General features: G+C 35.2%; 1 protein-coding gene and 2 long non-coding RNA genes across 3 annotated transcripts; all 3 read right to left on the bottom strand.

The window, feature by feature from the left end:
- Window positions 1–22769: 22769 nt before the first annotated feature.
- Window positions 22770–36221, bottom strand: LOC136816243 (uncharacterized). Its single transcript, XR_010847901.1, has 3 exons — window positions 36147–36221; window positions 35766–35831; window positions 22770–22847 (listed from the first exon to the last, which is right to left on the bottom strand). It is a non-coding gene; the product is annotated as an uncharacterized lncRNA (long non-coding RNA).
- LOC136816278 (uncharacterized) lies at window positions 27141–30107 on the bottom strand. The gene has a single exon (XM_067072607.1). It carries the CDS (start codon window positions 30000–30002, stop codon window positions 27693–27695), a length of 2310 nt encoding a protein of 769 aa, XP_066928708.1. The 5' UTR covers window positions 30003–30107; the 3' UTR covers window positions 27141–27692.
- Window positions 36222–36367: 146 nt separating the features above from the next.
- LOC136816242 (uncharacterized) lies at window positions 36368–37517 on the bottom strand. The gene is made up of 3 exons (XR_010847900.1): window positions 36887–37517; window positions 36556–36639; window positions 36368–36457 (listed from the first exon to the last, which is right to left on the bottom strand). It is a non-coding gene; the product is annotated as an uncharacterized lncRNA (long non-coding RNA).
- Between the last annotated feature and the right edge of the window lie 26811 nt (window positions 37518–64328).

Genomic DNA, 64328 nt, shown 5'->3' with positions numbered 1-64328 from the left:
TGGATTGTGTTGTATTCAGAAAAACGAAGAATTTGCTAAAAGTCTTTGGCTATTCAAAATTTTTTTCTTGGTGCTGGCCTTTTTCAGGTAAAATTTAAAATATCTACAAATTAGAATTTATGCCTTCTTTCTCCTATCAGCCTCATTCAAGTAGACAGAAGTACTGATTTTGTTGATTGGCTTTAAATAATAATTGAGAAGCCTTTGATAACTAATTCAATATCTATCAAACAGGTGAACTGAATAAAGAATTATTGGCATAATTTGTTAACGTTGGATAACCTTTAAAAGGGCTCAGCTGAGAAGGAACAAAAATTTGTGATTCAATACATTTATATATTTTTAGGACTAATTTGTTTTCAAATACTACAACACAATCCAAAATCCTCACCATTTTCATAATTAGCAAACCTTGAAAACCTTAGTCACACTTTTCACATTTTCCGCCTTTCAAGGGCGGAAGAAGCATTCCTTTATCACATAAAGGATATTGAATGTCGTTTAAGGCCTATGAACATTCTTTGCCCACCCTCTCTAACACAAACTAGTTGATGGTTTTCCATGTTAAAGGCGGCATGTCATGACTCACCTTCCTCTTCAGAGAGTAGGCCCAAAGTTTTGTGTTTTTTTTACAAACTTTGGTACATCAAAAGAGTAAGAATGCATTTAAGGTTTGATATTTTTGTGTGGAAACAATGGGGGGTATTTCTTACAGAAGTCTTCACACATTTGAACAACTTTTGACACTTCTTCTGGTGTCAAAAAACGCTTTGCAAACAAAAGATTCCTAGGCGTTGAAAAAATCTCGAATATTTCTTCAAATTTAGCCTTTTCTTGAGGATAATCAACTAAAATTTTGCAAAGGTGTGAATATTTTTCAAGAATTATTTGGCAATGATTTCCCACAAAAATGCTACCATGATATGATTGGCGATCCACTTTCATATCATCCAAGGCTTTAATCAAATTTTTTTGAAAAGGCCCCATAACTTTGCTTTCTTCTTCCTCATTAGCAAGTTCATTCAAAATGTCTTGTTCCTTATTTGCAAGAAAATTGAGATCAATGAGATCAATATCAAATGTTTCTCTCTTTCTTTGGATGAATTCAACAATGTCCTCAGTTTTGGTCATATTTTGACAAATTAAGCAAGAATATTCAGAGATTTCCTCAGAATCACCAACACCCTGGCACATATAATGAGACCACTTTTCACATTTTTCACATTGTATCATCTTCCTGTCAAAATCATGAATAGTTATAAGGCATAGTGGGGAATAACAATCATCTTTCTGCTTGGAAGGTTTTCTTTTTTTTGATGAATCTTTAACATGCTTAATCAGCTTTTGGCGAGACGGATCTTCCTCAACCAAATTGATTCTATCTTCGATACTTTTCAAATCAATAATACTCGAAGACGTGCGATCATTTGTTCTTGATGTGTCAAAAGATCATTAGAGAGTTTTTTAATTTTAAGTCTAAGCTGAGCTTTGTCATTTTTCTTGACTTTTAAATGAGCACGGTCTTTTTCATCTATTTCAATGCAACAATTTTCAAGATCATTAAATAATTCAAGTACAATACCTAAATGAATGTGTAAAACAGCAGGTACAATATCAGTCACCTTTTTAATGGGAAAGATCATACTCCTGATTACAGAATTATGTTGACACCCGTTCTTATTCCTATTTCTGTGATTTCTGTCATCAACTACATTTTCAGCAAAATTTAGGTTGTAATCTTTTTCGTCCCTTAATGCAATTTTGCATTTTTCATCATGTGGTTTTTTCCCATGATTTCGTAAATGGTAAATGTTCTTATGTGACAAGGTCAGTAAGCGATGGAAATGTTGCACTTTGACCTTGATGGCCGAGACAAAGGGATAAAAAGTCATAATCACCTCCTAAAAAAATTTGAACAGGCTTGCCATTGATCAACCTAAAATCTGGGTCTTGAAGTTTCAATATTTCATTGTGGTAGGTAAACATTTTGGATGTGTTCTCGGTGTTATCAGGGGCTTCAAATAAAAGATATGTGTGAACATTATCTCTCGATCCAGAATTTTCATCGTTTATTATTTCAAAGTGAAATTTGGTGCTTGTGCCACCTTTGTCACCAAACTCAACAACTCGTCAAACTCATCATTATTGCGAAAATTCTTTATGTTCATGATTTCTGAGTTTATGAAAGGTATCAATTCTTTGAAAATATTTTCATCAATTTTTCCAAATTTGAATTTTGTGGTTCCAAACTCTGTATTGCTTTCGTTTAGATGGCCTAATAGCTTTTCTTGCTCTTTCCGAATTTTAATATTTTGAAGCAAAGTCCTAAGATCCCTCATTTTTTTGTGAGAAAAACTTAGAAGTGACATCATTTGGGTAGCTTCAGAGATTGACATTTTTTGTGACCGAATGTTGAGACCAGCCAATTTGGCAGCATTTAGTACTCTTTTTTTTCATGCAAAACATATCAGCAAGAAATCTTTCGGCATCTTTTTCATCATCTGAATTGACAAAGTTTTATGTCCCAAACTATTGACGCTCTATTCCTTTTTTGTCTTTTTTTTATTTTGAGACTGCTAAAAATTGGTACTTGAACAAAATTTATTTTCTTTTCCTTTTTTCGCCTAAAAATATATTTCCACTTCTGACCTAACAGAGACTTTTTTTCTTTTTTGTTTCTGTTTTCTAATTTATCGGCCAGTTCACCTTCAGATTCTTCGCTTTCACCGCCCACAATTTTATCAACCAAAACCACCTCATTAGACAAACTACCAGACACATCTGTCATGGTTTTAGCATTTCTTTTTTTCTCTCCCAAATTATACTTCTTTTTTAGCCTTTTAATTACCCTAACAGTACCAGCATATTTTTTGTTAAAAGATTTTTTTTCCTTCTCTATTTTAGAATAAAGTTATTTTAACTTTGAGAACTTCTGGAGGCTGATTTTTCTGAACGTCTTAATTCTATTGTTTCTGCTTTCAAGTTAATGTTTTCTTTTTCATATGCTTGAGCTTTACTTTCAAAATGAGCTCTAAGAGATTCTAGTTGAGTGCATCTGTTTCGTAAAAATTGGCTCTCTATCTTCTCGCTGAAAATTTTTTCTGACATAAGATCGTCTCTTTTTTGTCCAGAACCGAACTTAGAATTTTGAATTGAGGTTATTTTCCTCTTAATTGACTTCTCGTCAGCACTTGTCAAGACATAGTTTCCATGCATAAGAGAAGAGAGAATGTATTTCAACCTCATATAAAGATATTTACCTTCTTCTCGTTTCCCTCCCAATTTTTGATAGAGATGATATACTATACCAACTGTTATTTTTGAGACATCCACGAACGGAAATGCATCAAAGCCATCGACTAGCCAACAGTCTTCATATCCAAGAGAATCCAAGTACAACATTTTGATTATATCATAAATAAAGTCACAATCAGGACACAAGAGTACTGCCAGTCACTGACATTTTCAGAAAGAAAGTTGAGAATACTAGCGTGTCTCCTGTCAACTGCTCTGCAAGCGGGTTTTCCATAATGAACAGCCAATCAGAAAATGGTGATTTCCGAACAGCCAATCAGGAAGACCGATAAGTTTGTTTGAGCCAATCATTGTTGTCTCTGGCGGGGGAAACCCCTTAGATAACTGAAAGGAGACCCACGAAATAAAAATTAGAGAAATAAAACCGGCGGTCAATTACTTAATTTAAACTTCATTTCGCTGAAAGAATAACGCTTTAAATACAAAAAATAGGGCTAAAAGTATGTTCAACAAAACATTGCTTTGTTTTTTTTGTAGATCAAAGAAAATTGCGCTTATTATACTTCTAAAAATATAATTTCTCTTCAAAATAAGCCCCCTAAACAGCTATAATCCATGCCACAGATAGCTGGGAAGCACAAGCAAATAAAGCCCACTTATTTTATGATAAGTAAACAAGATACTAGGCTGCAGTTAAAATTTGAGCGGGAACAGAGCAGTAGTTTTTAGCGAATCGTCGTTAGTAGTTGTAATATTGCCGACAGCATCTTGTCTATTTATAAATATAAGGCTGGGTTTGGGCACAACTTCTACTTTATTTGTATCAAGGAAGGTTTGAATATTCATTTTCTTTTTATTTCATACTGTTTACATTCTTTAATCACTAACAGTGAGCATTTGAAAACAAGTGATTTCTGTCGAGTTTGTAGTCTCACTCGATGCCGCCATTATGAATTCTAAAATTGCCGTTTGCTCGACGCGTTTTTTAACGACTTCACATTACCAAATTTTGCTTGTGCCTAACATCTGTGAGCTTCAAGCCATGTGTTTTTAGACCAGCTCCTACATTGAGTTTCACAGCGCAAATAAATTCGAGCTGTGAAGACGAAGTTTTTTTAATACAAGATCTTGTAGAAAAAAGCTCGCAAAGTAGATATATTTCACCGTTTGGCTTCGTTTGGCTTAGAGGAGGTTGCGGATCATGTCTGATTTACTTTTTCAGAAAAATTGTGAGAAAAGGGAACTTTGCGATAGCTTGCTAACTCAACTAGATTTTCCTTGCAATTGTACCTAACTGACGTACGGGTCAGATCAGTGAGGGCAATTTTTCGATTGATGATTGACAATTTTCGAACGTTTTGTAATGCAGCACCTTCCGATTGGAAAACCCAACCTCGTCCTCAGAGGTTAATATTTTCTCTTTGAAAACTTGACCTCTGATACTCAGGGTAACCAGCTCCTGAGTGCCTGGTAGCGCTAAACTAGAGGGGTAGTAATTTTCTATACGATTTTTGTGCTCCTCAACATCCAGTTTATGGAATGAAGAGGTAAATAGCGTTTTAAGGGGGCTTTTGAATTAGGGGGTCCTAAAAGAGCTCGGGTAAGGAATTACTATTGAGAAGCCGTTTTATGTCAGTAACATCAGTCCATATATTTTTATCTTAGGCATGAAAATGTCTTGAAACTTGGTAAATATACTCAAAAGAAGTAGTAAAACAAAAAACTTCGAAAAATTTTTTCCAGGGGCTCGCAAGGAGAAAAACGGGTAAAAAGAAGCCGTTTTTGCCTATTTTTGGCCTGTTTTGACCCTCTTTAACAAATTACACGCTTTAAAATACTCAAAAGCTTGACAAAAACATAGAAAATGTTGGACTTAATCGAAATCGTTAAAGTTACGTTGTCATTACTGGTACTTTTTAACGTTTCAGGTGGTAAAAATGTTATTTTTACCTATATTTTGCCTGTTTAGCTCACCTAACTTAGTTCGAGAGCACATCGTCATTCGTCATTCGAAACAGCTTTGACCGCCACAATCGCCAAGGCTTAGTAATGAGTAGCAAGGGAAAAACAACACTTTACAACCTGAGCATTAAAGCAAAAAAGTCCGTTACAAGAAATTTCCCAGAAATCTGCTTGGATATATTGTCGAGCAACCCGTACAATACAGTTCCTTAGAGACATGAAATAATTAATTTGGACCCAACTTTTCCGCCCGATAAAAATCAACTCGCTATACGGTCAATTGCGAACCCTGAAAACAAAACGTTGAAGCGAAAAGTTGAAGTGGAGTAGTCCAGGGAGAAAGAGTGGCACCTTCTCCACCTTCGGGTTGATAGCAAAGCCATGAACTTCTAACGACTGGACGGAGAGCTCCTCATATATGCGCGTAGTTTTCATTGTTTCAAATAAATAGGATGATCACGTTCTACGTTCTGTTCACGTGATATTGCGTCAGAAAAAGTCGAGGTCTCGATAACCCAGTTGTTGTGATTTGTATGAATGTCGGGCAAAAAACAATCTTTTTCGAAAGCACTCTGCTCCCACCATCAGTGTGAAGTGGAAATTTTTTGCTTTTACAAGCTTTTTCATCAAAATATTGATAATATCTATTGGAAATCTTTTAAATACAGATTCACATCCAAATATAAAGGTAGGAGTTGGATATTAATTTCTTTTTTCTATGAAAAGAGAGGGAAAAGTATGTTGGAATGAGAATGCTGACAGGCTGATGGAGGTTTCTTCATTATACATTACTGATAGTACAGGAAACAATTTAGCAAATGTGCTTTCGAAGAACTACTACCCTACTACCTTCACTGTCCTTCACTCAAATGTATAGAAAATTAAATATAGCTATACCTTTTTTACACCTTGTCAAAATTGCTTGTTTTAAAGAGAGAACATTTTTTTACATTTTTAGGATTCTCATTCTGTGGTTTCAGGACTGAATTTTTTTAACATTTTCTTTGAGAAAAACTTGGTTTCTCTTAATTATATTAAATACATGAATGAATTGTAAATTCATATAAATATTAAATGTCTTATTTGGTATGAAAACATAGTTATAAATATACTTAGGGTGGAAATATTTGCTAGTAAACTGGTTTTAAAATTAAATCTTGGTTCTAGATAACGTATTTCCTCTTTTAAGCGCCGCCCTCTAATGAGCGCCGCCCCTAAAACCTCAAATATTTTAAGAGCGCCGCTTTTTAAAGAGCGCCACACCTCTGAAGGGGCACTTTTTAGAAAAAAGATAAAGAAAACAGAATTCTATAGTTTTCTTGTTAATAAACTCTTCCATATCTAATTCTAAAATAAGAATGTTCTGGAAGATAATGTCTAAAAATCAAAAGGACAGTTGTCAATTTCATGGCATGGGTTGTTTCTTGATTTCTTGAGTCTTTCTAAAGAGCGCCGCACCTAAAATTACGAAAATTTTAAGAGCGCCGCGGCGCTTAGTTGAGGAAATACGGTACCTAACTTAGGAGTTTACTAGGCTGCTGGCACCCATTACAGTAACGGATTCGATTTGAACGATTTGATAACGATTAGAATCTAGATCAAAACATTCGAAAGAGAATTCGTCACTGTAATGTCTTCAATTTTTCTCAATCGAATGCGAGAAGACAGGATACCGTCTATATCGCACCTCGACGTGTTTTGACCAATTAAATCGCTAGAATCTATCTGACGCGCTGTCTTAATTTTTCATCTTTAATCTGCTCTTCCGCAATCGATTGAACTCATCGTTAATCTATGAGTCTAGGTAATGTTCTAGTTGGTGAGTTGGTGAGTTTGGGAGTTGCTAGTTTCGTGTTTAATCGCCTGCGCGTGTACGCTCTGTGGATTCTGTCTGCTGTATATGGGTACTGTATGCAAGAAAAAGCTCCTCTCCTCAGTCTTTTGAGACTCTAATGAGATTGGAGAGTGTCCTAACTCCCCCCAGATGAAAATTCTAATTTTACAGGCACTAGCAGGGTTTACAGCCCGTTTGCAGCAGTCCCACTAAAGAGTCCTGTAAATCCCCTGAGAATCGGCGATCGGTTCCCGCATGTTGGAAATGATCTAAAATCATTTGTTTAAGAAGTTAATACCTTGACAGGGTAAATAGAATTATACAATTCATGGCAAATAAAGTTATTGTATATGTATCCTTTATCCTTGTCCAAACTTATTTACATCTTCAGTGGCCGAGTGGATAAGGTGTTGATCTAGAAGGTTTGTGAAAGTCATTTTCGAGAGTTCGAATCCACGGCGATCTGTAATCGGATTTATCGGATTAAAAAGATGCTCTTTTTTGGTCGTAAAGAAAAATTTACGATATTTAACGACAGAATCCTTCTTTTATCCGATAGGGAAGATAAAAACGAATATCCAGTGAAAATTTGAGAACTTTAGCCCTTCCCAATCGGGAATTAAGTTGATTCCGATTTTGAGGGATCTAAAGCGGGATGAAGCGGGATTTTGAGGGATCTAAAATTAAACTTTTCAAAAATTTCCTGATTTTGAAAAGTTTTCATCAAAAAAAGTTTTGTTTTCAAATAGTTTTACGTATGGGCATTATTGACTCAAAAAATGAGGCCGTTTAAAAAAACAGTACTGCACTTATTACAAAAATAAACTTTTGGTTTCCCCGATTTTTAAACATTACTCTAAAGATCGCCGTGATCCCATACGGTGCGTTGGAGTTTGCGTTATTTTGTCAGCATTGACCAAACTTTTTCTGGTTTTATGAGCTCTTATTGAAAATCCCCGTTATATTTTTAAGAAAAAAAAAATTTCTAAGTTGTGTCACCTCAGTTCAGTTTGACTCAAGTCGTCAAGTACAGTATTTCAAAATAGATCAGGTTGGTTAGCGGGTGGAGAGTCAAGAGTCTGACTTTCCCTTCTTTTGAAAATCCATTATTCAAAACTTTCAACTAAAAAAAATGCATAAAAATCGACTTTTGTCTTTTTTATTATTATCACTTTTTTCAGAACCACAAGTGAAAAAAAAGCAGCTAAAAAATGATTGACAAGCCTAAAAAATGATTGACAGGTGCGGGTTTGCTCGCGCGGGTTAAAAATTCTCGTGAGCAATCTCGTTATTTATCAGAATGTGACACGTTCTTGTAAAAATATTGACAAAATCTTTAAATACAATGATTTTCAAACAAATTCCCAAAAAAATATTGATCAAACTGCAAGTGATGCTTATTGTATAAAAGGATATAAGTTGACAGTCATCTTAGCCTCGAAAAATTCGCAGAGATAGCTTATAGATCTAGAAAAATAATGACAATTTCGTTTGTCATTTTATCATTGGAATTGACACTTTTTAATAAAAATTTTGATCACATTATAAAATACAATGGGCTAAAGTCACTTTAATCAAGAATTATATTTATACTCAATGTGATGCAGGAAATATAAATGGATATGAATTGACAGTAGAAAATAGCTTTCCATGCTCTCAGCGCACGTGTTTAATAAGGCAAATAAGCATATTACAGGTGGTATATTAGTCGCGCGGCTGAGGTCGAAAAAAGTGGCTAGAAAATGATTTTCGTGATACACCTCTTAGATTCCACTTTTTTCGATGGAAACTCTCGAATTAATTAGTATATGTAAATTCCAAAATCAAAAAGTTTCCACGATATTATCGTGCAAGTAACGAGTAAATGGCGATTTTTTGCGTTTCCAGGCAAAATTGCAAGGCCTGGAAATTCATGATTTTTGGGGGGTCTTCAAATTAAAAAAAAACCTATATCACATGATAGAGCTCTTCAAACTGAGCAAAAAAGTGTATTACACCAAAGTCCCAACTTCTCTAGATCAAAAGTTATGGGCCTATTTGTGGTCAAAAAGGTGTTTAATTTTGCATAAATTAATGCAGATTGTGGGGAAATTCCCTGTTTTCCATCAGTTTTTTACCACAAATAGGCCAATAAATTTTGATCTAGAGAAGTTGGGACTTTGGTGTAATACACTTTTTTGCTCAGTTTGAAGAGCTCTATCATGTGATACATTTTTTTTTTAATTTGAAGAGCCCCCAAAAATCATGAATTTCCAGGCCTTGCAATTTTGCCTGGAAACGCAAAAAATCGCCAATTACTCGTTACTTGCACGATAATATCGTGGAAACTTTTTGATTTTGTAATCTACACATACTAATTCGCGAGTTTCCGTTGTTTTTTTTTGGAATCTAAAAGATGTATCACAAAATGAAACGTTTTTCGACCTCAGCCGCGCGACTATATGTATTATACGTATTATATGTGTTATATATTACTCTCATATTTAATTTCAAAATCGTACTTTTGATGTTTGTTATTCTTTTTCGGTAGTCGGTAATTTTTTAACTCCCCAACTCGAAACTAGCAACTCCCTAACTCGCGACTAGAATAGTTTCCAAACTCTTAATCTACAAGAGAAAAGATTTATAGGATTCAGTACTTCGCCCCTACTCCGTACTTAGGTTAGATTAGACTCAATGGACCCAGCCAGACAGGCTTAAAACCGTTATGAAAAAGGAGGCCCGAACATGGCCCGAACATGGCCCGAATGACTCGGTTCATGTTCGGGCCAAAAGAATCGATAGGGTCTCTCGGCCCGAACATGACCCGAAGAGGCCCGAGAATTCTCGGGCCATGTCGAGGGTCGTCTCCCCAGCTGGATTGATCTAAATCAATGTCGTTAATCAACTGGTCAAATTCTAATAAAAAGCAAAGCTTTTAAGAAAGTTTGTTATTAAATCTCTCACACACGCAGAAAAAAATCAATATGCATTTCTTTAAATTGACATTATAATGACAGGACTTATTTGGAAATGAATTTCTAAATTGAACATGTGATAGTTTGATATATTATATATGACTTTCCTGACTATACTTTATGTCAGATTGGTCAAACTTTGTTAAAATATTGGAAAATACACATGAAAGACTGAAATGGAATGATGGTCAGCTTTTTTGTTATTTTTTTTGCTGACAATATTGACACTCCCAGCGATGGTAAGGTCATAGCTGCACAATGACCAAAATTTGTACGTGAACATTAATTGGCAGTGACTCTGGAATGTAGTGGCAAAAATCAATTTTTATTTAGAAATTTTATTTCAAAAATTTTGATTGAATTTTACTTATGTTATTTTTGGTGATGAAAACTTTTTTCTACTGTAATTAGGATGATTTTAATTTATTAGACTGAAACAAAGATTAATTTCAAAAGCTTTAGAAAAATATTGGAGTCCAAAACAACAGTGTTGACATTCTGCTGAATGTATTTAAATTTTACTTTAATTTTGAGGTGGTATTTCGGTTAAGAAAGGGCTTAGCTATCTAGGAATTAGCTCAAACATATTTTAGCTGAATTTTATTGATTTACTAATTTTATGTACAATTTTTTTTAATGTTTACAGGATAAATATCCATGCTGTGGAACTTGATCAAATTAATTTGATAAAAGTGTACACAATTTGATCAGTCTTTTAAATTTTCACAAAGCAATAAATTACAGTATTTCAAAGACCTAAATCATATGTGTGCATCATATTTTTCAATTTTACAATTTCTGAAATGAAACCTATTTAATACCACATTTCAACAACATTTCACAATTTTAATTTAGAAAATTTTTGGCCATTTAAAAAAAAAACACCTAATTTTTTCAGCAAAAGTTTTGTACAAGTTAATACCTCAAAAGTTTTATGAATTTTAAATCTGTACAGGCAAAAGAAGTTTTAGTACGAGGCATTCTGGTACGCCTGGTGCTTAGAGTGTTATCAGTTTTTTGTTTAACCACTTGTGTCACTAAATGCCATAAATAAATATCTTAGAATTTATCATATACCCAGATAGACCCCCTAGTAGTAAGTACACCTAATATAAAATTGGCAATTTGTAATATTTCTACTGATTTTATGTATATAAGGGAGCAAAATTAATAACTTTTCCTAATTTGGGTAGAAAAAAGGAGTGACACAAAAACTGGCCAGAAATAAATGAAATTTTGGAAGCAAAAGTTTGGGTATGAAAGAGAAATCCCGAAATCAGACCAGACATTAAACTTGTTTTAATTTTTCTTTAGATGAAATATATTTACCAGGACCCTTGTTAACTGGCACAAAAATCTAATTTAAAAATTATACAATTTTCCAAGACAATAATAATCATTTTAATATAGGTGTTCCTATAGAATATTTTAACCAAAATGCTTGTCTCTCCCTAGTCAGAGTATGAATGAAATCAGACAAAAATACTGAAGATACAAAAACATTCAATAATTTTCAAATTGAGGTCTAAGTGCAAAATATCCAAGATGCAAATGCTCATTTGAAAACTATCTTCAAAAAATTGAAGTCAATTTTAAGAAATCAATATAAGGTCTGATAAAATATATATGAAAAATAAAATCATAATTTCTTGTATCAGTCAGGGAATCAGTCAATACAGTGTGCAAATTCATTCTAAAGAGCAGAATATTTGAAAACAAAATGTAAAAAATTACTGTAATTTCATCAGAAATCCACATTGTATACCACAAATACCAGAAAAATAACCACACATCATTTATTTGTCCACCCCAGTTTAGTCTTTTTTTGTCAAATATTGATGTTTACTGTAACGGTTCATGTGTCTCTTATTATAAGGGCATGAGATGCAAATGCTGTAAATCTCAACTTTATAGTATAGATTGTTAATATGTTAATATTTTTAAAACGTCATCATAGTTTACAACGGGTGCAACAACGAATTTTCCAAATACTGCAAATACATGTGGATTAAATCCATTTGCCGATTGATTCAAATGGTTGCATCTCTTAAAATGTTATCTCCAGCATGGCTTATATTTGTAGTCCGTAGTTGTTAATTGAAGCTTGAGTTGCGGCCAATCTGGTTCCAATCTTTGTATAGCCATCCTGTAAAATAGAACAAAAATTCATTATTTTTAGTTTGACAACAGTATTATGACATTAATTTTTATTTGATAACAGTGTAACAGATTTATCAGGGACACACCAATAAATTTATTGCTCTCAAATTTGCAGGCTGGGATGCAGGCGTTCTGCAAATTCAGTTAATATTTGAATAGAATTTGTGTGGGATGGAATGATGCTAAGGGGTATTTCAGAACTATATACTGTATATAGAATTTCTAAACTTTAGAACCCCAGCAAAGTACGATGCTAGCTGCATTTTTGACATTATTTATTATCTTCCTGCTTTGAATATCCACAAAGCGCAAAAAGAAACTTGTCTAACCTTTGTAGTACCAAACCAACACGTCAATTCTGCAAAATTAGCATCATGTTTAATAACCCCTACTGTACACTATACCCAGTATACAGTCAGACAGTTCAGAGATCAAAGAGATAAACAAACAGGTTAAAAATTACTTACTTTTTTATCAACTCCGCCAACTTGCCAGTGCAAAATGCATGAACCCAGATCAGAAGAATGGATGCAGCGGCGTGGATGAATGATGAGTGCTGTAAATAGTTCTAAAACTGTTTAAACTTTAAAGTAAAGCAAGGGGTTTGTCTCTTGTCATCCAGACTTCGTGTTTGCATAATTATCCTCCTCAGTGCTCAAAACAAAAAGTCCAAGTGGATGCCACTCAAAATATCCAAGATCTCTTAGTCTTTCTTTACCCATCAATTTTCTGTATTCCTTCTTTATATCCAGTTTCTGGTTTAGATTTGAACATGATTCAAGCAATTTTGAAATTAAATTTTTCAAGAAGTTCCAAACTTTGGTTTCTGCCAGGCACCAGCGGAGGTGAATGAGGCAAAAACAGCTTAGCAACGACGTCATTTCAGCATGATTTTCAAATCAAATGAATGGGGCTTCTAGGCCATGAATGGGTGTGAATCCCATTTGATTCTTTCAAGAAACCCTTTATCTATCACCAGTTGACCATTCGTTCCCATTCATGCAAAATAAGCCAAGATCCAGGTCTATTTCTGACAACAACAAATTCAAAATAAAAGCTTGTCGGATTTTGAAAGGTGCAAGTGTCGGATGACTTGTCTCGATGAATGTAAAGTTTGAGATTGATTCCTTTCATGTTGGTACATGAATCATATTCAAATTCACCAATCAAAACCTTATAGTGATAGCATAAGCACGAAGAAAGATATATCAGCTTCTTTGGTTGTTATGCAAGCCATGTCGGGAAAAAAACTTTCGACGCCATGTTGAAAATCACCAAAATTCAAATTTTTGGCGGCAACGCGCTCTCTGCAAAAAGGAAAAAGCCGCGCTTGTTTTTGAAACAATGAGTTCTCCGTCCAGTCGTTAGAAGCTCATGGCAAAGCTTACGGGTTGCATTCGAATGCAGTCATGGTCTATTAATACAAGTGCATATCGTAACAAATAAATAAATCATATTCTTATAAGAGTAATTACCATGATGCCACATTTTTTTCAATTCAACAAACATTGGGCGCGTTCACACTGGAAAGTTCACCTAATTAGATCTATCAAAGTTAAACAAAGAGATTTATGATGTTTGAATACACTGGTTTATTACAGCTCTTTATAGGTTCACGAGATCTATTATAATACGGTAATTGATTTTGCTTAAGGCTTCTCATTGGTTGATTTCTATTGAGAGTTTCGATTTCACCTCTGATTGATTGATATTGGTATCCATACATCACTTGAAATCCGCAAACATATTTGTTCTCATGGTTTTACTCATTAACTGCATTCATCTTACACATCAACAACACCGTTTGCACTATTTCTAATTTTTTCCTCAGTTCATTCGTTTTTGAAATCGTAAAACTTTTTGCTCACTGCACAGCATTCTTTGTTTATGCTTCCTTAATAAAATCTTTTGTTTTAAGGGAAGCCTCTACCTTAAAAAAATGATCTAGATCTTTATATCACAGATATTATGTTCAATGATAAAGATACCTACTTCCCGGTAGAGGGAATATTGACACCAAAACATCACCTCAATCAGAACATGACTACCGTGAAAATCACATGTAGGAATCATATTCCGACCTGTGACAACGAATATCAATTCTATTCAGCGCGCATTCAACGCTGTGAAAAGTAAGAATGACGACAATTTAAGATCTTGGATTAAGTTTAAAGTTGATATTTTTACTCGCGTCGTGGAAAGCATATCTAAAAATATCATAGACGCTTTTAAAAAAGAGTCAGTGATAGAGAATGATAACATAAAGATCTGTGTATTATTTCGATTCCATTGAAGTATAATTAATAGTTTAGTGCAATTACTGTTATACATTTGGGAATGATGTAGAAGATTTCTTTTGAAAGAAACACATTTCAATTAAACTAGGAAGTTTCTGGGGGAATTCGTCAATAGTAATCACGTATACTGATACAGTCTGAAAATGCTCTTAAATTGGTATTCTTAGCTTTAGTAGCAAAATTCCATGATGGTGATATTCTTAGCATATTCTTAGTTTTTTGGCCATTTTCATCATGGACATTCTCAGCTATTTTCTCTTCTCAAATCTCAAACAATAATAGACACATAAGGCATAGTTTATTGGATAGATCTTCCAGTGAACACGCCTTTAGTATTGAAATACATATATGTTACATTATAAAATAGAATTGGTTACAGTAAGTATTACAGTGGTCATTTGTGTAAATTTTGACATCACGCTAGCTAATAATAATAAAACATACTTTTTTAGAATGCATGATTATTGTTAATATCCTCTAAAGTGATATACTTGTATTGTTGAAATAATTTTACATGTTCAAATTCATCAAATGAAAATATGTGTATAATTACGTAGAACTTGATAATAATTAAATTGTACTGCGACGAAGCATGTAGCGTAAAACCCCCAGTGGCTGTTTATTCTGGAGGAAACATTATCTCCGACCAAGGCATCTGTCACGCCGACCTTCGGAGGTTAAAGGTCCTCCCACTTTATAATGTGAAATATAACGTAAAAAATTCAAAACATTTTATAGTTTGGTTTCTGGTATAAAGTTCTTTTATCGTTTCAAATGTCCACGTTAGAGTGTCGAATTTTTGTAATGTAACGTATTTTGCAACTGTGTAATTCGAATGTATGTCTCAATGATAGTTGTGTCCCGGTATCGCTCCAGTAGAACATCTTGATCGTTGGGTCATGGTTGCCCAGCATTGATAAACGGGTTTTCCAGGTTCGGGAGCGTGTAAGAAAAAGAAATAGCATTAATGTTATAACAGTAAACTTAAATGTGAAACTTAACTTAGTTTAAGGCGTATGCAAGAGCGAGGATTGACAAGCTGACAAGCAGCTTCTTTAAAGCATATTGCGCATGCGCAGTTTGTTCCAATCTGCGCAAGATGGTAGATTTTCGTACGAAAAACGCGGAGAAGCTCGATTTCCACCTTTCTTCGATCGTCGGAAATCACACTTCTTATAAAGTGTATTCTTATAAAAAAAGCGTGTTGTAAACTTTTTTAGAGGCTCGAGCTAATCGTATTTTTTGGCACTTTCAGCCTCAAAATGTTCTTATCCTGTTCTTTTTTAGGCAACAATCTTGGTAAGTTTGGGGGTAATCGTTGATTTTTTGATTTTTTGATAATTTTGCTCATTTTCTTTTATTTTCTTAGGGATTTGCCGGGGGTTTTGAAGCGTTGTACCTATGTCAAATCACTTTCCAATTTCTTATTGACGGTAGTAATAGGCCCCGCACGGTTTCACGGTATCTGGGATAAGGCTTTTTTAAACACGGGATGACGGTATTCGCGGGAAAAAATTACGCGATGACGAGATTTCAGATGACTCACGCTGACGGTTAATGTCAGATTTTTATTTCGGGCCTGGGATAGGACATTTTTGTTCAAAATGCTAGAGGCCATAAAAAGGACAAAGCTAGCCACAATACAAGGTTGCAAAAGTTGAACAAAAAAATGCAAGATAAGCGTTAGAAAGATGCTTTAAACCAAAGAAAGAGCTATGAAAAGAATCTTTGGGGCTTTGCATTTTCAAGTTGCGAAAATATTAGTCACGGTATCGGTGCTTTCGAAAAAGATCACGGGATGACGGGATCTCCTCGTGCTCCACTGAGGGTAGAAAAATGGATCCTACGTGGGAGTTGTTTTTGAAAATTATTCCAAAATTTGCGAGAAATGAATATAACTGAAATTACAAAGGTTTTTCCCAAAATTTTCCAAAAAATACCGATTTTTCTATTTTGATGGACTCCTGGTGGTGAAAAAGGTACCCTGGCAATCCCCGTAGCCTCTTTTGTCGAAATACCTCCACGGATTCCATTTTAAACGTTTATCTAAATCCTTTTAGAGGAGTGCATCTTTTGACAAATATAAACATGATCGCCCTAGTCAAAGGGATAAACCAGATCAATTCATCATCTGCTAAGTAAAAAAATAAATAAATTACTTACTCATCCGTCCCGGGCGTCCCGGGTAAAATATGATATCCAAGTTTGGGCTAATTGAGGAAGACATTTTTGAAGAGTTGTGTCTGCAAAACTTCACAAAAATCACTGAAAAAAATTGTTTGTTCATGCAATGACAAAAAGTTCGCCCATCTCGTATTTTCAATGAGAAAATAAGTCAATTTTTAGTGCAATCTCGTATCAAGAGCAACTTGCACCGCTTTTTGATTTTACTTGGTCGTGGTAAATCAAAATCTAGGCGAACTTTAGGGGAACTTTCACAACATCTAGAAAAAGTCAAATATAAGTTTCTAGCTGATTTTCCACTGGGTACTGAGTACCTGATCGATTCTGTGATAAGATTTTTTTCCTGGTCGGGGATTGAACCCGAATCTCCTCAAAAGGTATCTTAACATTAGACTACCAGGAAATCCCGTTGCCTAGAAAGTATATGGATCAAATCCTTGAATATGGATCTAGAAAATTTCAAACATATAGGATCACTTCATGCCGCATCCACGTGCTGTCGGTCTATAAAAATGAAGTCAGTATATATAAAATAAATATAGTCCTACCAATTAAGTCAAAATTAGTATTTTGCTTCTCGTCGTTGAACGCTCTCTTTTCCCGTTTCAAGTGCTAAAAGTTGGTATCACCTTTAACTGTCCAACTGAAACTACTCACTTTCAGGAACTCTATATTGTTATTGCCGTTGGAAAGAGCATGAGACATCGGACGAACATCAACAAATGTCATATAGGAAAAGTACCGTACCGCCAACTTAAAAAAGAACAAGTTTTTAGAATTTCATTTTTGGTGTAATTTAGAAGTTATAGCAAAAAGGAAGAATTTTCGGCGCAAAGAAACTTTACAGGAGGACTGGGCGGAATTGGTAAAAATTGAAATTTCAAATTGAAATTTTTCCACCATCCCTAACAATTTTAATTCTCGCCAAATTTAAATTTTCTCAAATTTTGCTCAATTTTCCACTATTTAGGTCATAAAAAGGGGGTATTTTAAACATTTTCACATTAATTCTTCCCGCCATCCACAAAATTAAATTAATTAAAAAATTAATTTAAAATTAATTTTCTGGCGATCCGCCAAATTAAATTCCCGCAAAAATTTCTTCCTTTAAAGTATTTCGTTTTTTTCAAGGCGACATCTATCCAAATGTGTTCTGAAAAGAGGAAACGCTTTTAGAACTTCATTTTTGGTGTAATTTGTAGCTAATAAATAAGGCTTGATAGGAATAGAAGTTTCCAGGATAGGAATCCATTGTTTTGGTGCCAAATCAGGCCATAATGCTCAAAATGAGTATCCCAAATTATTCGACGAGACATTTATTCAAACGTGTTCTGAAAAAAGGGCGAACGCTTTTGAGATTTCATTTTTGGTGTAATTTGTAGCTGAGGGAGCGTCTTCAAATATTGTTTCATTTTTAAACGAAAATGAAACGAATGCTTCGTTTATGTTTCGTTTAGCTTTCGTTTCGACTTCGTTTCAGATAATGATGTCTGATTAACTTTAATTACTTTAAAAAAACAAGATAATTGAACTGAAAAAAAGAGAATATTTTGAAACGAATGGTGAAACGAAATAAATTTTTTCTCTGAATTTCATATAATTTCCATGTCATCCAAAGCTTTTTAGAACTTTTAGCAATAGTCTGATTTTGTTACTGCAACAATAGATAGTTCTTACTTCCTCAAAATGCGTAATATTTTTTTCGATGTTTAAAGGGATTCAGTTTCTGAAGTTTCTTGCTTTCAAGCTTAACAAGTTTTCTAATATCTTTTGGCCTTGATTTAAGAATTCTTTTAAACCTGGTTCTGATAAAAAATAAAAATTATGATAGAAGGCTGCGAAAGGAGGATCAAGAAGATCATACTTTCCGACATAACAACCCGAAACACTTTGCAAATTACTTCAATATAATTCATACGGGAATACCGTAGTTAATTACACCTGAGTTGGTAATTAATTACAAATTGATTCGGTAACACCGTCAAGACCTGTTAAAATTGTTGCACTAATTATACCCCTGTTAAGATAGCCCCGAACAATAAGAAAAACATATTTCAGAAAAGTCTAAATCATAAAATACGAAAGCAGACTTTAATTTGGATTGATCTTCAACCAAATCTTTCTGTTGAAAATAAAGTATATGCTTTTGTGAAATTAAACATGAACTCTTTGTCCTATCCGTTTCACAAAATTTTAATTGAGAAATTTCTCTAAACGAAATGAAACGAAAAAGAAAAAACTTAGAGATAATATTAGATAATTATCTCTAAATTAGAGCTAATTATGCATTTCGTTTGAGCTTCGTTTGAACTTCGTTTGAGCTTCGTTTTAATTCGTTTCATAAAACAATTTGAAACGAAAAAATTGAAACAATATTTGGAGACGCTCCCTAATAGATGGAAATTGATAGGAATGGAAGTTTCCAGGATACAATCCGGGCCAAAATATATTGAGAATTTAGCTTATTTCCTCGTTTTTCAAAATTTGGAATTCGGGCGAGAAAGTCGTTTTTGGGCTAATTGATGAATTTATTCGAGTATTTCGATTTGGGTGGGGTTAATTGACTTCCAGGCTATATTCTGAGCCCTGTTGGACCATTCTGGGACTTTTGGATCCTCAGATTCTAAGGTTCTAAGTCTTAAGTCTAATGTTAAAACTCAGAGTTAAAACTCTATTCGTCTAACCTAATTTAGAGCGCTTCCAAAATACTTGTGGTTATAAGATTTCGTGGGAATTTCCCTTTTGTCTCAAATATTATGGCCAGGATTGTCTTTGAAAATAAAAATTGCTGATTTCTGCTCTGCGGGGGGTCTAAAATTACGAGAAAAGCCGAAAAGTTTGAAAAAAAACCTTTTTCTGGCCATTTTGAAGCATTTTCGTCGAGTCAAAATCAGTATTTTGTGAAGATCACTTTTACGGAAATCTAAAAATGCCAATATTTCAGAAAATTTTGAACTTTTACTGAGTTTTTGGCTATTAATTTGAAGAATGGGACATTTTTAACAGGAAAAAATGCCTCTAGTTTGAAATTAGACCCCCAGCAGAGCAGAATTTAGCATTTTCTATTTTTAAAGACAATCCGGGCCAAAATATATTGAGAATTTAGCTTATTTTCTCGTTTTTCAAAATTTGGAATTCGGGCAAGAAAGTCGTTTTTGGGCTAATTGATAAATTTATTCGAGTATTTCGATTTGGGTGGGGTTAATTGACTTCCAGGCTATATTCTGAGCCCTGTTGGACCATTCTGGGACTTTTGGATCCTCAGATTCTAAGGTTCTAAGTCTAAAGTCTAATGTTAAAACTCAGAGTTAAAACTCTATTTGTCTAACCTAATTTAGAGCACTTCCAAAATACTTGTGGTTATAAGATTTCGTGGGAATTTCCCTTTTGTCTCAAATATGGCCAGGATTGTAGGAATCCATTGTTTTGGTGCGAAATCAGGCCATAATGCCCAAAATGAGTATTCCGAGATTTCCAATGAGGCATCTATTCGAACGTGTCCTGAAAAGAGGGAACGCTTTTTGGATTTTATTTGTGGTGTAATTTTAGCTAATAGATGGGGCTTGATAGGAATAGAAGTTTCCAGGATAGGAATCCATTGTTTTGGTGCGAAATCAGGCCATAATGCCCAAAATGAGTATTCCGAGATTTCCAATGAGGCATCTATTCGAACATATTAAAAATTACAAGGTTTGCTTTCTTGTGTCTTGCAAAGCTGTCACCGAGGACTAACCATATTGTAGGAATTGAAGGTTAAGTGGTTGTTAAAAAGGTCTCTAAAATAAACAAGTAAACAAAAAATAAATCTAAAGACGTCCAATCAAAAGCTGCCTTTAAAACTACACAGAAGAACAAAATGTGCTAAAAACTTTGATATATTTACATTTAAAAGCATAAAATCTAGTTTAAGACTCTACTATGCACTGTAGAGCAGAAAGAAAATGAAAGGTCTTAAGAGTCTCTAAAATAAACAAATAATAATATAGAAGATAAGGACATCCAGTCAAAAGCTGCCTTAAACTACACAGAAGAATAAGAGTTAAAAAACTTTGATATATACATATTTACATTTAAAAGCAAAAAATCAAGTCCAAAACTGCACTTTGCACTATAGAGCAGAAAGAAAATGAAACATAAACTATGTTACAACAACCAATACGAGACTGACTAAAGTTTTAGTAAGTATTGAAACTTGGTCCACTTTTACTTTCAATAATAGATTGAATTGCTGCTTTTAACAGGCTTGCATCACTTACAGCAGAAGGAAGAGTAAGGGAGAATTCACAAGTACCACCAACAACTGCATCTGATGAGCGAAATCTAATATATATCTTCTTGCTTGGATAAAGTAAAAACATTTGCTTTGTACCCGAAACATAGAAGAGCAATTTTTGGATCATCAAGTGATCAAAAGATTCCAAAACTTCATTCAGTAGACCAACTTTATCTGCAGGTGTGTTTTTCTCAAAGGACAGCTTATTGATGACATCTTGGGGTGTCAACTTTACATTGGATGGGACAAAGTAACGCTCCATAGAATCTTGATTTTTTGAAACAATGTCAAGAACCCCTAATATTCTCAACCCAGTTCTCAATTGGTCGAGGGATTCTTTCCGTCTCACAAAAACATCGTAAACCACCATCGATTGTATGATCTTGTGTTTTGTAGATTCCTAAGTAAAGAAGAGGAGCTGAAGTTCAAGGTCCAGAAAAATATTGGAAAATTGTATTTTAAGAGTTAACTTCTAAAATCCGTGATCCTTGATTTTTTGAAAGAATGTCAAGAACCCCTAATATTCTCAACCCAGTTCTCAATTGGTCGAGGGATTCTTTCCGTCTCACAAAAACATCGTAAACCATCATCGATTGTATGATCTTGTGTTTTGTAGATTCCTAAGTAAAGAAGAGGAGCTGAAGTTCAAGGTCCAGAAAAATATTGGAAAATTGTATTTTAAGAGTTAACTTCTAAAATGTTTAGACCAACACTGTAAAAATAATAAAATCATCCATTTGGGTGCTAAGATTAGGGTTTCAAAATATCAAACCTGCTTTGTTCGACCACTATTCAGACCGTAACACTTACGTATAACCTTTATATTCAATAATTCACACTTTTTTGCCAACTCAAATCAACCAGATACCTTAACCGTTTGGGCCCATAGAGGGTCATATTCATGATATTCATGATGTAATCTTTTATACGGAAACTACACAAAATAATCCGGAACTAGTGGCAGAATTTGCCACCTAGTCTTTTGTTATTTTGCCACTAGTTCCGGGTTATCTCGGGTGCTTCCGTATAAAAGATTACGTCATGAATATCATGAATAATGACCCCTTTCCATATTTATAGCCATAAAAACTAATTTGGTTGCTTGAGTTATTTCAAATTTTAAGTTTAACGTCCCTAAGTAATACTTATATGGAAGACCATATGTACTTAATTTTTAAGAAGGCAAAAATTGCCCATTTTAAGCATTTTTAGCTTTGAGTCTTATTTAATAACTTAGGAAGTAGACAAGCTTCTTCAAAAGTTTTTTCTGGATTTTGTCAGTACTAAAATTGGCCTCATTTGAGTGGATATTCGTAGTCTAAACTCAACTATTTAATCTCCTCAGATAGCTGCAAAGTTGAAAATTCACGAAAAAAAATTTTTTCAAATAATTTTGTTGCTAGGCAACCTAGGCTGGTTGTCAAGAGAGAAAAATTAAAAATTTTTCGAGTATGTAATCAGACTCCTAAATTTTATATGCTTTCAGAAAATATGTAGTTTTATAGGGTTAGCTCAAACAATGAAAAAGTTATTCTTCATTATATTTACCTACGTGAGGAGTAACCTGAAATTCCAAAATTAATTCCCGGACCCAAAGGGTTAAGGGAAGAAATTTTTGCGGAATTTAATTTCGCGATTTAGGGTGTAATTCATGGGCGAAAATTAATGATTCTGCTCTTCAAAAGATATTGCGAAAATTTGATTAGCGAGGCGCTTATTAGTGGAGGTATGGTAGGATTAACTTGAAAATAAGAAAAAGTCAATTGAGGAACAATTTTGCACTGAAATACTTTTGAAAACAAAAAATACCAGTATTATTGTAGTCTTACAGTGAAAGCACAAGTTTCTTTGATTTCAGATGATATTGCAACCAACTCCTCATCTTGTACCAACTCTTGAAGCCTTTCTGGACTTGCCTCTTGTATCTGAAACAAAGTTTTAAGAGGTTAAACTTTTCTTTAAAATTTTTGAGAACAGGAAGTGCAAATTGCTTATGCTAAGCTGTACTATTTTTGGCATTACATTTTTGTACCCTGACCTTAGTTTTACAGAATTAAAATTCATATATGCCAATTCCTTTTTAGTCAGTTTTAGTACATTGTACTTAATTTAACCATCCCTTAAAAATTTCATATCACCCTTTTAGTACACTGTACTAACATTATTATTGGTATATGATACCACCCTTTTTATAACTTTGGTGTAAAAATTACTCAAAATGTTATGTTAACAAAGCCTTAAATTTTTTTTGAAAATTTTCTGAAAATTCTCAAAATTTTTGAAAAATGAATATGAACATCCCCATATATACCCAAGGATCAAGTGCGCAAAATTTCAGCCAGATCTGACCATTTTTGAAGTCTCCAGGCTGCCCCAAAGTATTTGGGACACACACACACACAGACATTCTCAGATTTTAGCTCAACTGAAGTTGAGAACATTGACAGTCCTAAGCCTACGTACAATTTTTCTCTGGCTTTCTTTGGTATAGGCACTGGCACAGGTACCGGTTCATAGGGGCTACCTAAATTCTTGGGGGGGGGGGGCTAAACCTTGATAGATGCTATGGTTAAGTTAAAAGTACCAAATGATAGTGCTGTCCATATCAGGAGTCAAAATGTATTTTCATCACCTACCTCGTTGATAAAATAGTGGTAAGCTGCATCAACAACACAGTTCAATTGGATAAGAGGCATTGCTTCAGAGATGCTTCCATGGCAAAGGTACCTGTAAGCAGCTTGGCTAAAGAAAGGCAGTCCAGCACTGCCATGAACAATACTATGTGCTACGATTTTTCCGACAACTATGTAAATATCACTCTGTACAGTGTTGGCATCACTTTTGGGAAGAAAATAATGCCCACAAAATGGTCTTCAATCAATTTATCCGCCACCAAGCTATAAAATTGTCTGGTTGGACCTCCTACGTAAATTGCGGTTTGCCCCAAAAATTTGATGCGGAGTGGGGTTTTAGGATTGAAACTTGGACTTTTGTAATAACCGAAGCAGTCATCAAGAATGGTTTCTTCTTTTACAAAAATAGTTTCTCTGTGTCCATTGGGAATACTTGGTACACATGTCTGGTCAGTAGCATGGCTGTCACCAATTGTATTTACTACTTCTTCTAAGTTTGATGAAGCTGTAGTATATTGCTCAATAGTTTGTAGCGATAGGTTAGGGAATATCTCTCTCAAAGTCAAAGAATTAGACATTGAAGATGGCCCAGCCTGTTCAGTGTCAACATCTACTGAGGAAGATGAAGGACCGGGCTGGTCATTGCCAACATCAACTGAAGACAAAGGATCAGACTCCGATGATGATGAATCATCATTTGATAAATCTCTGTCATGTCTTAGAAAGTCTGGAACAGGCAGTTCTTCATCTGAGTCATTGTCAAAGTCATCGAAGTTATAACTGGGCTTTAGTCTAATATAGATTTTTCCAGTTCCAACCATTTTCTTCACTTGGGCAAAATCAAACGAGTAGCTTTCATCAAAGGAAGGTGTGCAGATTCTATTCTGATCCCTCTTCACAAACACAAAGTCACTTTTGGATAGGTTTTGAAGTTTGTATTTGCAAGCCCTGACTATGGTGCTACGGATTTCATCTTCCTTCATTTCACTGTTTAAATCGAAATAAACTTGTTTGGCTGCAATATAAGATTATTGCATCCCATAATCTGGTATCACAGATTCATTGCCATACCAAGGATTTAATACCACCATTTCAAACGGGTAGGACTTAATTAGTTTACGCTTTTTGCCTTTGCCTGAAGTTACACGGTCAGGGTGATTAGGAGCTTGTCTTGTTGGTTCATGTTGTATATTTGGTCGGAATTGATCAATTGCTGATGCGGCAGAACTATTGATGAGGGATCTTGTTCTATTGATTAGTGCTGTTGTATTCGAGCCTCTATTAGGCGTCGGAGTGCTTCTTATTTCTTCTTGTATCACTGCTCTGATTTGCGACATTAAGTTTTCCATTCTTCTAAGAAAAAAATCTTTAATATCTAAAAAAGAAAGCAGATCTATCTAACTGTCGAACGTGTTAACTGCATTGGCTCAACTTCAGTATCTTTTAAGATACTCTCATGCCCAATTGTAAAATTGATAAAATTAACAAATCGGACAATTGTTGAAGTCTCCAGCGTGCCCCAAAGTTTATAGCCTTGTTTTGGGGCTAAAACTTGTAACCACGCCCTTAAAAATCAAAATTTTGAAAAAATGAAAAAAACACCCCCAGGGATTCACCCAAGGAACAAGTGTGCAAAATTTCAGCCAAATCAGACCATTTTTGAAGTCTCCAGCGTGCCCCAAGTTTTGAGGTGATAGACAGACAGACTGACAGACATTCTCAGATTCTAGCTCCACTGAAGTTGAGAACTCATTTAAATTGACCCTCAGGGGCATGCACGAAGTACATTCGTCGAAGAAGAGGTCGGGGGTCAACCTTTCTATTATGTTAGCTTTTGTTCTAAGTTTTGTTTTTAGATCCGAAAGTCTTTCCCAATTATCAACAAAGATTTTTTAATGTCAAATAATTATCAACGAAATTGTCCTGGGTGTGAACAGGAAAAGTTTTAGAAAAATACTGTGCAATGAAAAAGTCTTTATCTTTAGACAAAGGTACACTAAAACCAGCAAAACAGTTGACGAAAGATAGATCTGGACTTATTTCGTATATTCCAGTCTCTTGTTTGTAGTTTTCCTGACTTTATGGTTCTTTGTGAGTTATTTTCTATGTTTTCTTAACTTATTGAATGACTTACCGACAGATCGCCACCGGTGGGAAAAAAGGGGCAAGAGCGCCTCGCTCCGAGGGGGAAGAAAAAAAGAGAAAAGGGGAAAGGGGGGGAGGCAAGAAGGAAAAAACGAGTGTAAAGCGGGCCTTAGGACCCGCGCGAAATTTTTGAAATATGGCTCTATCTACATCTTTCTTATTTTCCAGAAGTTAAGCGGAGTTGGTACAACGAATTTCGCGCTATCAATTTGATGAATTCGTTTATCTATTTTTACTTTAGGCTTTCGATTACTGAGACTTGAGACAATAAATTCCTAATTTGGAGGCATCAAAGTGAAGTTACGCAAGTTAGGCAAACATTGACAGTACATGAAACAGATAAAAATTTAAAGTCGGAAAACGTTAGGCGCAGACGAGAATCGAAATCGCGATATTCTGTTTACGAGAGGAACACTTTACCTCTAAGCTACAAACACTACGCCCTGTACGGACATTCGAAATGTATGATGTTCATTATTCATTCTATGAATATATTGAAAAGAAAGACAATTCGAAGGGATTCATTTTAATGCAAAGAAAAGTATATGAACTCGATTGTAAATTCAGTTATTTCAGTTAATAATTTCGTGTTATGTTATTTTTGGTAATTTTCTCATCAATCTATATATTTGAAGATTTTATATTTATTTATAATCTTAATAGTTATAAAAATGAAAAAAAATTATCTATTTGAGTATAGAGTAACTTTTGATGCACCAACTAGCTTCCACCTGTTATGATGGGTTGGGTTTGAACCAACTATCTTTAAGTACATTTTTACTCAAAAAAATACTATTTCTACCAGCAAATATAATGTAACAAAACAAAACAGTGACTAGCTAATGAAAATCTAATCAAAACTCGTCAACTTATTATACAAAATGAAAAATTTCAGCTTTCACTTTGATAAAGAAAGGAAAACCACTTTTCGACTCCATACATACATTTAAGATCGTTGAGTTATATTCATCGCTTAATTTGCTAGTCGTCACTAAGAACATCATACAAATGATGAACATAACAACCCCCTCTCACAGACCTGGTAGGGTTTTTTCTGCCTCAGTTGGTGTGCAAATAACGGACTGAAACTCAACGGGGATTGGTATTCTCATATTTATTTTGACTGGGAACTTGAATTCCATTGTTTTCGAGACAAAAGAATCAGTGGGGATGAAAAAAATAGTACAATATTTTGCAGTGAGGAATTGCTTATCTGATTATTTTCAGCGGAGACAGAAAATATAGTATAATTTTCCACTGGGAACGATGTTTTGGCAAATTTTTCCAGTGGCAAGGGGTCCGCGAGTCTGTGAGAAGGGGATGTAACATACAAACATATAAATATCTATTTAAATATACCTATGTAAAAATAAAAAAGTTTAAAAACCTTTGTGGGGGATGCTAAAAATCCAAATCAGCAAAGCAAAAATAATCATCAGTCTTGAATTTGGTCCTAGATTTTAAGCCGTCCACTAAAAGTACCATGATACTACATACTATACAAAAATATACAGTTAAAAATATAAACATATAGTTAAAAATATAAAAAATAGGTTCTATATAGGGCATGATGTAGAGCATATACAAAATAATAAAAAATATATGCCACTGTGTGATGCATGTGGGAGAAAATAAAAATAAAAGGCAATGGAAACAACCTTTCATGCTTAAAACCTTATAACCTTGACAATTTGACAGAGAAGAAGTCAACCAACTCACCAAAAACACCAATGTCAATGTAAAACTTCTCGATTTCTTCAATTCAAATTTTTCGCAAGAAGCCCGACTTAGAGATTTAAAAAGTCTCTCCAATCTTGCAAACATTTGACATGGAAAAGGTGTCTCTTTTGAAAAAATCAATAATCAATAAAAAGAACGAAAGAACGTCAGATATAATCCGACAAGCAAGCCAACCACGACATATACGTTTCAATTACTCCAAACGTTCATAATGTCGCTAAAAGATTGTAGTTCGATAAAAATGGGTCGAAGTCACTGTTGTTTTGCAGCATTTTCCTTCTCTTTTTGCTCAGCTAGCCATTCACTGTACGGTCTTTTTCCTTTGTACCAGCCGTGAGTGCCTTTCACCTGTTGCTTGCACATCTGGCATGTATGAGGCTTACGGGTTTTGGCTGGTTCCGGTGCAAGGGTCGGTGGTATGTTGGGTCGCAGAGTTGTCGAAGCTGAATTGAAGGGTGATGCCATACGGAGAAACAATGGATGTAGGCTTGGTTGTGAATGGTAAAGAGGTGACGTTTGTTGGTAAAGGTTTGACTGTGATTGTTGGAAAGGATTTGGTGCTTGGTAGATGTTTGGATAACCTGGCGTGGGAAAAGGAACAAATCGAGGCTGTGGTTGTGCAGAAAATCGAACTTGTGGGATGCTTGGCGGAGCGAAGTATGATGGGATGGACTCTCGTTGTTGTTGTTGAGGTCGTTGAGTTGGTGGCTTTGATTGGGTTGCAGATTCAGCAGGTCTCTTCCGTTTTCGAAATTTGAGCAATCCGGATCGATTTTGTGGTTCGGGAAACGTTGCCGGGGGTAGTGAGCTTTCGACAATCTGGTGGTCTGCTGTTTCCGGTAGATTTGAAGAAACAGCCACTTCGCCTGGCGGGTCTCTACCCTGCATTAAATTGACGATCGATTCGGCTCTTGCCTTGTCTTTCTCCCAGATTCGTAGCGTGTGCTGGTTTATGCAAAAGAGCGTCATTGATGTTTCTTGATACACGGTGCTGTGGTAGATTCTCGACCGGATGTTGTTGTACTCTCTCACGATCCGCTGCCATCGTGATTCAAATTCGCATTGCCCGTTGACTGATTTGTTGCTATTCGTGGTGATCTCGTTGCAAAGATAGATGCATATCGCCTCAACCAGTCTGCTCTTTGATGGGTAAAAAGCGGGACTCGCACCGGTAAGAAAAGCACGTTTCATCTCCACAACTCCAACGTGACTTCCTTCTTTTTTCCTTGCAAACCGACCACGAGCAGGTTTTTTGACGATTGTTTTGTATGTGATGGGGCGTTTGTCATAATCCTCCAGTTCATTGAACAAATTCACGATCTCAATTTTCTCTGCATTTGATACACTGATCCCTTTGACTTTTATAAGGGCTTTGGCCAAACGATCAACCTTACGCCAACCCGGTATTCCTTTGGAATCAATTGCATCATTATCTCCTGCTTCTGTTAGATCTTGTTTGTCGTTTTCTTCATCCTCCGGAGACGGTGGAAGCTCTTCCGGGATCTCTACGTCAGAAGAATCGTCACTTTCCACTCCTGAATCCAAGTTGACTCCATCGTCGATGTTGTTGTCGATATAACCCTCGTCGAACCGTTGGACACGAACTGCTGACAAGGTTCCTTCAGCTTGGGCTTTATCGAGTGCATCAACTACGTTTTGGCGAAACAGATACTCCATACCAAAGATCTCATCAGATAGTTTGGGTGGGGGTCTCTCTTCGTTGAATCTTTCCCCATGCACCTCAAGGTGGAGCAGATTGAACTTTTCAACCAACTTGGAGTCAAAGCAACGCATCTCATCCTTAGTTCCATCGATAGCATTTCTTCTCAAGGTGTTCCACCGAGCAAGTCCATCGAGAAGATATGCTTGAAAGTTGACAGCATTGGCACTAGTGCCAGGTATGAAGTTGCGTAGATGGTGGTGGAAAGACTCTAGCGAAGTGCTGCCGCGGGCGCAAAGATAGACTGGCAGCTTGACACCTCCCTTCTCTAGTGACCCTGTCTGTGTGTAGAGTTGGAAGCCATCAGGATCTTGGATGCACTTCACGTGACGCCTCTGCTCTTCCCAGACATCAACGATGGTTGCTTTGAACAAAGGGACACCCAGAGAGTCAGTGGCACCAGTCATGGAAAGGATCAGGTTCTCTATCATCTCGATTGTTTTTTCTGCACCCCGAGTTCGTCGTTTACAATACCGTGCCATTTCTCCTGAGTTGATTGCTTTCTTCACAGCACTGAGGGTTGGGTTTTGGACGTCTTCATTGATCAGCTCTGCTCTCTTGGCTTTGAGAAGATTGTCGTAGTCCTTCTCATCCCACTCAAAAATGCATCCAGACAGCCTCATCAGAAAGAGACCATACAGTGGATGCGATTCCGAGGTACATCCTTCTGTGAACCGCCTCATAAAATGCCAAATGTCAAGGCAGACAATGAGTGTCCACAAGTAAAAAAGCTGTTGGAATTTTGATGGACCAGAGTCGCTACAGCAATCACGATCTGTGTAGATGATTTTCGGAGGTTCAACTTTGCCATCAGAAAAGCGTTTCATCAAACCGTCAGCCATCGGCTTCAATGCTTTGTTTGACTCTGCAGTGGTAACCACGCATTGGAGAATCCCACCAAGCTCATTTCCAACGTTAGTGACCCAGCGTGCAGTGCCCTTGGCATCCCCAGCTAACTTACTCAATATTTTGTTGGTAGAATCAATTTTGATAACACGACCAAATGTCATCACAGCCTTGATTTGAGGCAGCCGTGTAAAAACATCGCGGACATAAGCAGCCAAAAACCATTGGGCACGAGGAAGATCTGGGCAGGATGGTGCAATGTCGTAGGTTTGAGGTGGCTGTTGGAGAAGGCTTGTTGCTTTTTTGTGACCTTTCACTGCTAACCCATTATCCGTCGCTCGGGGACATTTACGTTGTTTAGTCGTTGTTCATCGACGGTAGACGTCGAAAGCCCGTTGTTACCCGTCGATGATCAACGGATACAAAGTTCACTTTTTGCAATCAACACTAAATCGATGGGTTAGTGTTGGTGAACAACGGCCTTTCTCAAAGCTTTTCTTAGTCTGTCGTTCACCCGTTGTTCGAGTGTCGGTGAACAACGCTAGTCTCGAAGCTTTTTCCCTCTGTCGTTCACCTGTTGATTGAGCGTCGGTGAACAACGGCCTTTCTCAAAGCTTTTCTTAGTCTGTCGTTCACCCGTTGTTCGAGTGTCGGTGAACAACGCTAGTCTCGAAGCTTTTTCCCTCTGTCGTTCACCCGTTGTTCGAGCGTTGGTGAACAACGGTCTTTTTTAAAATGATTTTTAGCGTTGTTCACTCGTTGTTTGTGGTGTCGATGAACAACGGGCAATTTAAAGCTTTTTCCCCACCGTTGTTCATCCGTTGTTTGAATGTTGGTGAGCAACGGGACTTTCTATGTTAATTTTTTCACATTATTCAATCGTTGTTTGACTGTTGGTGAGGAAAGGGTTTTTCCAAAACTTCTTTTCAACCTTTGTTCATGTGTTGTTTTAAAAGTATCTGGAATTGAACGGCCGAAAAAACGAAAAAATAGTCACTCTCTCATTAGAGCCTAAAAGCGAAATAAACAAATTCATAATTTTTTTATCGCCGATTTCTTCAACTCGAAAGCGAATGGGAAATCTAATTTTGTTTGAATTGCACATCCCTTAAAGGCCTCCATAATGAATTCTTGATATTTGCCATGTATGAAAATAGTTTTCTGCCTGATGTAACCAACTATGGCATGGTATACATTTTCTGTTAGGCCAACTATTCCTGAATCTGAAAATTTAAAAATCGTTATATAAAAGTTCGATGAAGAAGAAAATGAAGACTTTTGCGAAGAAGAGTGTTTCAACCTTGAAATGAACTTAAAATAAACTGTAGATTGTTCATCGATAGACTGGTTTTTATTTATCGACAAGGAAGTTTTATCGATAATTATATCGCTATAGGATAGCGATAAAATTTATCGTTGGAAAGTCTGTATCGATAACGTTTATAGAAGAAGGCGAGTTGATATTATGGTTTCGTAGATCAACCAGCTAAAAATGACACAATGAGACAGGGGTATAAATCAAGGTCATCTAATGCGTTCTTGTTGTCTAAATAACGCTAGAAGGATTCGGAACACATCTTTTGTGAAAAACATCTTAAAAGTATATATGAAAAAAATTATCCTCGATTTCTGAACTCGTCCAAGCATAAAGTTATAATAATTTTAGGGGGCGAATAATGCGATGAAGGCTCTAGACATCAGAACATGTCATTTGTATGAAAAAATTAATGGTCATGCTATGTGGAAGATAAGAACATATTTTTTAATAAATTGCTTCGCTTGGCTTCGCTGGCTGCTTTATCTACCCTGAGTATCAGAGGTTAAGTTTTCAAAGAATATATTAACCTCTGAAGACCAATAATAGAAATTTTATCGCGCATGTGTCAATCTAATAACTGTAGAAAGAATCAAAGATGAAGAGCAAACATTACCTTATTAATGTCTAGCAGACTGTATCAGTATGCAGTTTACTATTTACGAATTCCCCAGAAACCTCCAAGTGTAATTGAAGTGAGTTTCGTTCGAAAGAAATCTTTTACATGATCCCCAAACACCTTTTTATGCAATGAGTGTCTGGTGCCCCAAATGTATAACAGTGATTACTAAACTATCAATTATGGAAATGTCACTTTAATTGAATCGAAATAATAGACAGACTTTATGTTATGATTCTCTATCACTGACTCTTTTTAAAAAGCTTTGATGATATTTTTTAGTTGTGTTTTCAACGGCGGGAATAAAAATATCAACTTTGAACTTCATCCAAGATCTTGGATGGTCGTCGTGGTTACTTTTGTCTTCGTTGATTGCGCGCTGAATAGAATCTCTATTCGTCGGCACAGCGTCGATATATGATTTCGACCTGTGCTTTTCACGGTATGCTTTATCGGCTATGGCATTGTTGAATCACGGCTTTTGCGTGTTTAATGACATTGTTATGTCTTCTTTCGAGAAGAGAAAACGATGCAAGCTTGTCAATCAATTAATTTCGCAAACTTTCAAGGAAAAGGAAAAGAGACGTGATATCCGATTTAGCTAAGAAGTTTTCTTTGCAAATTTGGGTCTCAGTGAACTGGCAAGAACGGTTTTTCAGATCGCTTTGACAACTAGTTCATATTTTATGGTCATTATTTTATTGATTTTTGGACTTTGGCGGATTGGGCGAATACAGATAGCTGTGGCTGAAATGAATGAGGAATTCTTTAGTTTTTTTTCGAATGAATTTGTTAAAATGAATTTGTAGGCAAGTCAAGAAGTTTCAAAAAGTTTAGTCAAACATTTCAAAAAGTTATAGGAAAAATTCTAGGCAAAAAATAGGGTCAAAGTGAAATTTCAATCCTTCGAAAACGCTACACATACCATAGTAAAAACGATAATCAGTGAAAGATCGAGAAACGCTTTTCTTAGAGCGTGGGAAATTTCTATTAGTATTACATATTTGACTGTATTGGAATGTTTCTTTTTCTTTTAAATGTTGCAAGAAAGAAAAAGAAAAGTTGCTCATAGTAGCGGCGTATTTGATCTTTTTGATTTGATGACGCTGATTGTCTTTTTTTTCTCCGTAGAGAGCAGAACTGGGGGATATAAGTGCAAAAGTATAGAAGATGATGTAATGAAATACGCAAATTCAAATAAAAGAGAGAATCAAACATCATCTAATTTTGGTCATTTAAACCACCATTAACCAACAATTCAAACGAGCTAGACCACCTTGGTTTAGCGTTAGCGTTTTTAAAACTAAAAAACATAGAGAAAAACTCTCGAACGGGAATTTTATACACAATACCCATGCTGAAGTCAGCGAAACTCAAGGGGATTAACGCATGGTCAAAATTCTTGTAAAGATACAAATAATTTTTAGAAATTCATTTAGTACTCAAAAGAAGCGAATAATGAGTAGAAAAGGTTTAGTCTAGGGTACAAATTTTACGAAATTCTTTCTACTACTTTTTCGTTCTACTATTGAATTATTTAAATTCTTGTAGATGATCATCCCAAGTCCTGGAAGTCTTGCACTCCAAAGGCTTTCCATATGATAATTTTGAGTTTTATGAAGATTAAGTTTCAACCACTTCATGAAATGTAGAGAAATAAAAAAACTCGATTATTTTCGAATATTTTGATTATTTTCGAATATTTTTGACGAACGAAGGAGTTTTGGAAAAACCCTTTCCTCACCAACAGTCAAACAACGATTGAATAATGTGAAAAAATTAACATAGAAAGTCCCGTTGCTCACCAACATTCAAACAACGGATGAACAACAATGGGGAAAAAACTTTAAATTGCCCGTTGTTCATCGACACCACAAACAACGAGTGAACAACGCTAAAAATCATTTTAAAAAAGACTGTTGTTCACCGACGCTCGAACAACGGGTGAACGACAGACTTAGAAAAGCTTTGAGAATAACCGTTGTTCACCGACGCTCAATCAACAGGTGAACGACAGAGGGAAAAAGCTTCGAGACTAGCGTTGTTCACCGACACTCGAACAACGGGTGAACGACAGACTAAGAAAAGCTTTGAGAAAGGCCGTTGTTCACCAACACTAACCCATCGATTTAGTGTTGATTGCAAAAAGTGAACTTTGTATCCGTTGATCATCGACGGGTAACAACGGGCTTTCGACGTCTACCGTCGATGAACAACGACTAAACAACGCAAATGTCCGGATAATGACGGATAATGGGTTAGCAGTGTTTGCAATCGTGCATATAATTGATGTTCGTCTTCATCCATGCTTCGATATGCACCTCTTTCAGTGAATTGGCGAATGCTGTTGGTGTGTTGCCAAGAGTGCGGGATTTCAAAAATGTGACCACTGCCTGATCAACTGAATACTTCAGTGTGAGGAGGGCTGGAAATTTCACTCGAATACCAATAGGGAGCTGATCGAGAATTCTTCTGTCCCAAGAATTTGCATGAACATTACAACTACGACACTCCATGTACTCTGTAGCCAGGTAGTACCAACCAGAAATATCAAGAACCTTTCTAATTTTTGGATACAATCCTTTAGAAGTTAAGCTTTTCCTACAACTAGGGCACAAAAAATCCCAATTGTAAGCACGTCTGGGTACCCAAAGACACAAACGACGACGAAAGTATTGAACAGCTTCTGGTTTCAACAGAACGGTGCTGTTATTACTTTTGGACTTCCTGGCGGGTGGGTTATACCACAATCTAACAGGATTCGATAAAACGGATCTCTTCCCCTGCCTTTCATCAAAAACAATACGACCGATCCACTGCTGGTCAGCCAGGTTCAGATAATTTCTCCAGCTTTCAGGCATTCTCAAAGCGAAATCTTCATCAGTCTGCATGTATATAATGCAAAATTATATGAGAGATCATCGAAAGAACTATGTATCCAACATTTAACATGACAACACAAAACAACAGTTACTCTTGACAACAAAAATCCTCAAAACACAATCAAACACAAACTCATGTGCGACTGAGTAACAATCAAGTATCATGGTTACTTGATGAATACACCAAATTATAAACAAACAATCAAGCAAATAACATATTTTTGAAGCTATCAGTAATAATTCTGCTACAATTAAACACACTCACACCAGTCTTATGTCCAAAAATAAAAATTTCCAGATTTTCCAGATTTTAACCTTTCCAAGCCGCTAACTTTTTTGAAAAAGGCTAAAAAGTTCATCATTTTTTTCTGGAAATTTATTCTTTCAAAGGACATTTTTTGACCATAACAAATATGATTCAGGTATCAACTTTGGTATCGTTGGAAAGCTCTTTCTCTCAGCTACAAAAAATAGCGGATTTTTTCTCTCTGAATTTCAAGTGGTCAGGAGTTATGACCAAAAGACTGTGTATTGGTAAAATGACCTTTTCAAGACGTATATATACGCCTTTCGCCTTCTAAGGGTTAAAATGTCATTAAAGGACAAATCTGATATAACAAAAAACTAGTATTTGATATTTCACATAATCCTCATCTTATTAGCTTGCATCATTCAAATAATTTATATTGACGGGAAAAAATCTTTGCAATGTAGTTAAATTTTGTGCTTGCTGGGCAAAATTCTACTTATGATATCAAATTGCTACTTTCTTAATAAAAGCACAAGCTCCTCAAAATTTACTTTCTGCAATAATATTTTCCTTTAAATTGTTTTTTTTCCTATAACATCCAAATTAACTAAATCCTAAGAAGGAGATATGCAAGGGGAAGACCTTTTATAAAACAGTCATAAAGATTTCATGAATCAAAATAATTAAACTTACACTTTGGGATTGAAGACCAGTTTGAGTCGTATGTGTCGCTTGACTTTGTTGGAGATTGGCTTGACCCTGTAAAAACAAATTCTTTGATATAAAGAACCTTTAAAGTAAACTTTTACTGTATGTTGTAGTAAAAATATTCCAGTTTCTAAATTTAGCCATCCTTATTACTTTATTTACACGTCACTAATGCAACAAAATTTCAACTATCAAGATTACAGCAATCGTAAAAAACAGCTACACTTACTCAAAAGACTTACTAAAAATAATTTGCAAAGTTTGCTTTATTGATAGAAGATATCATCAAAATAAACAAGATTGTATTCAAATAAAACCATTGAAAACATCATTTATTTTTTTATATTATCTCAAAATAAAACGTACTTGAGATTGCTTAATTGGACTTGTCGCTAGTTGATCATGACTTGACAAAGTAGATGATGATGATGTGGAATCAGTTTGAGGCTGTAGAAAAATTGAAAATATCTCAAAATATAAGGAACACAAGCGAAAGTAGAAAGAAAGTTAATGAGAATTTAAGTTAAAATCCTACATAAAATTTCATTAAGACAATTCTTCAGTCCCAAAAAATAAACCAAACTTACACTGAACGTTTGAGGTACATGTGAGAATCGCGAAGTGGATGTAAAAGTTTTCAATGAATGAGTATCGCTTGGTTTTGAATTGGTTTGACTCTGTAGAGAACAAAATATGTTTAGGAAAATATGAAGATTAAGAAATATATGAATATATCAAAACAATTGAATGTAAAAAAAAACAAAAAAACACTTACACCTAACGTGTGAGATACATTTAAAAGATGTGACGTTGACGTAGACGTTGATGGTTGATTTTTTTGTTGTGAATTGGTTTGACTCTGTAAAAAAGAAATCTATTCAAAATTATAGGTTATTTAAAAATATGAGAAAAAGTGAGGAGTAATAACCACAAAAAAATTCAGCCAGCAGAAATTAAAATGAGGAAATCAGTTATGTAATTATTGCAAAATCTAAGATTTCATAATAAAATAAACGACAAAGTTTTATTTTTCATTCTTTTTGTGGTTGTTGTTTAATTTCTTATTTTTTGGAATGACAAAATCGAATTTGAGTCAAATTTCATACCTTTGAGTTGTGATATCCACAAATACAAACAATTTTTGTATTAAATATACCAATCTTTTGGTTTGAAGAATGAGCTGGACAACCTTTGACCCTTTCCAATTCAGCCTTTCGCTCCTTGCTTTTTGGATGAGTTCCAGTGCCAAATCTAAACTTATGATCAGCAAAATCTTCAAGTCTCTTCTTCCACTGTGAATTAGACAATCCTTCTTTTGGCATGACTTATAATTATATTGAATTTCCAATTATTTCTTTATACTGTAGCATTGCTAAAAAATGTATGATATATATTAGAAAATGATGTCATACAATCATTTCTAAATCATAATTGGCCAAAATAACACAATAATTATTTGATGTGTCATGTCCATAATTTCTATGGTTGTTTAGTTACAGAAAGTAATAAACTTGATCTCGCAGATATTAAATCATTCACTGGAATTAAATAAATAAATGATGGACTTATAACTGATATTAATTTGATATGCCAGACACTCTATAGAATCTATTATGGGAAAGATTGATGAGTATTCAATGAATCAATTATCAATCCCGATAACAGTCAGGGAAATCCCTCAATTGCGGTAGTAATTTTTTACTGCAATTGCGGTATAAACGTCACTTTTACATTTTTCATATAGCGCAATTGCAGTATATTCAAGATAATAGAATTCAAGATTCCAGGAGAAAACACGCAATTTTTGTACATATGATCATATCTTTTTAATGCACAGAAAAAATATTTTTTCAGTAGATTAGATTCGTTTAATAAAGAAAAGCTCTCTTCTCATACAATTTTTTACAGTTGATGTTTGTTCATCTTTTTCGACCAGCACTATATGTAGCCGTTATAAGCCTTTGTAGGCTAACCACAAATGAAAACTACTGCAACTGCAGTATACCGCAATTGAATGACAATTAATTACTCCAGCAGGAATCTTTGTAAATGATAACGTCATATAATTTGTTTTTTACAACACAGCTGTTAACTAGGTAAGAGATCATTTATTCCGTTTGTACCGTCATGTTCTTTCATATGACTATTACTTATTGATCCTTACCTTCCAGATCATCAATCCTATAAAGTATATCCATGTGACCACCTGTGATACGTAATCGATTGATACAAAATGTAATCCATAAACAATCTACTTATTATAACATCAATTGTAAAATTCATAAACTTGATCCAGGTGCAATATGTCAATCAAACAGTCCGATTACCAAACCAAATCTAACAGTTATCAAACCAAGAAATTTTGGAAAAATGATGATTGTTCGATTGATCTGGCCGATGTTCGATCACGATTAGATCATAGTTTGATAGGTTCCACCGTAGTTAAACATTCATTCAAGCACTTAAATGCTCGTCGAACAACATTGAACAGTTTTTTTAATCAATCAAATTAATCCAGTAAAAGTTCATACTGTTTGATTCAGTTCGATACCTATCGTTCAATTGTCAATTAAGTTCGATTGAGTTTGATGGTTCAATTAAGAAAATCAAAGGTTGGGTTCACATCCCCTGGCTTGGTGAGTAATCAATATCAACAAAATTGGGATCATAAGCTACCTACAGCTGACAGCAGTCTGGCAGTATATGATTACAAAAATTGAGATGTGAAGCAAGATTACGTATTCATTCATTCAAGCCTCCTAGAGACTTTGACTTGACCAACCAACCAACCCCATGGATTATTTACCAGTAATAGCTGGTATCAAATGCTGGTATCTTGATATTAAAGGAACAACTAGAGAAATCAATCCATTCAAAGAAATTAGGTCTTTAAAATTTAAAAAAAGTTAACCATAACTTTGGCTGCTTTATCCAGTGAAAAGTTAGAAAAATGCACCATTAAAGAGCCAAGTATCGATCTAGACATTAAAGGGAACAACAAAGAAGCTTTCAAATGTCCAATTTGAAGCAATATCCAAGAATTTGTAGCCAAAAAAAGTTAAAAAAACTGCTCAGTGTAAAAGAAATTTCCAGCGCATTCCTTCGCTTGAGGTAGCCATTTTGTTTGTTTCGAAAAAATTTCTGGCCGTGAAAATGAACCAATTAGAATCAGGCTAGGCGGACCAATCAGATCTGATTAAAATCAGAAAATCAGACTTCCTATTGTTAAAAATCAGAAATTGCTATTGTTAAAATCTGATTTCAGGCTGATTTAAACAAAAGAAAATTCTGATTTCTGATTTGAACAATAGACCCGGTTTGCGAGACACTCTTTCTTAAGAAAGTGGGATTCGAACCCACTAAATGCAAAGTTCCGATGTTTTGAAACCCAACGCCTTATCCACTGCGCCACGGATTCATGCCAGCCCAGCATAGCGATTCTGACGGCTATTTATATGTACAAACTGCAGACCAGACGGTATTAAGAAAATCACAAAAGAGTGCTTGTTTCGAGCTCCAACCCTAACCCTAACTGATAAGAACCCAATTCCTAGCCATTCTGATATGTAACTACACCCAAACCACACCCATTTCCAACCCTACCAGGTCGCCTGCAGGTCCTGACACTATTCCCGCATACCGGATCCGAAAAATAGATACATGTCTTTTGTCTTTATGAAGAAGCCTTCACCAAAAACAGTTAGGGTCTTTGAAAAGATTATGGGATCTTCTATCTTATCAGCAAATTAAGAAACTCTCACCTGTTGATACAGGTTGATAGAGCTCTGAATTTTTACTTAAAGAAAAATGTCCACAGAACGGGTAAACAGATCACTTTGTCAGACAATAACTTCAGCTGTGTTGCTCGATATAAAAGGATTTTATTCCCAAAATTGCAAAGTTAGTAAACAAAGTGCTATAAAAGTTTTTCGTCCACCAAACAGGTCACAGACTCTAACCAAGCTGCGCGAAAAATCAATATCCCAAAAAAGTACATCCGGCTTCCCAAAGTTTCCCTTTGGACCACAATTAAAGTTCGACGAATTTTACTAATCAAACTTTTCAACTTTTCGTAAAATTGTGAGAGTTCGTTTAGGTTCGATCAAGCTGTCAAGTTCGAGAAGGTTAGATTACATTCGATTAGTTCGATTGAAGACATTCCAACCTAATCGAACTCATCAATTCCAAACTAATCAAACTGCACTTCTAACAAAAATTGTGAGTGTTCGATAAGGTTCGATGTGGTTCGGCCATCGAACTCTAATTGTTCGATGAGTTCGGATATCAGATAAATGGGTCTGGTTTGGAATGTCAGATATCCACAGTGAGCTGCAAATTTCACAGTCTCAGCAGAGAAAAAAGTTGACTATTCCTTTGTGGAGCGTTGCACTAAGTCCTTCAGTCAAATAAAGACAGGAAACCACGATTAATAAACTTTCATGATTCAGATGGAATATCTCAAAAATAGATGAAGAAACTTTTTCACAGGAGCTAAATTCTTAAACTTACAGACACGAGATGGCAAATAAACTTCTACTGATGGTTTAGTGCGATCAGGAGAACAACAAGTCGACAGATTGAATAGATAACAAGGGAAGCAAACACAATTCATAGTTACACACACTTGACATCATCTTCATTTTCCTCAGAGGAGAGAGATTGACCATGTTCATTCAAAAATGATATTGAAAAAATGTATATTCTGAAGACCAGAGAACCAGATTTATGATAAGATTCACAACGGGGACACGGTTTTAAGCAAATTTACAGACCATATGTGCTCAAGGGTTCCCCGTATGGCCTTTTTTTAACGAATGATTTTTTCTCCATCGATGACCTTCTTTTTATTCGTCGAGCACACCCGAAGAACGAGAATAATTCGATGGAGATAAAAATTTTGAGTATATTATCAATAATAACTCATAAATATTTTGAAGGAATATTGCTACCAAAAAACTACCACACTCATTGTCAGAGAAAACCTCATGACAAATTTTGACTCTGGGTCAATTTTGATTTAGGAAATATTTCACTTTTTGGTACTGCGCAAGCGTGCGCATGCGCAGGGTAAGAAAATCGGGCTTTTGGAAGAAATCTTTTTTTAAACAAAGATTTGTGTTGTGCGGAACGGGAATTCGGCTAATTAGCATCGAAGTTGTTCATTTTCTGCTTTTCTTTTCCCTGTGCGGTCGTCCGGTCGCGGCACGTCGAACCGGGTTCTCGCCCAACTTCTGATTCTGTGTTAGTCAGCTTTTTTTTTTTTTTTCAGTATTTGTGTGAGATGTTGTTTGCTAAAATGTTTGTTTCACTTGTAGTGTATGTGGGATTGCAGTGTGTCTTTTTGCCCTTGTGTACTGTATTTTGTTGTAGTGTCTGTTATTTGTTTGGAAACTGCTGGTCGGTTCTGTTATGTTTTCTGAAGGCAACTGAGTGTGGGCCCTTAAATACGTGGAAAGTCAATATGCCAGTCCCAAGTCTGGGACTTCGGGTTTGTGTTGTGTGTCTGCATGTTTTTTGATATATTTGTGTATTTGTTTTGTGTTTGTCCCCATTTTGTATGTATTCTGATAAGCTTGTATTAATGATTGGACAGAAGTGTGTTTGTCAGAAATTTTTGCAATTCATTGTTTCTCCAATTTTACTTTTCTTCTATCATCTTCATTTGGATTAGGCTTTTATTTCACATACCACTATTTAAATTCCCTTTGACTTTCTGCAAAAATAACAAAAAAATCGTAAATATACATAATTAACAAAAATATTTTTCACTTATTTCGTTTTTGTCAGTTTGATACTTTTCTTTTTCTACAATGACAGATATTACATATCTTCGCTATATATATAGTCAAAGAAATATTGAACCTTCAATATTCAAAAAGTTTAATAAACAAAAAGAGACAAAACAATACCAACTAGAGGACACAACAACGCAACTTGCTCAGGATGAATATTCATAAAATGGAAAACAGGTGTGTGATATCAAATGATGGCGAAAGATCTAAACTATTTGTACATAATTCTGATGGAACAGAAAAACAGAAGTGGGACAATGGTATATTCTTCGGAAGTATCTCAAAAGCCAACATGTACAGCATGATCTTAAACGACGAAAAGGAAAATACTCAATATGAATCAATTAAACATATTCAAAGAAAACACAAACTCTGTTCTTCAGGTTTCAACCTACGTAGGATTTCGGCCATTTTCGAAAATATCTTTCCAAATGATGTTAACAGGGTAATGGAGGTAGGCCTAGCAATGTCGATCAGGCATGACCAAAAATTAATGTGTTTCTTTTGAATTATTAAAACGCACACTAAAGTAGAAAAACTTTCATACTATATATATATTTGCCTAGTACATCAGGATATGCGAGGATGTCCCCTGCCTGGTGTCTAGTGCAGTCGGCTCCAAAGGAGTCTAGGGTGTTTACACCTTTGTTGATTCATATTTGGACCTACCTCGGAGGTTTTATAAATTAACCGATGTCTGTCGCCGTCCGTTCGTCCGTCTGTTACCAGCTTTTCTCAGGATTGACTCATTAGTTTTTTCTGACTTTTGGCCCAATGATGCAAAATGGCAATACCCAAAATTATTTTCTAGAAAAATTTTTCTCCGCCGGCCGAAAATGCCAGAAATATGCCGTAAATCGCCGTTTTTCTGGATTGTCATTCGACTTTTTCCTTATAATTGGTTATATTTTCATTCAAAAACATTATTACTAGCAATGCCCAACATCACGCATGTTTTAATTTTCAATAAAATTGATTTTTGAAGCCGAAAACATGTAAATCGCCGAAACAACCTATTTTTGCCGGAAAGATAGTATTTCTCGAGCTGTACTTTATATTTTTTTATGAAATTTTGCACACTGACGCAAAATGACAATAGCTTAAATGTGCCATCGCGAAAGCGTATGAAAAAAATTTTTCCGAAGCTGGAAAAACCGGTTACTTGGCATTTTTTCGAGATTTTGTCATTCGTTTTCTCGATTTTTATGCTCAAAGACGCGTATTAGCAATGTCCAAAAATGACCGAGTTCGATTTTTGAGAATTTTTTGGCAGAGATCTTTTGGCAGAAAACCCATGTTCTGAGCACTTGCATAAACGTTTGGGCGGAAGAAGCATTCCTCTATCACATTGACTCCTTATTGAATGTCGTTTAAGGCCTATGAACATTCTTTGCCCACCCTCTTTAACACAAACTAGTTAAAGGCGCAATGTAATCACTCACCTTCCTCTTCAGAGAGTAGGCCCAAAGTTTTCTGGTTTTTTTACAAACCTTGGTACATCAAAAGAGTAAAAATGCATTTTAGGTTTGATATTTTTGTGTGGAAACAATGGGGGATATTTCTTACAGAAGTCTTCACACATTTGGACAACTTTTGACACTTCTTTTGGTGTCAAAAACGCTTTGCAAACAAAAGATTCCTAGGCTTTAAAAAATATTGAATATGTCTTCAAATTTTGCCTTTTCTTGAGGATAATCAACTAAAATTTTGTAAAGGTGTGAATATTTTTCAAGAATTATTTGGCAATGATTTCCCACAAAAATGCTACCATGATTGGCGATCCACTTTCATATCATCCAAGGTTTTAATCAAATTTTTTTGAATAGGCCCCATAACTTTGCTTTCTTCTTCCTTTTTAGCATAAGTTCATTCAAAATGTCTTGTTCCTTATTTGCAAGAGAATTGAGATCAATATCAAATGTTTCTCTCTTTCTTTGGATGAATTCAACAATGTCCTCAGTCTTGGTCATATTTTGACAAATTAATTAAGAATATTCAGAGATTTCCTCATAATCACCAACACCACTTTTCACATTTTTCACATTGTATCATCTTCCTGTCAAAATCATGAATAGTTACAAGGCATAGTGGGAATAACAATCATCTTTCTGCTTGGGTGGTTTTCTTTTTTTGATGAATCTTTAACATGCTTATTCAGCTTTTGGCGAGACGGATCTTCCTCGACCAAATAGATTCTATCTTCAATATTTTTCAAATCAATAATACTCGAAGACAGTGCCATCATTTGTTCTCGATGTGTCAAAAGATCATTAGAGAGTTTTTTAATTTTAAGTGTAAGCTGAGCTTTGTCATTTTTCTTGACTTTTAAATGAGCACGGTCTTTTTCATATATTTCAATGCAACAATTTTCAAGATCATTAAATAATTCAAGTACAATACCTAAACGAATATGTAAATAGCAGGTACAATATCAGTCACCTATATTAATAGGAAAGATCATACTCCTGATTACAGAATTATGTTGACACCCGCTCTTATTTCTATTTCTGTGATTTCTGTCATCAACTACATTTTCCGCAAAATTAAGATTGTGATATTTTTCGTCCCTAAGTGCAATTTTGCATTTTTCATCATGTGTTTTTTTCCCATGATTTTGTAAATGTTCTAAAGTGACAAGGTCAGTAAGCGATGGAAATGTTGCACTTTGACCTTGATGGCCGAGACAAAGGGATATAAAGTCATAATCACCTCCTAAAAAAATTTGAACAGGCTTGCCATTGATCAACCTAAAATCTGGGTCTTGAAGTTTCAATATTTCATAGTGGTAGGTAAACATTTTGGATGTGTTCTCGGTGTTATCAGGGGCTTGAAATAAAAGATACGTGTGAACATTATCTCTCATCCAGAATTTTCATCGTTTATTATTTCAAAGTGAAATTTGGTGCTTGTGCCACCTTTGTCACCACAAAATAAAATCCAAATTTTACCGTCGAACTCATCATTATTGCGAAAATTCTTTATGTTCATGATTTCTGAGTTTATGAAAGGTATCAATTCTTTGATTTTAACATAAGGTCTCTCTTTGAAAATGTTTTCATCAATTTTTCCAAATTTAAATTTTGTGGTTCCAAACTCTGTGTTACTTTCGTTTAGATGGCCTAATAGCTTTTCTTGCTCTTTCCGAATTTTATCTTCAGAATTTTGAAGTAAAGTCCTAAGATCCTAAGATGTGTCTTTTTGTGAGAAAAATCATTTGGGTAGCTTCAGAGATTGACAATTTTTTTTCCGACTGAATGTTGAGACCAGCCAATTCGGCAGCATTTAGTACTCTCTTTTTTTTTCATGCAAAACATCTAAGCAAGAAATCTTTCGGCATCTTTTTCATCATCTGAATTGACAAAGTTGTTCATGATGTCCCAAACTATTGACGCTCTATTCCTTTTTGTCTTTTTTTTATTTTGTGACTGCTAAAAATTGGTACTTGAACAAAATTAATTTTCTTTTTCTTTTTCCTTTTTTCGCCTAAAAATATATATCCACTTCTGATCCGAGACTTTTTTTCTTTTTTGTTTCTGTTTTCTACTTTATCGGCCCGTTCACCTTCAGATTCTCTGCTTTCACCGCCCACAATTTTATCAACCAAAACCACCTCATTAGACAAACTACCAGACACATCTGTCATGGTTTTAGCATTTCTTTTTTTCTCTCCCAAATTATTCTTCTTTTTTAGCCTTTTAATTACCCCAACAGTACCAGCATATTTTCTGTTAAAAGATTTTTTTCTTTATCTATTTTAGAATAAAGTTTTTTTTAACTTTGAGAACTTTTTGGAGGCTGATTTTTCTGAACGTCTCAATTCTATTGTTTCTGCTTTCAAGTTAATGTTTTCTTTTTCATATGCTTGAGCTTTACTTTCAAAATGAGCTCTATGAGCTTCTAGTTGAGTGCATCTGTTTCGTAAAATTGGCTCTCTATTTTCTCGCTGAAACTTTTTCTGACATCAGGTGGTCTCGTTTTTTTTCCAGAACCTAAATTAGAATTTTGAATTGAGGATATTTTCCTCTTAATTGACTTCTCGTCAGCACTTGTCCATGCATTAGAGAAGAGAGAATATATTTCAACCTCATATTAAGATATTTACCTTCTTCTCGTTTCCCTCCCAATTTTGATAGAGATGATATACTATACCAACTGTTATTTTTGAGACATCCACGAACGGAAATGCATCAAAGCCATCGACTAGCCAACAGTCTTCATATCCAAGAGAATCTAATAACAACATTTTGATTATATCATAAAGTCACAATCAGGACAAAAAAGTACTGCCAGTTCTTTGACATTTTCAGAAAGAAAGTTGAGAATTCTAGCGCGTCTTCTGTCAACTGCTCTGCAAGCGGGTTTTCCAAAACGAATAGCCAATCAGAAAATGGCGATTTCCGAACATCCAATCAGGAAGACCGATAAGTTTGTTTGAGCCAATCATTGTTGTCTCTGGCGGGGAAACCCCTTAGATAACTGAAAGGAGACCCACGAAATAAAAATTAGAGAAATAAAACCGGGGGTCAATTACTTAGTTTAAGCTTCATTTCGCTGAAAGAATACAGCTTTAAATACAAAAAATAGAGCTAAAAGTATGTTTAACAATACATTGTTTTTTGTAGATCAAAGAAAATTGCGCTTATTATATTTCTAAAAATATAATTTTTACTTCAAAATAAGCCCCCTAAACAGCTATAATCCATGCCACAGATAGCTGGGAAGCACAAGAAAATAAAGCCCACTTATTTTATGATAAGTAAACAAGATACTAGGCTACAGTTAAAATTTGAGCGGGAACAGAGCAGTAGTTTTTAGCGAATCGTCGTTAGAAGTTGTAATATGGCCGACAGCATCTTGTCTATTTATAAATATAAGGCTAGGTTTGGGCACAACTTCTACTTTATTTGTATCAAGGAAGGTTTGAATATTCATTTTCTCTTTATTTCATACTGTTTACATTCTTTAATCACTGACAGTGAGCATTTGAAAACAAGTGATTTCTGTCGAGTTTGTAGTCTCACTCGATGCCGCCATTATGAATTCTAAAATTGCCGTTTGCTCGACGCGTTTTTAACGACTTTACTTACAAAATTTTGCTTGCGCCTAACATCTGTGCTCTCTAAGAGATAAAAGAATTCGGCTACTCTTGTTGTTTGTTGGTCTGACAGGAGAAAACATTTTATAATTTCATACTATATCTATCTATCCAAAATCATTATTTCTTGCTAAATAACCAGTTGTGACTTTGGTTTCAAGTTGCGTCACTGGAAAACTTAAACCTGAAAAAAAATTCCAATCAGTAGATAAACAATATCAACTTTTTGGAGTTACAAGATGATAAATGACATATAATTTCCAAATATTCTTTTATAAAAACTTCAAAGTCATAGCAATTAATTCACCAAAAACACCCCAAAGAAGTTCTTCTTGTATTGTTTTGTAACCAGCTAGGAATATTATAAACTAATAACCAATTCAACTATACTAACTATATACATACTATCTTCTAGAAATTCAAAAACTATTGGGTGGTTTCTCATGATAAACCTAAACTATGACACTGAGGGCATTTGAAAAGTCATTCAGTAAAATCAATCTAAATATTTAAAACACTGGCTGCATCAAGTGTCTAGTAGAACACATTAGAAAGGGTTGTTTTTGACTAGACTGGAGTAAAAATAAGTCATGTCATGACCATAGAAATTTTGAAAGTATATCTGATTGTTAGATAAATCTAAAGAAACTGTGTCGCCAAGATTACTTAGTTTATGTCAAGTGTCTCGGTCTTATTTGTTCGATTTTATTTTTACAGACTTTTTACAATCCAAACCAAACCAAAAAAAGAGAAGCATCTCTCAGATAAATCAATTCTGCAGTTAAAAAAAGGATAGAAAAGATGTTGTGCGCAGATTTGAAATAAACTTTTCGCAAATTTGTAATACTTGAGCTGCGCAGAAATGTAATACTTCTCTGCGCAGATTTGTAATTTGGAATTGATATTTTCATTGGTAACCAAATTCTATTCTGTGAACAAAATGCATTAAAAAAGACTTTGAAAATAATACCCAAATAAAGTTGTGATTATTGAGCAGATCGAATAAATAATCAATTAATATTTATTTTCTAAGCAGTGCTTTTATAAGAAATTTATCTGGTAATATAAAAATTGTTTATGAATATAGCGCGGACATAATTTTTTATAAGAACTGCTTTTATAAGAAACTAATCAATAACTCTTGTCGGAAATGAAAATACTTAAAATAAGCAAAATCCCATATTTGTATTGAAAGAACCGAACGCCAAAAGCCAATTTTCATTAGATTAAAATATATTGATTCGTTTCTTATAAAGTTAATGTTCATACAAAAGATATACAACCTTTGTGTGATTTTCTGGTCTTTTTTTCGAAACTTTTCTTCGTGGGAAGCATATGCCCTCGAAGTAAAAAACTAAATTACAAATTACAAATCTGCGCAGAGAAGTATTACATTTCTGCGCAGCTCAAGTATTACAAATCTGCGCACAACAAAGAAAAGCAAAAAGTAAGGATTTCTTTTGGTTTCTTTGGGCCTTAAAATTCCACTTACAGCTCTATGTTTTGGCTTGGCAATATCATGTCGAACGTTACCATTGAAATTTATCTATTGTAAGCATTTCGCTTTTGCTGTAAAAAAGTCTGTTGTCTCTTTCCCCGAGCCTTCATTTTAAACAAAGTTGTAGTAAAGCACAAAATGGGTAGAAAGTTTTTATGACATCCACCAATAAACGTGTCCATTCACTACCAATGCATCTATTCTTATTGTTGGAGAGTATAGGGAGATCATCCCAGCAAAGAGATATCCCAACTTTGTGACTCGTTTCATCGATTTCTTTCACGCGGAAGTGGCTACGAGACACTGTCCAGACGTATGACTTAATCCAGCAACATTCAAAAAACTTTCTTCCCCTTCTTCAGCTAAATTTCATCAAGCAACTCTTTTGGAGGCACTGCCGCGGGAACAGCTTGTGTGGTTTCGTCTGGTTCATCCCAAACCATTTTGGTTTTGAAAATTCGCGAAAATTATGCCCTGACAACAATGATGAGTACGAACAAAGGATGATGGATTCCAGGTGATAGGTGGTGAGGTTTTACCGACCGGTACAAAATCTGGTGTATATTTCTCCCCCTGCGTGAAATGTTTTGCAAAACTTGTGATGTCTGGTTTACACGGCGCAAGCTATTCGCGCAAATCTTTAGAATTGGGTGTTAGATCAAAGCTGCAGAATCAAGCGAACTGGCGCACTTTTCCCGCCCACCAACAAAAATCGCTTTCTAACCAGCTTGTAAGCTAAATGCTGATAATAACTGGCTTGTTTTGACTTAAGTCGGTTTGGACTTGGTACCGTTTAAGACCTTCCTGTAAAACAGAGTTCAATGGTAAAAAGGCAAACCGAGCACACAGATTATTCAGGCTTAATTTGATTCATCAGATGGTCTAGGCGTTGCTCGATGCCAGCTCAAATCCACATGATATTTCCAACGCCGAAAGAAATAGCCATCCAACTGGAAACTATTCAGTTAGATTGCGTGGGAAGCAATTCCGTAAAAGTGTCTATCCAAGAAAAAATGTATGTTCTGCATGTGCTTATAAACAAATTGATGGCCAAAAAGCTACTAATTATTCAGTCAGATTGCGTGGGAAGCACCTCCGTGAAAGTTTCTATCCAAGGAAAAGTGTATGTTCTGCATGTGGTTATAAACAAATTGATGGCAAAAAAGCTACTAATAGGAAGCAGACAACAGACTTTTGCTTTAAGCGTGACAAATTTATTTGTAAAGACTGTTTCCAAGACTACCATACAAAAGTCAGTTGAAATAGACGATTTATGCGCTCATTTGAAACTTGTATAACATTTGACGGACACAACTTTCTCAAAAATTTAAAAAGGTCTTAGTTATATACGTAATTGTGCAATACATGCTGAAGATTCAAGCATTAAACTTGAATTTTGAGGAAGTTATGAAGTCTCAAAGTCAAAATTGTCACTTTTCTTTTGTTTTTAGTTCCGCCATTATGAATTTTTGGTGAAATATTTGGAATTTTTTTTTTTTCAACTTGTTCAAAATTTTATTGTCTTTCAGAAAATATATGCTTTTATAAGTCTAAAGTCAATGTATCTCTCACAATTAATGATTTTCTGACCCAGGGTCCAATTTTTTAAAATTTCCAAAAATTAACTTCATTTGGGCTGCTGCTATCGGTTTGGTGACTCCTTTTGGTTTCAGAACTGATTTCGGGTTCGTAACTGATTTGGGTTTCCAGACAGCTTTTTGTTTAGTGGCATACTTTGGTTTTGGTAGGGCATCTGAAGTTGCATTGTTTGAGTATGATCCAGTCAAATAGGAAGTATCTTTCTTTTTTTTTCGATTTACGTATCTGCCGCAAGTCCTGGCGACGGCGAATATATTTCTCGGCTACATTTTTGGCAGCTTGAAGAAGTCTAGTTTTTCTTTCTCTGACAAGACTCTTTTTAGCAATTTACCCAACATGAATGTGAAACTCTTTAAAGAGTTTGTAACGACCATATGACCTATCATTGAACTGGGATATGGCGTCACAAGCTCCAAGCGTGAATCGTTGGACACCGCAATAAAGTTTTTTTCGTCAGTAGGTCCACATAACCGAATTGATGGATTTATTGTGGTTTTGTGTCAGCCCCTTTTTGCAGCTCTCTAGCAAATTTTCATCAGAGAGTCTCTTAAAAATTGGTAGAAGCTCTGCCCTGAAGATATAAGGAATATACTTCTTGTTGATATTTGAATTGGTGCCATCGGAAACGTCAGAACCTTTGGAATAATGTTGGTGTTGGTGGTCTAGGGTCTCTCCTTCTGTTCCTAAGATGGAGAAGTAGAATATTGCCCAGGCAGCATTTTTGATGAAAGCTACATCAGACTTATTATTTCTGATAGCATATCCATAGTACGTTTGGATTCGATCAATTTTGGCGTCCGTTAACCGCCCGACGCCACCGACACCTTTGCCATCAGAAAGTTTTGCTTTCGAAGTTGTCATTACTGCTTTGTAGTAGGGCAGTCCCATCCTTTTTTGAATGTAGTGGCCAATACAATCTTCTTTGACAATGATCATCCCCAAACTTTTCATAAACAGCATCTTTGACACTTCCAAACGCGCTTGAATCCCCGTCCCCATGTAGTATATTTCAGATTAGGTTTCTCGATCGAATGTAAAAAATCTCAATGGTACCCTCCACCTCCATTGAACCTGCACTTCCTGTGTGGTTAATACAGCATACCTCCTTGTGAGCCTCTTTCCACTCATCACTAGCATCTGGATTTGTTTTATATGCATGGCATACGTAATCCAAAACTTTCCCGGTATCAATCGAAATAACGTAAACCAAACCGTTCAAGGAATTATGGCATACTATTATGGTCGTAACACTTTTGCCATGAGCCATCAACACTCACTGATGCCTCTAATATCTGTTCTATTTCCCATGTTTTCGTTTGTGCGTAATCATGGACTTAAAAGTTGAAGTAGTAGCTGAAGTTGAAGTGTCATATTGTTTGAGTGGGGAACAAGTTGGCTCGTTTCCTTGTTTAGAAATCATTACAGCTGCTTTACTAGAAGCAGTAGAGGTTCTTGTTGTTGTTGGCAGAACCGATTTATTCTAACTCTGAGGTACATCAATGTCGTGAGCGAAAGTTGTCGAGATGTCATCAGTGTTATTCATCGCGCAGAATTGATGTTGTTTATGTTGACATTTAAAAAGTTCTATCTGGGGGTTTGCACTTTTTGTTTTTTCTTACTTATTATGTCACAAGTTAATTGCCATCTTTTGATTGGCAGCCGTCTACATTCGTGCGCGATTTGATTGGATGGCGCAACGCTCGATAAAACAATAGAAATCAAATATTTTGTGCACGCGTGTTCGAATTGAAACTTCAAGCCTTATAAACAAGAGAGGGACCAAAACTATGATTCGGTTTCCAATATTTATGCGGAGTCAAGTCTCCCAAGCTTTATCAAAAACAAAAGTCAGGGGAGATTTTTGAAATGAAATGTCGTATAATTATAATTCAAAGATTAAAGATACGTTTAATTCTTATTGATGTTTTTTTCTCTGAAATATATCATATACCAGGTATATGCCAGTTAAATGGATGAAATACTCCTTAATGGTAGGCTTTTTTATCAAAACAACTTGATTACCAAACAACAAAATAATATAACTGTGAACATTAAAAACACATTAGTGCGTTTTGACGGTGGTCTTTATCAAGTCGAATAATAATACAACTGGATAAAAGATATATATATAACCTGTCGGTTAAGGCTAAATGAAGAATATATGCTTGCCTAGGCAAAAGAAACAACTTAAAGCTAAGATGTTTTAGAGGCTAGATTGTAGTTAGAACTCAGAGGCCAGCTTTTTATCTAGAGTGCAAGAGGCTAGTTGTCAGTGTGTCTGTGAATTAAATTGGTAATTAATTTTGATTCTTTTTTTTTTCATATGTCGTTGTAAACACTTCTCCACGCTCAATTATTATATGTTTAAAAGGTATGTATGAAAATATTCAGCTAATTGTGATATATGTACAGCAATTTTATAAAAAATAATTAAATTATCAAAATTTCTATGAACATGGAACAAGACTAACAAATATTATGTTACCTTCTTTAGGGAAGAAATTTTCACAGGATTTGATTACGCTGTTCACAGCTCAAAATTCAGAAGTTTCGCGGGAATTTAATTTAGCGGTTTAGAGAAATTTTGTTTATAATATGACCTTTTTTGCCCTAGTAGGGGTGATTTTCAGAATCTTGAAAATATTTGTGTTTCGTGGATTTGTCAAACAATTTAGCGAAAAACTTTCCCGTGAAAATTTCTTTCCTTAAAGTAACGTAAGTAATGATTGGAACCATTCTCTAATTCAATTTAGCAAATTTTAGAATTTAAATGAAAACTATTAATACTTTTTTCTTCAAAAATATAGACATCGATGGTGTTGAATTTGGCTACGCTTCGGCCTTCTTGAGGTATGCTCTTTTTTTCTTTCAAAACCCTCTTCTTCCAGGCATGTCATTCTCTTCTCAACTATCAAAAGATTGACACACCGTCCTTTCTATCGATTTTTGATTGAAAAACCTTCCTCAAATCATCATTTTTCTTCTCGACACTGTAAAATTTAGTTACAATCAAATGAAAAGTACAGAAAAATTTAGAGAGTGTGGTTTTAATAAGAAGTTATAATTTACATTGGCCAGAGAAGATTCGCAAGGTTCCATATTTTCGCAGAATGTCAGGGACATGCTTAGCCAAAATATGGATGAAGGGTGTCATAGGATGGTTCCCACTATATCCAAAACCGTTCATTTTCTTGAGCCTACCAATCCACTCGTAGGTCTAAAAATAATTTTGATTTTATTTCAGGATTGTTTCAATTTTTTCTCACCATCAAATGTATTGGTTACGTAATGAATAATCAATGAATTTAAAGATTATTCACCTTTTGTTGGAATGTGTCAATTTCTTCCTCTGTCAGTTTTGGTTTAGTGATCAGACAGTTCTTCAAAGACCTTGTCGTAAAAGGTAAAAAAACAACATTACAACAATGTCTCTGCCCTAATTTAGTAACTTACAGTCACCTAACAGTATTATTGAAAGATATTTGATAAGACTTAATAAATAACTATTATTATAAGACGTGTTTAATTTAATAAAAATCTAAGGTCTGTAGTAGATTCGAGATTTTGGCAAGGACTTAATTTGAAAATCCGCTGAAATTCCTTCCCTTAAGGTAGATGTTTTTTTACCTTCCAAAGTAGCCGTGTTGGTAAGACATCTTTCTCAGGGAGCAATTCACTAAAGTATTGTGGCAACTTTCTTAGCATTTTCTTCTTATCTGTTCCCATTAAACTTGTTCATTCAAGTTTCTTTGATTTCTTCTCCCTCCAAAATGTCAGCGTGACCCCAATCCTTTTCATCAACTCGATCAGTTTATTTTCCAAGAAGTTGTTGCCATTTTTCTATGAATAAAAAGATTGTGTTTTATTATTGTTGTTTTAAAGAAATAATCAGATGGTTTGAGATATTTAGATTACAGAAAACCTCTTTGGTCCTTAGTAAATCCTCAAAGTATTTTTGTGTAACAATTTTCCAAAAGATGAATCCCACATGCCAAATATTCCAAACCATCTGATTATGGACCTTCATCTTCATCAAGTTACAATTACAGATTATATTTCAGCATTTTCAGATTACCATATCTCATCTTGGTCAATTATCGTGTGAAACAGTCCCTCCTCTAAACGATCGGTTATCCGATGGAGCAAATGAAGCTCATCTACGATATACTTTTCCAAACAAACGTTCTCAAGAAGCCTGTCATCTTTGCACCATGGTTGTTTCTTCTAGTTTGAGAAGGTTCGTTTCTTGCCAGATTTTAAGGGCTCTTGTCTGAAAATAGATGAATACACTGTTTAACAGGATCATGTGCAGTTTACGGTGCCCTTGGTCAAATTACGATTCACCAAAAACCCTCACTGGTCCAGCGTTTGCCCTAATTACCATTTGCAATAGTACACAATTCGCCTAAGCCCCCAATGGTCCAGCGTTTACCCTAATAGCCATTTCCACTGGTACACAATTCACCCAAAACCCTCACTGGTCCAGCGTTTACCCTAATAGCCATTTCCACTGGTACACAATTCACCCAAAACCCTCACTGGTCCAGTGTTTACCCAAATTACCATTTCCACTGGTACACAATTCACCCAAAACCCCCACTGGTTCAGCGTTTGCCCTAATAACCATATCCAGTGGTACACAATTCACCCAAAGTCCCCACTGGTCCAGCGTTTATCCTAATTACCATATCCACTGGTACACGATTCACCCGATTTACTATTTCACTGGTACACGATCCACCCAAATCCCCACTGGTCCAGCGTTTGCCCTAATTAACATCTCCACTACTTCACAATTCAACCAAAACCCTCACTTGTCCAGCGTTTACCCAAATTACCATTTCCACTGGTACACAATTCACCCAAAACCCCCACTGGTCCAGCGTTGGACCTAATAACCATATCCACTTTTACACATTTCGAACAAAATGATTTCTACTGGTACACGTTTCACTGAACTCTCTCTGAAAGTACTTTATTTAATATATTTACTGTTAGTTGTAACCAAAGTTGCATTAGCTTGCATTATTTCAAAAATACATTCACTTTTGTTTAGTTATTCTCAACTTCAGTTTAGCTAGAATTATTTTTATCAGTAGGAGATACACTTTAAACGCTTTTATATTACACTCTCGAATTTTAATATGAATTGCCTTATACTATTGAGAGTGTTTTAATTCACGACCTCTACTCGTTATAGTTAGTATAAAGTTGGATAACCAAATTCCCCAAAGGTAAAATAGTTTCTTTGCAAAAATGGTCGAAGTCAAAGTAAGCTTTAATAAAAGCCTAACAGGGGTCAATTTCAAATTAGTTTTTAGTCAAAATTTTCCAAAAAGGCTTACGATATTTTGTCATTGTGAAACAGAAGAATAAAATTAGGAGAAATTGATTTCTGAAAATACGAAGTAACATGATTTTCTTTTTTAAATAATAAAACTAAAGAAGACTGAATAAAGAAAGTACAAACATAATGAGACCAACTCGGTCCACACATCATTCTCATATAAAAATCCTATTGAAGCGTCAATGCGATTATGACCAAATAATTCAAGTTCAATTTAGCAAAGCAAAACACTTAAAACGTTTTCATTTGAAGAACGGATTATTGAATCTTTTGGACTTTTAGGCAATAAACTCATTTTTAAATTCTGTAGAGATCTATCAAGCTGACGATGGCTTTTAAACATGTTTGATAATAAAACTTTTCTTAGACTATGTACTAAGGAATAAACATAAAGACAAAAAGACTAAAAATGTAGTATGTCCTCGTATGATCTTATCGATCGGCGAATCCCTCTTCCGACTGATTGATAAAGTATCTCATATTATATTCATTTACAAAACGACCAACCTTATTACATGGAATACCCTCCTCTCTTTGAGCCAATTGGTTGCATGACCGTTCGGCTCGTTATTGCCCTGGAATAGCTCCATGGCATCAATTTGCACAATGTTTGCTTTCAAAGTAAATACTTGTCGTGCGAACACCATACTTCCTTCCCTCACCGAGGCTGTGTTTGCTGCTCCTTGTCCAACAACATATATTTGGTAATGGTTGTGTAACATATATCCATAATTTTGCCCTGTTCTTTAACCAGGACGATTGTTTGAAGGACATTTCTATAAAAAACAAATTGAATGATATTCTCAGATTCTTGTGAAGTAAGGAATCTCAATGAAAAGAGATTATCTGCCATTTTTTTGAAACGCCTTCTGGATAGATCAGGATTTCTAGCCATGTTGTTAGGGCTTAAAGATGAAGTATTCATAATCAATGACTTGTTTGTTGGAAGACGTTCGGCTAGCTTCAAAAGGATGTTCACAACAACCTTCTTTTCTTTTCGTTAGCGGAGCTAATTGTCTTCAGCAAATCATTAGTGGTGGCTCCAGCATCTATGAGATATTCCTCCAGTTGATTCTCCGGATTAATAAGGAACTCCTTTTTCATGATATCTGAAAGATTGGTAGCCTCATCAATTTTACTCTGCTTGTAAATCAACTTTACCAAACGATACACAACTTGACTCAATTCATCATACATAAACGGGATTAGCGGATTATCACTTTGAAATATGACCAAATATGGCTCCAGGATTCCTGCAATGAAGGAGAAAAAGGCAAATTTGCAGGGATAAGGCGATTTTTGTAGTATTCGACCAGCACTTCGTAGCTTTTATTCTTTGGTTGGGAAGATTTACACAAGCTTCTCCAGTGTTTGATTGTTGCAGTAACTGACGACCAAATAACCAAAGCTCTTTCTGCAACGCTTTTGTCTTCAATCCAGCGTGTGGTTGAAAATTTGAGTGGAAATAACTCGGAACTGCCTTCATTTAAGTAGATGTCTCGACGAGCAGGAGATTCATCAAATATTTTAAACATGGATCGTAAAATTGCACTGATCTGCCAGTCGACTTGAGTAAATACTGTTTGAAAGGCACCATGAAGGATATGAAGTGAACAAGAGCCAATGTTGAGAGATTTTGGTAGATTTCCAGATGCACGTTCATTATCAATTATGTCTAAAACGTTCCAGTTTGTACTTGGACCATCCATTGCTAACTGGAGGAACTTTGTGTTGTCCAGATCTTTAGTTGACTTTGAAATTTCTTCAGTGAGGTTTTTGGCACTTGGTCTATGTAGGAACCTTCAACAAATAAAAAAGCAAGGGAAGTAAATAAATAGACAAAAAGACTTATTGCAAAGAATCTAGCAATAATTGTATAGATTTTGGGAAATTTTGTATTCTTTCAATGCAAGCAGATCTCAAAGTAATATAAAATCTAATGATTTGATTGCTTTGTTATTTTTAATTTTCACATCTTCATACATTTCATGCAAAGAGTTTTACCTAGAATCATAGTACGATGTCTTGGCTTTGTTTTCTCCAGTACTCCAATATCTAATGTTAACATCCATTTGACATTTTTGTTGATGCCGGTTTAAACTTTCATCAAACGAGACTGAATGCCAGGGTGAAGCGTTAATTGTTTTCTGAACACTTTGAAGCAACGCAGGATAGATACCGTAAACGATTAAGTATCGTGCTTTGTCCTTCTTTAGTTGAAATTGCTGAACTAATGGAGAAGAGCTAAACATTCGTTTTAAGACCGATGGGACTGAGTGCATGAACGGTATGAATGATGACATTGGACTAGGTAAAGACACCAAATAATTTCTGCTTCCAGGATTTCGTCTGATAAAACATAGGGTGAAGTGGGTGGTGGCTTCTCACACGTTCTGACTACCTGAACTTCTTCATCTATAGAGTTTTCTTGATTAGAGTTAGTTCCCTTCTTGCTAAAAGAACTGCCTATTGCTCTTGGCTGTAATTAGCTCTGTATGACCTTTGCCTTTCTGATGCGAGTGTAGAGCGCATTTTTCTCTTAAAATCATAAATGTTTCTTTCCTTTTTCTGTTTTCAAGATTGAAACCGACGTCTAAGGGTGTTTTTCATCGCCTCGTTGGCGGGATTTACAATTAGGAATTCTTATCTCAGGTTGGATTTCTAGCTTCAAGACACTCTTTAATGAGATGGTAATGCTTGTTGCTCATTGTTGGGAATAGCCTGGATATCCAGACCGTAAACTATTTCACCGTCTAGTTTTTTAATAACTTGTCTCTGGTTTACGGTCTGGTCCAACTGACTCGTCTGTAGGGATATTTGTCCCTGCATACGCAAGTGCATCTGATTGGCCAATACGTGACCAGTCACTGATCATAATTTCCGCGGGATTTTGTATATTTTTTCTATGAGTGCGCATAATTTATGGAAAAAAGCTGACATAGCAAGATATTATAAACAAATGAAAATGAAAACACAGGTTCATTTCTAAACAAAATGGCCGCTGGAAAGGAGCATTTAGAGTTTGTAAAAGAGGTTTTATGGTAAGTTAATTATGTGTGGCTGCCTGGGTTTCCAAAGTTTTGATAGTCGGTCAACAAGGGTTCACTCACAGGCAGTATCAAACAAACTGTATCAGACTTTTTTAGTTGCATCAGACTTTAAAATTTTAGAAATTTTGTATGTTGAGGTAACAGTTTTTTTTCTGAAATTTTGAGTCTGGATACCCAAGCTATGTTGGGGAACCACTTTCTGACTTGCTTGTTATAGTAATAATTGCTTTCTTCATGCCTAATGCAAACCCGCGGATCTAGATGGTCGTATCTATCATCAGGGCCATCAACTAATTGCCCTCTGCATGCAGCACACATCAAAATATTCCCGCGGATATCCCATACCATGAATGGTGCAGATCAGATTGAAATCAACTTGGGTTTTTCAGCCATCCCTCTTGATAACCATCTTCGACCCAGCCGTATTTACAATGACATAAGGGGCTGCTGGCACCTTAAGCAGGAAGAAAGATTCATTAATATAGGTAAAAAAGACAAACGGTAGTACGGAACTAATGTTCGCGTTTTTGGGTTGTACCGCGAAAATAAGTTCCGCGAATTACGATTTTTACTTAAATCTATTATGTCTGTAAAAACAAGGTTTTCTTGATCCTTGAGGGATCAGCACCAGATAAAAGTTAGTTTGCTTCTAACAAACCTGTGCACAAGAGAACCTTTTTCGATACATAAGCCCATGTACTAGACGAAAAGAAATCATGACGAAAGGAGCAACAAATTTTTCAAAGAATAAAGATCGTCCCCTTTACCTCTTCATCAGGTTCAATTTCTTCAAGCATGTCGGCCAATGGAATACGTTCAGAAACTTCTGGTGGTTGGCAATGATTCCTTTTACGCTTCTTCTTGACCTTTTTCTTGCCCGCAGAAGGACAGGTACCAGATGTTGCAGAGGATGTAAGCCTTTTTTGTTTACTGACAACAAATTCCAAAAAGCTGTCGAAAACATCGTCCCCATTATCAAGGAACTTCTATAAAAATAATTTATTCGATAGCTATAGAAACCAAACTTGACAGTTTAATAATTTGTATAAATTACGACAATATGTGGCAAAAAGTCGACGAAAGTTGATATTTTTAACGATAATTCACTTACAGACAGAGCCAAAATAAAATCAAAATGGCCACAAGTGGTGGTGGTGAGCAGCCTTCTGAACAGCTTGAAGAAATCTTGTATGAATTAGACATTGACGAAGACATCCCAATTGAAATTGTTAGAGATGAGGATGATTTTGAATCAACTGAAGTGTTGATTCCTGATGATTTGGATGTGAGCTGTTTTGATCAGAAAACTTAAAGCTTCCGGACTCAATTCCTGCTGTTGAAATTCCTGAAAATGGAGATGGAATCTCATCCACTACTGAGGCTAGTGCTGTCATTTCTACTAGTGCTGATTCTTCCACTGGCCCATCTATAATGAAATGTGAGCTTTGCTCCAAACCTTACAAACAAAAAAAAGTTTTGAAAAACACAAACTAATTTGTGGTAGGTTTATAGCTTTTTATTTGTTAAAATAAAACAATTTTTTTTGTTCTTGAAGAAGTAAAAGTCCAGAAATGAAACTCTTTCTTTGCGTAAAAGAAACGCATTTTTTGACAAGAATATCCTGGTTAGCCTTTATCAACACAACAACTTTTTATCATTCACACGTGTTGCTGAGACATTCATTCTCTAACTGTGTTCTGTAAAGAAAAAATTGGATGTTTAGAATGGATTATTGTTTATAATGGATTATTGTTTATAATATAATATTGTCGTACTTTATTGCATTAGATAAGTTTAAGCTAGTTCTTTTGATTGTAGGGAGTGGAAGGAAATAAAAACAAAGTATTATACTTTTTAAATTGACAATTGTTAAGCGTGAAGCTTTTAGGACTTTTACATTTTTACGAATTTACCTAGCATATCTTGACTTTGTTATTGCTTCTTTGTTTTGATATTTTAATCATTTACTGAATTTACTGACTTCTTTTGAGGTTTTTTGAGTTGGTTTTCAACTTTTGTCCTTGTCGCGTTAAATTGGTGAAAATGATTTCTCGCTCATTTTGAATGTTTTTGATTTTTAGTTTGACACGCGTTTTCTGAATTTTAATTAGCTTTTTCAGATAAAACATAAGTGAAGAAGCAGGACCAAAGTGAATTGTTTAAATTTTATTAAAAAATGTGGAGGCCTTTTTGTTGACCAGAAATTGGGTTTGCAAACCAGGCACACAATGCTTGTATTTTTTTATAAAGTACGCCAACCGCCAGTAATTCACCATTTGTGTTGAATTAATATAAAATGTTTCACCAAACTATTAATAAACTCCAATTCATTGCCTTGTTGGAAATCTATGAACAACCAATTAAACTTAATCATGCAACTCAGGTAAATTTAATATCGATTTTTTTCCTCATTTTAGCTCCAAAATCTGCTAAGCAGTCCATCAGTGGCAAAAGGAAGAAAACTAATGCTCAACAACAACTTCACCAATTCAGATCCCAACCCAGATCAAATAATCAACATGGAAACAAAGAAAGCAAAAAAAAGAAGAAAAGTTAAGAAGGTGAGAAAATATTTGCTTTTTTGTTGGATAATATTAACTATGAGACAGTGACATTTCAATGGTCCAATTTACTCGCTGCAGCCATTTTTATTTGAAAACATTGTGTATATAATATGGCCTTTTCATAAATTATTGCGCATTACATGAAAACGAGGCAAGTGTTGTTCGATTTTTTAATAATGGCGGTTTCCAAACGTAAACACACGTTAAAGCTGCAATTTTCACTTGCGTCATCTGCCGCTATCAGCTGCATATTTCAACTTGAATCTTCGATTAAATCACAACAACAACATGCTGCATCATTTAACTCAACAAACTGTTATTTTCATAACAACACAACGAATAAACCTTATACAGTATAACAGTATAACTTGCAGGAGTTTTCTACTGAACCTGAAAATGTTTCCAATAAACATGAGAAAGTTTCTACTGAACATGAAATAGAAATTGAAGACTTTGATGATTTATTTTGTGACCAGGTTGTTGGTAAGTGTTAATTCTCAGAGTTCAGAGAGAGAGGGAGAATAAGAAAAGAGAACTTTCACTTTGTTTTATCAATGTATTATATTATACTGAATCTTCATATGGACACTCCCTTCTGGGGTACTTTATCATCTCACCATCACCTATGGACTTACCTTTCAACCTTATGTTGCCAAATTTTGCCTTGGTAATATTGTGAAACAATTTGAGCTAATGTTTTTTTTTCCTTTTCTCTCTACACATCCTGATTCGATCCAATTGACTGAGAAAGACATAAATGACCCACACGTTCTTATATATATAGAAAAATTGTCTACTTATAAATTGAACATTTGAAAAATGGCTCATCTACCGTGGTGATCGATTACATAACATTACAAACGTTAAAACTGTGCAAGTTCGAATTTTGGAGTATTTTTACAACAACTCCAGTGATATATTAACCGATCCTACTGCAGAAAAGATCTGGATACGAAAAAAAGCCCAGGCCACAGGAGTTATTTTAAAACCATTCTGGAAAGATGGCACCCTACCATTAGTCCCTTCTGTTCTCAAAAGACAATGTTGAGTGGGATGCCTAACTTCACGGTAAAAAACATCATACCATGAAATGATAACAAAATTATTTCAAAGAAAGGCAACAGCAATTAAGAAACATTTCATTAGGGGTCAACAAATGGTTGAACAAAGACTCATTGACTTATCATCAACCTATGCTAAATATGACGATACGCTCTTCCGTGTGAAGTCTCTGTCAGGTGCAAGCTTAAAACAGGAAAACCGCTGGGCATTTATTGCGTTATGTAAAGAAACTGGTGAAATAAAGTATTCTTTATGCAAATGCAAGGCAGTTATCGCTGGAACATACTCCCATTCATATGCCTTAATGAGAACAATTATGAAGTGGGTTGTTGACCGTCGGACAGTAATACCAGAGGAGAAGGCATGTACTGCAAAACCAAAAGCGTGGGGTGTTGTCCAAACGAGAAAGCGACAAGAAAACATTGACCGAGCACCAATCAGTGATCTAATCACTCACCTGATGCCAAGAAGAGATCAATGTCTTCAAGTGAAGACAACAATGAACCTAGTGAACCCGCCGGCCCTTCCAAAGAGTCCGAAGGAATATCCTCCACTTTATACGAGGCTTGTAAGCAGTGTGATAGTAATGAGCCAAATTTGAGTTTCATTTGGAACCTTAAATCAGAAGTTATTGATTTTTGGTGTTTGTGTTTATGTTTCTGCTTGGATTTTCAAATTTTATGTCTATTGGTTTGTTGGTTCTTTTTCGCACAAAATTCCCATTTCTTGACAGATTTGATTTATGTATTTATAAAATATTAGTCCCTTTTTATGTTTCATTATTTTATTTAGTATTTTCCATACTTGTTCTCCTTGAGGTCAGATCTCTGATCTTCACCATATATGTTTTTGTCACTCTCGCCTCTCGCATGTCACAGAGTGACGGAATGAAAGAGTTCTGAAATGTGCGCGACCCCTTTTATCTTTCCTCCTATAATTATCAAGCGGCTGGCCTAGCAATGCTCTGTTCTCTTTTTAATGGAAATTTCTAAAAAAGCCCTTGCTTAAAACTTTTGAGTTCTTTAACCGCACTTTGATTAGGCAAAAGTTTAACGCGTTTTAAAGGAACACTCCATAATAGTATTTGATGGGGAACCAGCAGGAGAAGGAAACGAAACAAGATAAGGGACGCGGCACAGAAGGAAGAGAAGCAACAAAAGAAAACCAAACTTTTAAAGCGAAACAAATAAACCGTTCTTTTTTTAACAGTCGATAGTCTAGGACTAACACTAACAATAAAAATTGACACGTTTTTACTAGTCTAAAGCAACACATCAACAGGAAAAATAACCAAATTCAGCAAATCCAAGTAGCCGTGAAAGAAAATGCAAGTATTGACCCTGATTCTTCTCTTTGTAAAGCAAAAGTTATGTCTAAGCTTTGCAACTATCACTTTCCTTTTTTATTTGGCATGGTTGAAAACAAAATTGTAATGAAGCTTATCCAGGACGCAGACAACATGTCATCTAAGTCCGTCTGCGAGTTGTCAAAAGTTGGTTTCATTGAAAAATCGAGAGGTGTACACTACGCCCGTCAAATTTTAAACGCAATAAACTTTTTACATGACCAACCTTATTTACATAACGACATACACTACAATAATGTATTAATTCGAGATGAGAAAGTTATAAAAGTCATCAACTTCGGTAAAGTTACCCTGCAAGCTGCGCCAATTAAATATGATATCGTTCCTTAATAAGCACCTGGCGTACGAACTGCGTAACATTCCTCATTTGAAACAATCCATCACAACGGAAATTTTTTCCATTGGACACCTTTTTTATTTTGTTACCTACTTGAAAAACCGGGAATTTAACAAACATTCTTCAAAGATGGTTATTCCTAGCTCAACAAGTAATGTAACTTTCAAAGATTAATATATATTTAGTTTTTATCGTGTATTAGATTGCTGTTTTGTAACTAACATTTGGACCATATTTAACTTTTCTTTAGGATTTGGTCCCAAATCTTTTCGATTATTCAAACCATTAAAACCTTTAAAACTATCTCTCCTTCCATAAGTGTGATCTTCTTAACTCTTACAAGAAATAGTTTTACTGTCTCAAAGGATCCCTTGTGACTTCAAAACGCTTTTGCGAAGATGCGATTTCTTTAGATGGGGGCATTAAAGATGTTAGAATAATTTTGGCTTAGGGAACCTTTACAAAAGTATCTAACTATGCTAAATATGCTAACCTAGCGTGTTTTTTTTTAATTTTTAATTTGACCTTTTTTCTGCTGGTTTATCTTCACTCCAAATATTGAACGGCTCTCTAAGCCAAATTTACCCTACCTCTTCAAAGCTCCATATAACAGAGGGTATTGGAATTTAAGATATCAGACATATATAAGTACTAAAAGGAATTTTTCTACATACCAACACCCCATCTTAGAGAGAATTCCTACGGTGAGTTTCCATAAAAATACCAATTTGTTTTGCTTGAAGTATGCATCGCATGCTAGATTTTGATCCAAACCTAAGAGTATATACTGTAACAATATTTCAGGATGACTTTTCCAGTTAAGAATATTCAATGAGTA

This window comes from Clytia hemisphaerica, unplaced genomic scaffold (assembly GCF_902728285.1).
Source record: "Clytia hemisphaerica strain Z4C2 unplaced genomic scaffold, Clytia hemisphaerica genome assembly, whole genome shotgun sequence".
NCBI lineage: Eukaryota > Metazoa > Cnidaria > Hydrozoa > Leptothecata > Clytiidae > Clytia > Clytia hemisphaerica.
Note: the sequence above shows the minus strand (reverse complement) of the source record. Positions and strands in the feature narration are given on the sequence as shown.

Bases quoted from the DNA above. Each gene is read 5' to 3' on its own strand.
- LOC136816278 (XM_067072607.1), bottom strand. From the start codon at position 30,002: ATGGCTGACGGTTTGATGAAACGCTTTTCTGATGGCAAAGTTGAACCT.